The sequence below is a fragment of the Grus americana genome, chromosome 1, assembly GCF_028858705.1.
Source record: "Grus americana isolate bGruAme1 chromosome 1, bGruAme1.mat, whole genome shotgun sequence".
NCBI classification, from domain to species: domain Eukaryota; kingdom Metazoa; phylum Chordata; class Aves; order Gruiformes; family Gruidae; genus Grus; species Grus americana.
Window position 1 is genome coordinate 83,473,098 of NC_072852.1, and position 66,074 is coordinate 83,539,171.

The 66,074-nt window shown below is 43.6% G+C and overlaps 1 protein-coding gene across 1 annotated transcript; it reads right to left on the minus strand.

Moving 5' to 3' along the window:
• Positions 1–272: 272 nt before the first annotated feature.
• Positions 273–25,760, minus strand: LOC129199623 (potassium voltage-gated channel subfamily A member 6-like). Its single transcript, XM_054810407.1, has 3 exons — positions 19,521–25,760; positions 19,128–19,214; positions 273–2,781 (listed from the first exon to the last, which is right to left on the minus strand). The coding sequence occupies exon 1, from the start codon at positions 25,634–25,636 to the stop codon at positions 24,071–24,073; it is 1,566 nt and encodes a 521-aa protein (XP_054666382.1). The 5' UTR covers positions 25,637–25,760; the 3' UTR covers positions 273–2,781; positions 19,128–19,214; positions 19,521–24,070.
• Positions 25,761–66,074: the final 40,314 nt, after the last annotated feature.

Genomic DNA, 66,074 nt, shown 5'->3' on the forward strand with positions numbered 1-66,074 from the left:
CATAGTGTCAAGCTACAAGAAAACAAATGCTGTAATTTGGAGATTACCAGAGAACACTCCCAGCTACGGTGAGCCTGATGGAGCAAGTTAGCTCTCCTGGGAGGTGGCAACATTTAGAGAAGTGTCTGAGTCAGCTTTGAGTTTGCCTAGGTTTCCAACAAGACACAGAATCTGGCAGATCCACATCAAATACTTCATATGAACATCATAAAGCCCAAGAGTTCAACCAGTCCTTTTGACATTAAAAACACAGCACACTTTAAAAAATATTTGTTTTATTCATATGTCTAGCCTATTTAACAGTGGATCACACTGGTAGGAACAATCACAAATATCTAGTTACATGGTTTCATCAGGTTCTGGCCTGTGCAATGTTGAGTCAAGCATGTATTATGGCATCACCAATAAAGACAATGATTGCTGTTCAAAGCTCAGTTGAGTCCCATCTTCTTGGTCAATTTTCAAGCCCAGTAACTTCTCCTCCCACCACATGTGGGATTCTCTACAAAGAATTTGTATTCTCAAAGTCTGAATCCAGAAAACTGGATTTTCACTCCATTTTCAATGCTCCATCTAAAAATTCTGTTTACCTCACATACTTTATTTGAAAGCCTTCAGGTTTTCAGTGCAACAAACAAACAAAAAAACCCTACCATCCACAATTTCTCAGAAATGTTGGACCAGATTTGTGTAAATCAGTCTAGTTCCAATAAGGGAGCTGGAATTACTTAGCTCACCACATGATCTGGCCTGAAAATCCCAACTGTCTTCCTTGAAATAATGCATCAGAGCAAGGTTTCACAGCAAAAGAAAACTAACATCCCTGCTGTTTGTGCTGGCACACAGTATGGTCTAAAGTCTCTGACCTTCTCAGACTTCTGCAGCATATTCACACCTTTCTAAAGGCAGCCTGCACTTAGGGTGAGTCTGAAGACAACTGCCCTTGCAAGAAGGGTCCATGGCAGCTCTGGCTACCCATAGTCAGCCACATGGCTTTGCCACACAGATCAAGGTAGACAGTGACTCAGGGAAGTCCCACATTGCAAGCTGGCCTGCACTAAGATATATAGTAGGTCTCTGTATTGTTTGTGCAGAAAAACAATACGAACGTGGAGCCAACGTTGCCTCCTAAGAACTGTGGGCTCACATCCACGCTCAGGACTACTGGGCAGACCTGCTCCAAATGCATCTTTGGATCTGGCACCTCACAGTTTCTTTAAGCCCAGTCCTATAAGCCTGTTCGAGTCACAGATAGTCATGAAGTCACAGGTCATCAGGGGATCAGACCCTCAGCCAGCAACCATGAGGAGGTATTAAAGTCCTCGCCTGTTACAGATGCCAAGAGCTGCCAAATTGGAGTGAGCTCCCTTCTACCTCTTTTCAGTCACACATTGACTGGGATGACTGCCAGTCAGGCTAAAAGTCACTCATAAAGATGTACAGGGTGCTATTGATAAGGGGTCCTGGGGAAGTTGGGTGCCCTGCATCCATCAGAGTACCCTCTTAAAATCCCAGTTGTCATGCTCAGAGTACCCTTTACTCCACTCTTCCTCTCAATCTCTCCCCTCCCAGAACCAATTCTCTCTTCCCACCCTCCCACTCTTCTATGCAAAGAGCTGGAAACATGCACAGGGTAGGGTCCACCTTTGATTATGGAGTTTTGGCTGCACGGCTGACCTTTGCCGCTGCCAATGGGAGGGCAGTCCAGGCCAGAGCATCCCTCTCTGCCCTTCACTTTTCAGTGCTAATTGGGTTTTCCATCAGTTTCAGCATGGCACAGCGTGGACTTGTAGAGCTTGAAAAGCAACAGAGGTTTTTATCACAATGGTGCAATGGGAGAAGACTTCAGAGCTTTTTCTGGGAATGCTGTGTACAATTATATTACATTTTCAGAACTATTTGGCTATTGTGCCTTTTAAATCACATAAAAGACTACGAACAGTGCTATTTCAGTGAAACTCTCTAAAGCCACTGAAACTAAGCCACTACCTGCTTTAAGGCAGGCAATGGACTCACATGTTCACAACAAGAATTGACTGTACATACGCTAAAGCAAGACACTTCATAGGTAAGTAAGAAATACCTCTAGTTTGGGCCCATCCTTTAGATATCAGATATTATGCATGAACAGGATGATTTTTTTACTTGTAGAGCTATTTTAAACATCTACCATTTATCCGAGTTATGAAACCACGGTTTTAAAAAGCACAGTAATTCAGGACCAAAAGACAGGCAAACAAATGGACAGACTTTGGCCACTTTTTCAATTCTCTAGAGAAAGCTATTTGCTCTTCTAAGGGCTGACCTTATGCATTTGCCAGAACTGGATCCTCCACTTGAAAAAAGGTTTAAAGTAAGTTTCAGTAACAGAGTCTTCTGGAGGTGCCCTGTGTCCATTTCCAGCTTCCCACAGGACTCGGTGCTTGTCTGGGGCTTTTGACGAACAGCTCATAAATTGCTGCTATTTAGCCACCGGAAATTGAATCCTGATTTATTTAGTTTTCTCAGAAATGAGACACATTTGAATCTTGTATGGGATTCTCCCTGCCTCCTCCCTCCAACCATTGTTCACATCTAGTTTCAGTTTCCTGGAACTGACAGTGTTAACTCCTTTAAAAACAACAGCAGCAAGAAAATCACAATGCAAGGAAAACAGTTTCCTGTCCATAAATGTTGTATTCCCTGTGCACAGGGAAACTTCACCAACTCTACAGTAAGCAGATGCAACAATCTCTTTTGCAGTATCCTGGCATGACAGCCTTGCAGCATCCAGAATCCAGCCTAATAAGAAAAAAAAAAATGTTACATGTTAAAAAAATGCCCAAAACAAACATGTTATTTTGCAAGGATCACAGTTAAGACATGTCAGCCTAAGGGTTCATTTCTTAATGAGAATGATTGATGGAACTGAATCTGAGATATCTTGTCAATAAAACTGCAGCTGGCTATAATGGAAAGTGCTATTTTTCCTTGCTTACCTTGATGCCTAGTGGGATTTGATTTATGGGGGATTTTTCCTTACAACTGCTGGAATTATAGACATCTCTTCTTTCATGAGATGAAATATGAGTATTAGAAGGTTGGAAAGTTTGGTAGGATGCTTTGCAGTGCTGTGCTGCTCCAAGGACAGACACCCAAGGTCTAATCTTTACTATAACTGGGACTTTGTTACATTCCTATAGCTGTTTTCTTGCTGTATAATTTTAAGTCCTTTTAAGACAGATCTATATTAACAATTTGGCTTATAAGCCTCTTCCTCCATGCCAGGGTCAAGAAAGTCTATCAGAGCAGAGGGATTTATTTATTTATTTATTTTTAAACAGATATGAAATTATTTATAGAGGCAACGAATAGAAAATGTGTTGGGTCTGCAAGGAATTTTCTTCATTTAGAGACTCCTCCATTGTCACACTTTGATGCAGTCCACTCTAGCTGCACAGGTATGTCCGTGCCGGTGACACACAAAATCTAAAGGGCTATTCATAAGTTATTAAAAATATCTGCAGTCCTCCACAACAAAGAAGAGAGAAAGGGAAGACAAGTGACTGGAATAAATGTGGCACTTGGGCATTCCTAAATTGGTCAAACTCTGTTACAATCTGAAAAGTCACATAACATTTTCTCATAAAGCAAGCAATATGTTTTTCTCTCTGCATGTCAGCAGTGGAAAGTTTCAATTCTGCCAGTCTAACATGCCCCGAAAAGTTACCTATTGCATTTTTCCTTACACAGGATGGTTTATGTGTTCCTATGACACACAGATAGGTTGTGATATTAAATTAATCACTTTAGGACTCTCGAGTGCTAAACAAAACTTTGAGGTCCCAACTTAATTTATTTGTGTGAGTAGTTGACAGGGCTAATCATGAACTTAAAGAAGTTAAGCATGTGCCTGCCTAAATGCTATGAGTAGCTCAAGCCTTGCATTGCAATGAATTTACATTGTTTATATTTTTACACAGTATTTTCTACCTAGACAATTCCTGTGAGCCTATGGGTCAGGATTAAAGGGAGGGCTGGGGCAGGGGACATCACAGTGGGGGTCTGCTACAGGCCACCTGACCAGGGAGACCGAGCAGATGAGGCCCTCTGTAGGCAGATAGGAGCAGCCTCACACTCACAAGCCCTGGTCCTTATGGGGGACTTCAACCACCCTGACATCTGTTGGAGGGACAACACAGCAGAGCACAAGCAGTCCAGGAAGTTCCTGGAATGTGTTGATGACAAGTTTCTCCTCCAAGTGACAGAGGAGCCCACGAGGAGAGGCGCCATGCTGGACCTTGTTCTCACCAACAAGGAGGGCCTGGCAGGGGACGTGAAGCTCAAGGGCAGCTTTAGCTGCAGTGACCACGAAATGGTGGAATTCAGGATCCTCAGGGCAGCGAGGAGGGCGCACAGCAAGCTCACTACCCTGGACTTCAGGAGAGCAGACTTTGGCCTCTTCAGGGATCTGCTTGGTAGAATACCATGGGACAAAGCCCTGGAAGGAAGAGGGGCCCAAGACAGCTGGCTAATATTCAAGGGTGACCTCCTCCAAGCTCAGGAGCGATGCATCCCAACAAAGAGGAAGTCAAGCAAGCCCCCACGGATGAACAAGGAGCTCCTGGGCAAACACAAAAAGGAAGCCTACAGAGGGTGGAAGCAAGGGCAGGTAGCCTGGGAAGAATACAGAGAAACTGTCCGAGCAGCCAGGGATCAGGTTAGGAAAGCCAAAGCCCTGATAGAAATTAGTCTGGCCAGGGATGTCAAGGACAACAAGAAAAGCTTCTATAGATATGTTAGTGATAAGAGGAGGACGAGGGAAAATGTGGGTCCCCTCCGGAATGAAACGGGCGACCTGGTTACCCAGGATATGGAGAAGGCTGCGGTACTCAATGACATCTTTGCCTCAATCTTCACTGGGAAATGCTTGAGCCACACTGCCTGGGTTGCAGAAGGCAGGGACCGGGAGAATGCAGAATCGCCCACTGTAGGAGAAGATCAGGTTCGAGACTATCTAAGGAACCTGAAGGTGCACAAGTCCATGGGACCTGATGAGATACATCCGCGGGTCTTGAGGGAACTGGCGGATGAAGTGGCCAGGCCATTCTCCATCACATTTGAGAAGTCCTGGCAGTCTGGCGAAGTTCCCACCGACTGGAAGAGGGGGAACATAACCCCCATTTTTAAGAAGGGAAAAAAGGAAGACCCAGGGAACTACAGGCCTGTCAGTCTCACCTCTGTGCCTGGCAAGATTATGGAGCAGACCCTCCTAGAGACTATGCTCAGGCACATGGAAAATAAGGAGGTGATTGGTGACAGCCAACACAGCTTCACTAGGGGCAAATCGTGCCTGACAGACTTGGTGGCCTTCTATGATGGGGTGACAGCATCAATAGATAAGGGAAGGGCAACTGATATCTATCTGGACTTGTGCAAGGCATTTGACACTGTCCCGCATGACATCCCTGTCTCTGAATTGGAGAGACATGGATTCAATGGATGGACCACTCGGCGGATAAGGAATTGGCTGGATGGTCACACTCAAAGAGCTGTGGTCAACGGCTCAATGTCCAAGTGGAGAACGGTGATGAGTGGTGTTCTTCAGGGGTTGGTACTGGGACCGGCACTGTTCACTGTTTATGGTTCGTAAATTTATTTAGTAAGGCTCCTTAGCAGCAAACAAGACTCCTCTTGCACTGGAAGTATTGCATGGTTAAGGTATGTAATGTCATCTGCCTGTCCAAAGTAAGGATTATGCAAAATTTAAAAACAATAGCAATAGAAATGGTCCCAGTAAATAAAAAGAGGCCTGACATATACAGGTTTTTGAGTTTAGCACGAAAAATTATCTTGAATTATTTGCAAATCCAAAACCCCAAATCTAATTTTTTCTGGACTACCTTTCATCAAATGTTCTACAAACAAAGCAGCTGCAGGGATCAAACACTACAGCATTAAGCAGATGTCTAAAAACAGCTCAGAAAGTATAACTGATTACTGTATAGTCATTCAACATTGAAAATATTGTGAAAAACCCAAACAGTATGGCCACAGGACAGCAAAACTGACATTTGAAATCTTTCAAATAAGTGAGGGATTAGATACTATAATACAGAAGTGGAGGACTGACATGAAACCAGGGGCCAGATCCAAGTTTATAATAGTGTTTGGAAGCACCATTAAAATAATGATTGCTATCACTCACACAGAGAAAGCGATAGGAAAGATTTTGATTAAGCCAGAAGAATGGCAGATGGACCAAAGAGGATTTTTCTATGCCTACAATTCTATAAATGCAAAAGTAATAAAGTATCTTAAAGGAACTGACATGAAGTAAGGCAACTGTTGAAGCATAAGATAAATGAAATACTAAAGTACTCCTTGCCAGCCTATGACTTACTCATTACTCAGTTATTGCTTACTTACTTTTGAATACTATTGTAATATAAAGTACACAACTAAACCAAGAATTTCCAAAGTAGCCAGTGACATCGTATGCTCAGCTTGACACTCTAAAGGGACTGAATTTCAGATAGGAGAATGCAGATCTTATGCAGGCATCCAGAAACAAAACCTACTACTTTGCTGCCATTTTTTAAAATGTGGGCCTCATATACGTGTAGAGGGATGCAAAGGATTAATTTTGGGGATGCATTTCTCTAGCCGTATTGCCCTTAATTTTGAGAGTCTGATACTGATGCCTAAATTCATAGTAAATAGCTCCTAACTCCTCAATGAGGCTTTCTGAAACCAGTGACATGAAAAAATGGAATATGCTCTGGAATGGGATCTAAACTTGCCTGTGCAATTTTTCAACCCCATTTCAGACACCTTTATACTTTCAAAAGATGCAATAATCCTCATATTTTAAAAAAAATGAAAAACCTGCTGCCTCCTGCTACCGTGCAAGTTCCTTGAATCCTTCTCAATGATGACAGATGCAATCCCATTCAAATTATATGTGTAAGCAAGAGGGAGATGTACACATAGGAACAAATACTGGCAAGTTAACTGAGAATAATTTAAGGCTTTGAGTGTCTTTGACATAGTGGAAAACACTAGGGATAGCAAAAATGTAAGGAAAGTTACTTTGAGCGGATGTAACTCCACTGAAGCAAATTATACTCGCTTTCATTATGATAAAGAGACATATGTGGCAGCCAGGCTATTATACTGTGCAAGGATAAGGGAGAGGTGATTAAACAGACCAGATCCAATGTATTTATAGTACCCATCATAAAACAGAGAAGCAATAAAGAGCAACAGAATTATGAAGCAAGCAGCTCTGTTTCTAATGAGAGGATAAAGCTGCCAAGTCCTTCCAGTGTCCCGCTACAGCAAAGGAAAACAGTGGACATATAAAATCAGCTGATGTTACAGTTCAGGTGGAAAGATGCAGCACTGCCTCACATGAGATTGGTAGTTTTAGCTTGACTGAGTGAATCAAAGTATTCAAGGAAATTCCCAATATTCCATCATCCTTCCTCAAATTAAATCCTCAGTTTAACCCCTCCACAGTGCTGGCCTTACGCAACTCGCACTTTTTCCCCTTCTTAACTCTGTTATCTCAGAGACGTTACCACTGTTGTTCATGGGCTCAGCCTTGGCCAGGGGCGGGTCCATCTTGGAGCCGGCTGGCGTTGGCTCTATCAGACATGGGGGAAGCTTCTAGCAGCTTCTCACAGAAGCCACCCCTGTAGCCTACCCGCTACCAAAACCTTGCCACACAAACCCAGTACAATAACAAAACAAGTTAGATCCACCAGGTTGTTGGTGGAAAAACTCTCACCCAGGAAAGAAGGAAGAAGCGAGCTCCACTCCAAGGAGTGTTCTGGAGCCATAATTCCTCTTCTGCATCATTAATCCTACGTCCCATGAAGCATCAGCAGCAAGGAGAGCATCCTGCTGCAGCCCCTAAACCGGCCTCCTCTGATCTCTGGTGGCCAGAGGACTCTCCTAGCAGTGTGGGTCCTGCTCACTGCACAATAAGGAACTGCCTTTTCTCTCATGTCTTGTAAGAGCCAGTTCATCCTCAGCTTAAAAAAAGAGGCAGTATGTCTGTTATTGGGGGAGGTTTCTGCCCTGTGAGTCCTGCTTCTGCACAGCCAGGGTGTAGAGCTTCATGAAAGTGCAAGGTTCATGACACACCCCAGTGCTGGCTATCTAGGTAGCTCTCCAGTAGCAAAGGAAACTTCTTAAATACTTTAAATGCCGAGGCAGGCAACTCCCCTCATGCAAACGGAGCCTTCACGGCCAAACTCCCCTCTGCCACAAGCTGCCAATACCCGATCGTGGTGCAGGGTCGCACATCCAAGTGTTGCCTTGTTAAATACCTCCGTGGCCCACAGGATGGCACTGTGCCACCCTACAAACTCGTCACCGGCTTTTGGTGGCGTTTCCTGACAGCAAGAGTCAGTATAAGACAGACTTTTTCAGATCACAGGTTTTCCCCTTGAATTTTCAGGCTTTCCAGAATTCAGCATAATTCTACAGATTCTCCCATGCCGGCACACCAGCTGATCCTCTGTGTCTTTGCTCAGAAAGTTCACCATCTGCTTTCTGTGGGCATTTTGCTTGAATAAACAACAGTAAGCTCAACCCCAAAAAGGGTTAGCCTAGTAGCTACACAGCAACCTCCAGAACAACTGCTGCTTTTTGCTGCTGAGAAATTGTATTTGGTAAGCCTGAAAATAATTGATAACAGCTATTGCTTACAACACGCTTTATATGTTCAAAGTGCTGTAAAAAACCAAATTCAGTTAACAGTCTTGCTAATTACCACCATCATTTGCATTCTACTTAAGATCACCGCAAAAGCTTAGTAACCCGCAGCTATCAAACATGGACTGAAGGGGGCTCAAGGCTTTACATGCACACGCATGGACACATTTGACACATACACTCCGGCTCGATTGATACAGCATCCACACAGTTTCACGATCCTCTCCTATTTATGGGTCAAAGATGGAGCCAAACCATAAACATTAAAATTTGGACCATGCATCAGATTTCAAAGCCTTCTCAACAGTGTCTGAGGATCCTAAGACACAGGGTTTAGATTTTTCCCTTGACTCTCAAAGCATCCCTTCAAGAAAAATATTCTGGAAGAACTGCAGAGTCAACAATTTCAAATTAAAATTCAACAAGACATGCTTATCAAATTTTTTGAAAATGATCATCGAGGTCAATTATTTCAGCTTAAAGTAGCTGAGAAGATGAAGTAACTTGAGTTTTACTCAACTTGAGTCTAACCTTGCTTATCAGCTTTAACTTCAGCTGCTAGCCATTGCTAAAGCCTTATCTGTTTTATTTTCATTGTTGTTTTAAATGCTTTTTTGCAGTATGGATATACCCAGGGAACCAGCACACAAAATCACAACAAAATATTAGAGCTGGGTCTACAACAGAGGCAAAGACAACAGTTGCTAAGGACAACAGGCTGCTGGGAACAGCAAAACGGCCATCATCCTGCCGTCTGCTCTGCTTATACTCGAGCCCTGGGAAGCCAGGATCGCAGCTGCTGCTGAGAAATGTGGAAAGGGGCTTGGGGACAAGGAAACTGCTGCCATGGTTGTGGCAGTGGTAACAGTCTTCTCCACTCCTTACCTCTCCCCTCCTCCCAAGGGTCTCCAGGGGCCCTCTGTCTCAGCTTTCCTTTCTCTCTCTCTGTTCCTCCCCAAGGCTTAGCTCTGGTCCCACATATGCAGCAATACTTAATTTTGCCTTCACAGCTGAGACGTATCGGGCTGGCATGGTAAAACATTAATAAACTGAGAGAAACCACATTAATTTATAGTAAAGTCGCCATGCTTTGTTGAAGTCATGGAGTTAAAGGAAAGCACCGTGAGGGAAGGCATTGCTTTGGTGGACTCCACAGTTGGAGGTGTGAATGGAGGTGGCATGGTGCACATCAAACGTTAAAGGGATTACCAGAGCAACAGTCACTTGGAGACAAGGAGTGTCATCAAAAACAGCAATGTAAATACAAGCAGCAAGTTGATTTACAGTTCTCCAAGTCCCCAAGAAGTGGGTGATTTGGGTTCAAAGGATCTTTTGCTGCTGTCATTCTTTCACTGTCAAGTACTAATCCAGCTTAGAGCAAGAGGCAGGATTTTCAAATGTGCTTGCTACTGGTCCAACTTTGTTTACTAAAATCACTAGAAAAAAATCCCAATGGCCATGGTGTGGTTATGCTTTAACAGGCATTTTTTTTTTAAGTGCTATCTTCTACCAAACTTCTGGGAGTGAGATTCATACTATCTTCTGAGTGTCTGGCTGATTAGTTAAGTATTTATACTCCCACTATAGTCACCTGAAGACCCAGTAGTCAGGTTTATGATTATTGATGGAAAGCATGCAAAGACGTCTAGGGGCATAGGGAAATACTAACAGAGGCAGTGTCACTGAAGCAATAAAGAGGGTCAACATCCCATTTATTCTGTTTGCAGCTGTGAAAATAATAATGCTCTTTATGGAAGTTACAACCATGTGAAATCAGAAACAGGCTTACAGAGAAGATGACTGGAGGTCACACAGTAACCAGCTGCCCCAGCTGCAAACCTAAGACCAACTTCCCAGCTATGCCTCACACCATCTGCTTGTGATTCCCAGCAGGAAAAAGGGTCATTTGCATTATCTGGAGAAACATGAGTTTACCAATGAATACATTGATTGTTCCTATAGATCCTTATCAGCGATAAACACCCAACTGCATGCTGAGGAGACTAAGACTTTATTTCCCTTCTACAGCTTGGGGAAATTGAGGCACAGGAAAAATGAAATGTCAGATCCATACCAGATCCAGACCCAGAATGTGCCTGTGAACCTCAGTCTGTCCACAGATCGTTATGGTGCTGTGTTAGATCAGACAGTCAAAACTCAAAACATTCAAATGGGAACTTTAGTTACGCTTCGAGACACTGAATTTTCAAGGTAACAGGTCTCATTTCCTAACCATATGGAAAATTGACCATCTGAAAAACTAAAGACTTCCAAAGCACCCTGTACCATCCTGCCTAGCTGGCATCAGAAGAAAAATGTGCTGATGTATGAATACCAGCTGAGAATTTGGCTCCACTTACCTGAAACCAACTCTCTGCATCAGTAGGGGTGTTAAAATATTCTGGACATCAAGAAAACTCTTCATGCATCATGGTGGGCCCAAAGACATGACAATGGTCCCTCTCCAAAAATTTAAGTGACTCAGGCAACTAAATAGGCTATAGGACAGGAAGGAATTTGCAAGAGGATTCATCTGGGCCTTTTCACATATGCTTGCTTCTGAATCACCAATACATGACTAAATATAAACCATGAGGAGCCATAACTGCTATTCAATGTATCCTCGTATTTGTCTGAAAGACCGTAAAGGAACGAAAACTATAAAAGCATTTAGGAGGATTAGTTCTTAACAATGCCAGTGAAAATCTATAAAAAAAATGATCTTGCCAGATTCACAGTGCAGATTTGACTGCTCAGTACCAGTGAGCTGCTAGCATCCAAATCACCTTCATGCTTGGAGAGCTAATACAAATCTATGAGGAGAGATGGTGAATTCCTCCCATCTCCAGCATATTTTCTTCTGCTGCTTTAATACCTTGGTCCCTGATAGCAATTCAAGGGGTGAAAAAAGAAAAACCTGCATAAATTTACTTCTTTTGGACTAGCTGTGAAAAGTTGATGTCAGCCTCTTATCTCCATGGCACATTCAACGGGCTTTCAATTTACCTTGCAGTAAGTCAGCTCTGGGCTTTGTCAGATAGAAATATTTTGCACGCCTTTAATTATAAGGCAGTCTGTAAGGGAACAGAGAGTCACGAATAAGGGAATTGCACTGAGTATTTTGTGTCTGAGCCTGAAAAATAGAAATCAGATCGGCATGGCCAAAGCATGGGCCCAAAGCCAACACAGAGCTAGGTAACAGCAGGACTTGTTAGCATTTGGATATTCCATGAGTGTCATGCACAGGGCCAAGTGTTTTTCTGTGTGTGTTTGATCCTCACTGTCCATATGTTAGTTACTACTGTTATGACAGTAATACAGCACAGCGTCCTTAGGGAGTAGGGGTCTCCAGCTGTGCCTGACATTATATAGGTATTAGGTAAGAGATGGGGCACACTCAAAAAGATCCACCTTTCTAAATGGTTTAGGAAAAAGGAGCAACTAAATGACGTAATACAGTCTCGTTTTATTGCCGAGGCACTGAGATATGTGAGACATCCAAAGATCAAGTGAAAAAACTGGGCACTGTCCCCTTGACTCCAAGTCCAATATTTAATTACAAGCCCTTCCTTATTAAGTGGTCTCTTAACTAATGAAAAGCTGTATGCAAGCTTTTGATGCAACTGACTAATAAGCAGAAAAGCCAGGGCCAGAACTACCAGTGGGTGGTTTTTCTGCTACGTAGGCTACATGATTGGGGGATGGAGGATGGAGAGGAAAGCTGCATCAGTCTCTAAAACCCATCACAGCTATATCACAGCTGCAGCTGCCTTGATCAATATGCATTCAGACATCTTCTATGGAAATGTTGATTAACGGTTACTATGCAAAGAAGAGCTCACTACTTATCTTCTCTGAAATCCACTTATCTAAGTGATAATGGCAGTTCTGAAATCTGTGCAGTTTTTGTTTTTTAAAGAGTAGAAGAATAAAGGTAAATAAGGAAGTAAGCTATAGCACAGTGCAGATAGCACCTTCTACTTTCATTCTTCTTCCCAATAAATCCAGAAAACTATCAGTAATCTTTTTTCCCCCTATTACATAATCTATGAGTAAAAAGATCCCAAAAGATTACCTGCTGAGTGGAAACAGAGAGAGGTCAGAATTCATAATGACACATTCTAGCAAGTCACACTGCATTGTAAAAGCAGTCTTGGCTCATTAAACAACTTTTTTCTTCTGCAGGTTTTCCAGTTGCAGAAGAGAACAACTGGCTTGCCTCAGCAATAGCCGAAGGACTAGAACATTCCTTCTGTCACTCCTAATGTGTGTTGTAGGATCCATACCATTTGGTCTACCATTTCATCTCTTTTGGAGCACCTGAATATCAGCTAACTGAATGCAAGGAAGTAACAGGGCTGGCGCTGGAGCCACACTGCTAGTAAGCAGGAACAACCAATGGCTACCACTACACTGCTTGGAAAAAAGTTTTTTAAAAATAGACTCTCCTACACTCTGGACAATTCCCCCCCGCCCCTTCAAAAACAACGAAAAACCCCCAAACAAATCCACATTATATCTGTCATTTTAGATCAAAGCAAAAAAGACATAAATGCAAAATTTTGCATTTTACCTTGTTTACATATATTTCCTTAAAAAAATAATCTTAAAAAGCAAAAACATTCAGAACATTAAGAAAATTACCACACACATTACAAAATTTCCAGAACATGCATTTTGTAAAGAATATAAAAATGAGCCAAAATGAAACTCCTCTCGCAATCATTGCTGATTTTGAGGAAGGGGCATCTTTTGATGGAAGTATGGCCTACAGAAATGTTTGCAATGCACTGTAGAAAACTGTAATAGATCATCAGATAACAGACTAATGGATAAGCAATAGTGAATACCCCCAAAGTGTTTTTGAAAGTCACTCTGCCATCTCCAAGGACAAACTACAACGATCAATTGCTTTGTGGGTATTAGTTCGTAAGCGTGAAAGCCCATAGTCTACAGCACTAAAAGGAATGTACCTGACAGTACTACTTCTGATACATTAAAATTGCAGCATAATTCAGAGCTTGAGAAATAAATGATATATTTGTGGTACTTATTTAAAGAAAAATTACAGTGATAAAGTAGATGTTGTAAGTTCAGCCATCTAACACCAAATGGGACTAATAGGTAAAATATCTACTCTGTACCTTTCTATTTTATGTACTGATGATGAAGGGGGATTCAAACATAAAGCAGGTCTGTTTCTCCATCACTGACAAGGGAGTTGTGCATAGAGCTCCTTACTGCTTAATGGCAGCACTACCCTTAAAAATGTAAACCCATTATGAGAATGCAGGTCTTGACTGAGGAAGGTTTAAAACTGAAGCATGGAAAAGGCAAATAGGGTCAGAACTTGGTCACAAGACCACGTTAGTGTTTCACACATTGGATGGATAGAGTATTCTTGAGCTGTTTGCAATGCAAAGCCAAAAAAAAAGAGTATGGGTAAATACTATTTATGCATAAATAAATCAGACTGGCTGGAAGGCCAAGAATACAAAGATTTGTTCTGTAGCACTAAAGAAGGAGTCATGGGATCTGCTCATTTAGACTCTTGCTTTCCTTCCACTCGCCACAGCTAACTGTGCCTTATTCTGTTCCTACTATAAAATCAAAATGTAATAATGCTCTTTCACCATTGGAAAGTTCTTCAAGCTCCAAGGAGGTATATGCAATTTTAACCGTATAAGCTCTTTGACCAGCTTTTTGCTCTGTGTTTGTGTGGTGATCGCTGCAGTAGGATCTTCACCATTAATGCGTTACATGCATCAAGACAAATGCTCTGTACACAATGGCACTGCACATGATGTAACGACAGTAAATTAAGAAGCATTTAAACATATGCTGATGGCGGTTTCTTCCATCAATTTCGAAGTGAACTGAGCTCAGAAGCAGATGTGACACTGTGTTCGTGGTTCAAATTAAACTCATTGGCTCACTCTATATTTGCTATAATTCCTTTCTAATTTGGCTTACTGCCATAACTCAAGAAATGATGCCAAACACTTAGGACAACCCCTTAAGACAATTTATGGACAACTGGATTCATGTGCATCATCCTGCTAATATCATTGATAAAGCTCAAGCGGTGTCCATATTCACATGCTTTCATAATGTGCATGGTTATTCGTAAAATTTCCTTTGCTTTGCCTTTTTTTTTTTGTTCTACTTAAAGGAGAAAAAGCAGAGCTAAGTCAAAGTTAAAGAGCAGAGCTATACAGAGAGAGATATAAATCACAAGATGATGGTTTCCTCACAGAAGTGAACAAAGAGCAGCAACAAGCTAGAAAGCTCAAGGACAAAGTATAAGGAATAGATTCTTCTTGGCACTTTTGTGATAAATGGGTGAAGCTCCCACCTTGGTCAATGGTCTATCTGCAGAGCTGAAAGGGATATTTTGCCACTTTTCCACAGGATGAAATGAACTGAAAGAGGTAAGGGAGGAAATGTGAAGCTTTATTCTGTCTCTGTCAGAACGGTGCCTGGAATAGGAAATTACTCTGCTAACCTCTTCAGGTTAGAGTGGCCATTGTTATCAGCTGCTCTGACCTTCCGTTCAACAAAAGTTGTTGAAGATCATGCATTGCTGTTGATTTCTGCATCCAAATCAGATAATTTGGCTGATAATCTGCAGCAGAGCTGGTTCAAGGCTTTTCTCAAAATTAGGTGCAATGCACTTGTTCCTGTGATTCCAGGGAGACCACAGTAGTGAGGAATTAGCAGAGACCCCAGGAAGGAGGAAGGTCAGCATAGAGCTGGAGAGCTCAGGACAGGGAGAAAGGACCAGACAAGGTCAGCAGAGGTTCCAGGTTGAGGGGAAGAGCAGTGAACAGAGATTGTTGGTTTTTTAAAGGGCATGAACTTCCTCTCTGTCTTCAGACTAGCTCATAGAGTGATCTGGTAAACCCTGCCCCATCCTACCCCACTCTTAGGACTTATTCTATGATTCTATGACTTTTCTTGCCCCAGTCCCACAGAGAAAAAAACACCTCCCAAGACTCACAGCTCCTCCCCTAGTTCACCCTCCTACCCACACATCCAAAGTATTAAATAATAAAATCACCAGGATTTGGCATTTTATAGCTAAGTGGGTGCAGTATGGCAAATGAGCTGGAGCGCATAGGAAATGAGGGAAGATCTTACAATTTCTCATCTATTTAGCATCTCAGAGACATCCTGGCTGTAGGAGAGGATTCTAGTAGACAAAGTCACTGAACTCAGGCTACTTCCATTGCATGTAACTACTTCCGTATTATCCCTTTTAGAAATTTAACAAAGTCCATCTGAAAAGAAAAATTTGGGTTTTGCCTTCATTTCTCCTAGTCAACCTGGAATGAGCTTTCATTTCTCCTTCTTTGTCTGTTATATTAGAAATCACCTTCTTCTTTCCAGGGTAAATTTGTTCATAGCCAGTTTATGCTCTATTGTTCAAACACCAACATTGCCTTTTAGCTTAAATAGCTCTTATCTCTTTTGGCTACTCTGCCCCCACTATTTTTGTAACTATAGGTCTTGTCAATCTTTTGCTGGCCTAGAAAAATCAGGCTGTTCCAGCTTCCTCCTGCAAAGCAGTTTCCATTCACCTGATCATTCTTGCTGTTCTTCCGTGCATCCTGCCTGACCAAATTTAGGTCACCAAAAATGCACGCAGCATTCCAGATGAGGCCTTACAGAATTAACATTTCCCAGGTGGTACTAAACATGCTCCTTCTGAGACTTTCAAAGACTTGCACCTGCAATTTTTATGGCTGCGTTACTCTGGTGCTACAGTAAGTGGCACTGGTTCTCTGGCTGGTCTTAGCACCTCCAATGTTTCTTTTTGTCTGTCTTCCCCAACTGATAAGCTTGCCACCAAAATCCCTATCACAACTTTAATTTCTGTGCTATTTAATATCTTTCAATTTCTTTAAGTCAATTATTCAGACATCTAGTTCTGTGTCCTAATCCACAGTCTTGATGATGACGCTTAGGTTGCTTCATTGCTAAATTTTATAGTCTCAGCTCTACTGCTAATATTTTAAACAATCCTAGGACTAATCCTTGAGGAACTCCTTTAAGAAACTCCATCCTGTCTCATACTGCTTATTTACTCTGTTCTTTACCGACTATTCACCCTCATGTGCCCCATCTGAAGTGGTATTTTTCCATACAGCATGCTAATGGCTTTTATATGAAGCTTTTTGTCCAGTTTCAGGGACAGCGTCACTGAGATCAGCAGGAAAGAAGTAGCCCCATTTGTTTAAACTTAGTGTTCCCTGAAAATGTAGGCTCTGAAGCCAGCAGATGTATAGCAAACCTGCCAGGACTGCAACAATTTTCACATGGCCATAACAGCAAAAAACTGTAGGAGGGGTAGTTTGTCTCCATGTCTACTTCTGCTACCCTTCTGTTATTATATTACATAAGACTTGCAATTACATTTCTTTAGCTTAAAAACTCTGTCTCCTTGGAGAACATATCCAAGCAAGGGAAAGCTGATGGAAATTGGAATGGGAAAGCGGTCAAGAATCTAGGACCAGCACCTGCTCCATTCAGCACGGGGAATCTGGTGACCATGCACACCCCACACCAGCCTGACTTCTGGTCCAGCCAGGCACGTGAGCATGATGTCAAGGACACAAAAGAGCTGAGCATGGCAGAGTGCACAAGCTCTCACCTTCCCCTTATGGCATGGTAATGGTGCACCTTCCTGAGAGCGCTGTAGCAGATAAGCAAACAAAAAGACTGTGGTCCAATTCTGCTTTCACCGGGGATAAATTTGGAGTCACTTCACTGACGTCAGCGGAGTTATTCCAGAATTGCACCAGTGTAAAAGAGGGCAGCATCTGCTTCCTGAAAATGGATGCCATCAAGCTAATTGAAAACAACAGATGCATCAACGAGCAGCAAGAGGAGACTGCAATGTTCCAGTTTTCTTGTAAAATACGATTTAATTTCTCTCCAGAGAATATAAGAGAATAAACCAATATGTAGTCTAAACGCTAAATCTTCTGTTGGTGTAAAATTTTATACAATCTTTTAGGTGAATGGACCAATGTGTATCTACAACACCTAAAGAGATCTATTCTAGACATCTGCCTTTACAGCCCTCTTCTTTGGGCCTGATTCTTCTCTCACAGTTACTTAACTTAGGAGTCACACCATTTACTTCCTTAAGGATACATTTATGTAACCTCAGGCAGAGAACAGAATCGAGACCCCAATTTTCTTTAAATAAGCAATAGCTACAATACCAATTAAATTTGGTAATGTAATTGGTAAATTTGGTAATTAAATTGGTATATTTGTGATTTATAGCACTTTTTGACAAAGGGTCTTCCAAAGCTTTACACCACTGAGTAAATATTTTTATATCCATTTAGTGACTGTGAAGCCAAAGGACTTACTGAACTTTCAATGATATTTTGTACGAAGACAAAGGTTTCCCATGAGTCTTGTTTCTAATGAATAGGCAACATGGCTTCAGCATTTTAGGGTGACCATGGAAGTTGATAAGCATTTTCCCTCCTTTAAATCCTTTCCTTTCTTTCACTAAGAAAAAATCATACACAGGAAAGTTCCATCTATTGCTTCAGCCCCTCTTAATTTGCACTACAGACGACATGGCTAATTCCTGTGGTGAATGTTTATCAATGAATGTTTATGCTTTAGGAATGTAAATTCCACACTGATCACAGTTACGTGTTTCCAAAAGTGTAAAACTATGCTGTAATATTCAAGTTCTTGTGCCAGCCAACAAGCCCCAGACAGACTTCCCTGGAGCAAGTGAAAACCCAGCCAGCCAGTTAGGCAAGGCATATAGAATTCACGTGTACTAACATAAGCTACGCGGGAAATCAATATTACTGCAGTCCCTATCCGCTATCCCCAAAAAACATTCTTCTGGGTTTGTTTCCCTGACTAGAGTCTTGCCTGGTTTAGGACCTGACCCTGCACAAGAAGAGTTCCTTCTTGTAATTAATGGGAAATTTCATCACCAACTGTCTTTGGTAGCAGCTAAGGACACTCAGCATTCACTGGCAATTGTTCATTTTATCAGAGGATTAAGTCTTTTCATCCTGCAAGCACCTGCTCCCCTCCTTAACTTTATGTGTAAAGCAGATCACTGCAAGTCGGGGATTCAACTGCGAGCCTGCTGATAATATGGCTACAAATGTCTTCAGAATAGGATTTGTCTAGAGTGTGAGCTCCAAAGAGCAAAGATGAAGAGCTCAGACTGTGCTTTCCATTACAGCAATGTAAATACAGCTATCTTGTGCTTACAGGGCTGCAGCTAAGGGCAGAATCTTGTTTAGTCTTAAACTTCTCTATGAATTCGTCTGCACATTTCCATCATTGAGGAAAATAAAAATAAAATGCTGCTGCTCTTATTTTTGTCAATATAAACTTAAAGAGAAGCTTAATTTTTCTGAGTTTGGTAGACTTACTTGGACTCAAGTCAGATGAGAGCTTTTGGGAAAGCTGTGGTTAACTCCTGCTGTAATCTGCAGATCCTTCCCTGATGTAAACAGGACCTCAAGAGAAGAACAAACAAAAATAAGCATTTTAGCAAATAGTACATATGTTTTGACTTGATGCAGAATATTGAAGTTGGAGCCCAATATAAATCAAGGTAGTTGTACTAAATGGAGTTTTGCCAACTTGAATCAGCAGATGGTGAGGATCTGGCTCATACTATATTTTTGTAGTTTATAATTATCTTTCTTCACCTAGAACCAGATTCTCCCTTTAGGCTGCAAATCTTAATTAGGAAATCCTTCCTCATTAATTGCAAGAAACTTAGCCATTAATTTCACAGAAGAAAGAGAAACCTTACCTACCTCTGCTATAGCAGCAGATGCTGGAGCTGTTTGTTCCTTTGGTTTTAGGGATGATGCTCTTCTTTCCATCACAGTATGGAAGACACTTCAGTCCTTACCCTGTCTCTTGCTGCCCTGAATTTCCTTTATACCCATTCTTCTTTATCTCCATAGGGGTCTCTGCATGCTGAACGAGGGGGCCTAGGAGAAAACACCAAGTCCAGTCCCCTTCGCCCCCACAGCTGCTCTAGCAATGAATTTTTATCTGTGAAAGCTGGATCAAAAGAATAGGGCCAAAACAGAAAATTGCTCAAAAATCCCAAATTGCAACATTTTCCAAACAAGAGCAGAACAGGCATTTCATCTTGGAGGTACGTCCAGGAATCCATCAGTGATGTAGCCTTTGAAATATCACAAAGCAGCTCTTCATGCCTTTCCTGCTTACAGTTTTTCCTGTAGTTGGTAAGTTGTGGATAAAAAAAGGTGTCCTCAGTAAAATTCTTCCTTTCCTTCCTTCCCCATCTCCAGCAAGATGATTTCTGCCCTGTCCTGCTTTGGTGCAAAACATCCTGTGGGAAAATTATCTGGGGAACTGATTGTCACAGCCAAGGGTTCAGGAAGGAGCAATAGTCTCTTCCACAGCAAAACTATCTCCTAGTGAGATTGTTGGAAGAGGAGTCTCTGTTTTTCTAACGCGATGCCTTAGCTTGTATTCCTTGTCACAGGGCACCCAGATGACTCTACATTCACAGGCCAGTTGCCCCTCAGCTCCTTGACTGTGAGTGCTCAGATTGTCCTTCACACACTCCCCACCTCTCTGTATGCAAGGATACACAAATAAAATCCCTTCCCATCTCCTGGTTTGCACTTTCCGCTTCCAAATGCTGATAACTGTCTGTCTGGAGTTGGACAGAACAGTTGTATATGATACAAGGATCATCTTCAGTAAGGAGAGAAAACAGCTGTAAAGAAAAGGTGCCAATATCTGAAAACTAAAAATATTCAACGAGTGCTTTTGCTTGTAGCCACAGTCACAGGGTAGAGAGAAACAGTCTGGGAGGTTGTTATGGAAACAAGTCCCTGGAGGTGCCTGCTTTGCTTCACGAGGATGCACTCTGCCTTCAGAAGGAAATAGCTAGACAGACAGATTTGTATTTCGAACATCCAGGAGTAAGTGCTAAGGGCTGAGAACTTGAGGTAAGATTTTTGAAAGCATCTCTGTGATTCAGTGACATGAGTCCTCTGTAAAGTCAGTGGCCCGGGTGCCACTATGTCACTTCGGTCACTTGAAAGGCTCCTTAATAAAAATGTCAAATTCCATAAGTTCTGTAATATATAGTGTTATTGATGACTCTGGGACCTCACTGCCTTGCTTTTCAGGAGCTGCTTAGAGAAGGATTTACATGCCCAAATGAAAGTCCATAGGTTACACTTGCCAAGTTTCTGTTGGCTTTTTATATTTCTCTTAGCTCCAACACAGAAAACCCAGGAAGGAACCACCTGTTTTACCCATTTTCATCTGCACTTTCTTTTCAGAACTGAAAAATGTGGATCGCAAAAAACTGCACAAAACTGACTGTTTGCAACAAAGTTCCTTTGCACCAGTGCTTTGTGTATGCACGTATGTGCATGCACATTCCTGCGGGCAGACAACACTCCAGCTAGAAACTCACTGCTGAATTTCACCTGAGCGCAGGAAATCTCTTTACAAAAGCATCTCTGTAAGACACATTGAGATTATACTACCAGTAATTTGTTTCACATCTTTTCTTGCCGGAGTCTCCATGCCCAGCCGTCTGTCATGCTGGTTGGGAGAACAACCTGTTCTGAGCAGGGAGGGCTCCTGCCTGGCAGGAGCAATGGGGTCAGGCCCAAGGGAAGAAACGAGCACGGGAATTTTCTGACGTAGGCTCAGTGTGCCTCATGCCTCCTCCTGAACTCGTGCTTAACCTGAGTTTTTTATATCTTACTTTGGGGAAACTTTTATCAGCTGATACACTCAGGCATAAAATAACCCCAAACATGGGCATTCTGCGAGGAGACAGCAGCAGCCTTGAAACATCCCTCTTAAATAGCAGATTCTTTTGCTAGTTTCTAGTGCATCTGCTAGAGCAACACAAAATTTGAAGAAGAGTCACTCTCTTGTGCTCACAGAAAAGATTTCATTATAGTGACCCTGAAACACAGCTAAAAACAACAACAGCTTTTTGCTGAATTAACGCAATGACCAAGACAACTTTCTACACAAAATCAACAGAGATGCCACCACGCTGATCCTTCCTCAGTCCCACATATTCACCAGGATTACTTACCCACTGGCTGGTTACATGCTTCAAGGGATACAGAATGGCTCCCAAGGCCCAGACCTTCACAGACATTTGCCTCAGTCCCAATGCACCACAGCGGAATTAGGCACCTATGTATTCAGGCAATCTCCTCTCAGCTATAGAGCCCTCAACATATCACACTTGTGTCTCCCAGACTGACCTGCAGTAACCGAGACAAGTGGCATTTTGCTAGTGACTTCAGTGAGAGAGAGAACAGAGGTTTTAATATAATGGTTGTGCGCTGACCCCAAGGGAGATCCCTGTGTATTAAAAACCTTTGAGAAAACAACGGGACTCTGGAGAAATGCAGCAGTTAGAATTTACACAAACAGCTTCTACTGTACGATCAGGACCCAGATGAGGAGAGGCCACAATAAAAGCACTCTAGGCACAGAGCCAGATCTCAAGGCGATGAAAAACAAGCAGGGTAACAAAGATGCAAACAGATCCCATCTCACAACCAGTTCTATAGCCAATTCTGACTATATTAAAGTATATACCTTTAGCATTTTTACCCTTATGGTTGAAAATTATAATATATACATATACATAAAATGTATTCTTGATATTATGTCTGGTTTATGTATTACATGTGTCACATGCAATATGTAGTACATTCTAATATGCATATCATACAGTATGATGCAAGGCATTAATGGCTGCCTTTGCTTTCATACACATGCACACATGTGAATGCAGAATACACACTTAGAGTTAAAACAAGAAAGACTTTTCCTTGCAGGAAAACTTGCCAATAGAATCTGAAAGCATCCATTTCCCCTTCTTACCTACTGGCAGCATTTGAAACATTTTAAAGTTAGATGTAAGGCAGAGCTGATTAAAAAAAATGAAATGCTCTGGGAAGCAAAATGTGCATCTTAAGATGCAAATCTCTGGTCCCTTGGCAAACCCAGCACTGCAGGCTAAGTTACGTTTTTTGCATTGCTAGCATAAGTTGCGTTCATAAAACCTAGTGCATGCAAAAGACATTGCTGTGCCTTCTATCCATGAAATACCAGGAACTGGCTAGATCAGTAAAACAGCAAAAGCATCTCTTCAAGGCTAGCTGTTTTTCCCCTCATTTGAAAAGTCTGGGGTATGCTGTTGGGTTTGTGCAGATGGCTTAGGGAAGTTTGTATCCGTGCCAATCTCAATCTCAAATGTTGACACACTTACCCTGGGGCAATTTATGCCTGTTACCCGCTAAATCAGTGAAATCTTCAGACAGCACAGGTGCAGCTGTCTGTGGTTGAGGGTTTTCAGCAGTGTCAACAAAATACCAACATGCAAACTTCCCTCAGCTATACAAACACAATAAAAATGCAGTGGAGTCAATTGCTCTCACATGCCTGAATACAGAACTGGATATCTGAAGCATAAACTACATCTCATTAAACGCTATTGTGTGGAGATAAACTGAGAAGATAACAAATGAATTTACTCAAATGTGCCTTGCATCAGAAGGCGCTTACCACTATGAAAATTAAGTTGGTACTATAAAAGCCTATTAACATCAGGGCACTGGCATCAATAAGGCTGAAATAAGCTCAACACAGAGAACCTTCACCAAGCCTGTTGATTTCTCTAAGTCTGTTTTTGATAAATGGTATATGGTCACAAGCAACGAAGAGCTTTTAGATCTATGCACCTTTTTTAAAAACACAAACCAAGAGGATCTTTAGCATGCCAGGCACTGCAAAGAAGGAAGGCATCTGCTTGCTGACTTTCCCCTACAGCTGCAGAACTCACTGTGCTGCTGGCTACAGCGTTTCCATTATTCAAAGGCAATGGCATGGCAGGCGTGACTGATCCCACAGCCAAGGGCACTGCGCTGGCACAGGAACTAAGGGCACAGCTTGAGCCAGATGTTTGTAGCCCCTTTAACCATTTACTCCCTGCCGAATCTTTCAGCTGAAGCAGGGCTTCTCTGCTAGTGGAGTAGAAAGGCTAGGTTTCAGAGCAACTATTGGCTTAAAGCAGTCTTCAAACACAGAGAAAGAAATTCACGAGGCAGTGGGGGATGACAGCTAGCACTCCACAGAATAAAGCTAGAACATTTCTGGCTGCACACGGTAATGAGAAACAGCAAATCAGGACAGAAGAGCCCATTATCACAATCATTCTGTTTACGGTATCACAATTCACAGTCTGGCATGTAAATGCTGAATAGATCCAGCTGCTAGTGGGAAGACGGCTGTGCAGCAGCTTGCAGCTCTGTGTCTGGACCCAGGATAACAAAACTGATCACACCTCTGTCAGTATTTTCTTCTCTTTATAACCCTGGTTGTTGGGAGGAATGAAGTTGGAATATTTCATGGATTCCAGGTCTTCTGCTTCCAGGAATTCAGATTTGCTGAGAGATTGATTACTGTCACCTTTCTTGGGCTCAGAGAAGGGTGACTGCTGCTGGCCGCAGGTGACATGGGTGTACTGGCATTGCTCTTCGTGGTCAGTCTCTCGGTGGTAGAAGTAGTTGAAGTTGGACACGATGACAGGGACAGGGAGGGCGATGGTGAGCACACCCGCGATGGCACACAAGGAGCCCACAATCTTGCCACCAATTGTCATGGGATACATGTCCCCATAGCCCACGGTGGTCATGGACACCACCGCCCACCAAAAAGCATCAGGGATGCTGGTGAACAGGGAGTCAGGGTCATCAGTCTCTGCAAAGTAGACAGCACTGGAGAAGAGGATAACCCCAATAAAGAGAAAGAAGATGAGAAGGCCAAGCTCCCTCATGCTGGCCTGGAGAGTCTTCCCCAATATCTGCAGCCCCTTGGAGTGCCTGGAGAGCTTGAAGATCCTGAAGACCCTGACCAGGCGGATGACCCTGAGGATGGCCAGGGACATGGCTTGCTGCTGGCCACCATTGTTGCTGCTGCTGCCGGGCTGCTGCTTCTGCTGCTGCTGCTGGGCCAGCTCAGTGCCCAGGGTGATGAAGTAGGGGATGATGGCCACAATGTCGATGATGTTCATGATATTGCGGGAGAACTCGGGCTTGCTGGGGCAGGCGAAGAAGCGGACGAGGAGCTCAAAGGAGAACCAGATGATGCACAGGGTCTCGATGAGGAAGAAGGGGTCGGTGAAGAAGGGGCCGGCGCCGGCGGCGGGGCGCAGGGGCGGCGGAGTCCCGCTCGGCGGCGGCGGCGGCGGCGGCAGCAGCAGCAGCGCCTCGTCGCCGGGCGGCGCCGGCTCCCCGAAGCCGGGCTGGGGGCCTTTGGGCTCCTGGCGAAACTCGGGCAGGGTCTCCAGGCAGAAAATGACGATGGAGATGAGAATGACCAGCACGGAGACGATGGCGATGGCCCGGGCCGGCCCGGAGCTCTCGGGATACTCAAAGAGCAGCCAGACCTGGCGCTGGAAGTGGTGCTGGGGCAGGGGCTTCTCCTCCTCTTGAATGAAGCCCTCGTCCTCTCGGAAGGTCTCGATGGCCTCCTGGCCCAGCTGATAAAAGCGGATCTCCTCCAGGAAGATGTCGAGGGGGACATGGACCGGCCGGCGGAGCCTCCCCCCGGACTGGTAGTAGTAAAGGATGGCGTCGAAGCTGGGCCGGTTGCGGTCGAAGAAGTACTCGTTGCGGAGCGGGTCGAAGTAGCGCACCCGGCGGCTGGGGTCGCCCAGCAGCGTGTCGGGGAAGATGGAGAGGGTCCGCAGCTGCGTCTCGAACCGCAGCCCCGAGATGTTGATCACCAGCCGCTCGCTGCTGCAGCAGCTGCCGCCGCTCCGCTCGTCGCCCGGCGCCTCCGCCTCCGCCTCGCCGCCGCCCGCCCGCGGGGCCGCCAGCGCCAGCGGCTCCTCCGCCCGCATCCCGCCCGCTCTGCCCCGCGTCTCGCCGCCGCCACCGCCTCGCTCCCTCGCCTTCAGCGGGCGGCGCCGCCGCCTGCCGCCATCCGCCCGCCGCCCCGCCGCCGCCGCCGCCCGCCGCCCCGCGCCCCGCCTGTTGCGCCTCGGTGCGGCCGCGCTCCCCCGGCGGCTCCGCGGAGCTCCCGGCGCGGCGCAGCTCCTCCTCAGGCTCCGGTCCCGACCCCGGCTCCGGCGTGCTCTGCCCCGCGCTGGGGCACCGCGCTGCTGCACGGCGCGCCCGGCTCTGCCCTCCCCGCCGCGCACACACACACACACACACGGGAGGGGGGGGGGAGAGAGAGAGGAGGAGAGGGAGGTGTACGAGCACGCACACACACGGTTACACAGAGCGAGAGGGAGAGAGGTACACGCAGACACACACAGACGCGCGCAGAGACACGCACCCGTGAGCGGAGGCAAGCACGGATACAGAAAGACAGACACACGCAGGTACAAGCACCGCCAGCACGGACACGCTCGGATACAGACAGATGCACGCACCCACACAGCGAGACACACACGCACCCGTGGACGTGCGCGGACGCTGGTGCTCGCCCCCCCTCAGCCCCCGCCGCGGCGACCGCAGCAGCCCCAGCCCAGGAGAGTCCGCCTTTTAGGGGTGGGGGTATCGCCCTGCGGGCTGCAGCTCTCCGGCCAGGCGCTTCCCAACAGCTTGCCCCAAGAGTGGCACCGCCCCCGCCCTTCCTTTCCCCCACCCCTCCCACCATGAAAACCTGCCCCTGGCCCTGCGGTCAAAACCCTAACGGGCACAGTCAAACACCGCCGGCTGCGGTCAGCGCTCAGCGCTCAGCCGCGGGACCCGGGAGACCTCGGTGTTGCGCCTGTCCCTGCCGCAGGCTGTAGTTGACCTTGAGCCAGTCACTCCATGCCTGTGGCTCGCGGACCTCCATTTATAAATGTCATTGCCATGATGCAAGCACGACAGTGGCAGCGGACCATCCACAGATGGAGACAACCTGTCACACAGTGAACAGTTCAACTGGGGAAAGACACAGGTAAATACAGTTTCTCTCCTCTCATTTGGGGTGGATAGAGTTTGCCCCCTTCTCCCAGGTACCAAACAGGTGAGCTTGCTCTTTTTTATTATTATTTTTTTACCACCACACGGTCAGCACTTAGTCTCCCTGGGAGCCAAAACTGCATTTTGCAGGCATTCAGACTTCCAGCTCTTTTACCTTTTACCTGTGGCTTGCTCTATCCATGTCACACTTGACATCTGAAAGCGTAGAAAAACTCATGACAGTGTACTGTCTCTCTTCGAAAATGGGGCTAACAGGTGAGGCTGCTTCCATCCTTCCCAGGATGAAAGTCTGTCTTTCCCTTGAAAGCCCTTTGTCAGTGCTAAATATTATTAATCAGGCTTTTATCATCGTAGTATCTGATGCCTTTGCTGGCTGTGAGCCATATGCTTAGCCTACACTATTTCTTAGCAGCACAGATCTAGAAGAAAACATTCCCCTCTTTACCCTTCTTCCCAATTCCTCTCTGACTAGCTGGCAATACTCAGTTACTTCAGGCTCTGGACATTTTGACCAGCTGACTATGGCTGCCTTGTTTGGCTCTGTCCTCAGGAAGGAGGTGAATATGATTTAAATGTTGCTTAATCCTTTTTCCTTTCTCACTCATTAGCATTGAAGATGGCTGTTGCAAAAGGAAGCATATTTTTTCCTTTATATGAAGATGGCTGTCACACAAGGAAGCATATTTTTCTTTCATATTATACATAATTAGGGTATGGCAACCAGATGAAAAATACTTTGCTGGAGAATATACCTTTTCTTTTAAAAAAAAAAAAATGAATCAATGTTTACCTTTGTGATAGTAAAATGCTTCTTGCTGAGATTCCTTTTCAATTGTTATAATGAATTATTCATTCACAGGAATATTTGAATCATAATTATAATTTATTTATTCACGTGGTTAACTATTGAGAACTCCCTTAAAAACAGCTTTTGGGAGGGATGGAAAAGCTCCTGAGGTTTATAAGAGGATACAGGGCATGTCTACATTGCAATCAGTGCTGTGATTGAGCTCATCCTGTACTGAGTTTAAACAAGCAAGCTTCAAAGAGCATAGCAGAGACAGTGTGGAGCTCCACAACGATTTGCAGGATGATTTTCCAGCCCACACAGACATTTCATGCTACCACAGCTCTGGTCTTCATGTTACCTGAGTTAGTGGTGTTATAGATAGCTCAGGTGCCCCCACATGAGCCACAGTCCCATTCACCCATGTCTACCCACTCTGCTCATCTCCTACCAGTCCATCTCTGAGTAGGCACCCAGGCTGCTATACACCACCTGTGCTTGCTCCTGAAAGCCCTTGAGAAGTCACTGTATTTCCTTCTGTGTACTCACGCTGCACCTCACACTCAGTATTAAACCCATAAGCCTTTGCAACGTGCAACTAAACTCTTTTTAGCACACAGCCTGTTCCCAAACTGATCTGCACCACACTGCCTGTGCAGCCGCACCCCTCACTTCTATATTAAGAGGCGATGCCAGCTGCCACCATTCAGCCTCCGTGCAGATCTTGCTGGGCCAGCATCTTGAGATGGTACACAATTTGCAAAGCTGGAGAAGAACGGCAAGGGAGATCCAGAGATGTCAGGGAGGGGCAAGAGGCAAACCCCAAAGCAGCACTCCAGAAAGCCACGCAGCAGTACCATAACACTACCTGCAGAGTTATTTGGCTGCTAGGTCTGAAGCCAACACCACAAGACCGGTGCCACCTAAAGGTGCCACTAAGCTTCTCTTTGAGGTGGTGGCTGTGTTCACATCTCCAAGCTCAAGTATCGGATACTGCTATGGTTCAAGAGTTTAGGATGACCGCATCCTCCCTCAAGCTATCATGGAATCATAGAATCATAGAATGGTTTGGGTTGGAAGGGACCTCAAAGATCATCTAGTTCCAACCCCCCTGCCATGGGAAGGGACATCCTTACTAGACCAGGTCATATTGGTCACTATATTGATCACTGATTCCAAGATGCATAACAGCCCTTCATAGATGATACATGGGAAGAATTGTTGCTGTCTCTAGCACAGGAGGACACCTGATTCTGGGCTCCCATCCTACTCCAGAAGCTAGAGGGACATCGCCTCTCCCCCCTGCCCCCCAAGTGTGGCCCTTACAGGCACCTTTCAATCTATGGCACAGCAGTGTAGCTTCAACAAGCCAAACAGTTCCTTGGACATCTTACGCACCTCTGAATGTGGATCAGCATTTTGGGTAACACTGCCATGCTTTGGATTCCCTTTAGCTCCCTTTTGCTGGATTTAATGTGCTCAGCACTGCAGCTGCCACAAAATTATGGTTATGTAGCATTTTCTCAGGAAAGCCAAACTCAGAGACCCTCAAGGTAAGCACTCCAGAACTGAGATACCCCAAGTGGGTATCTAGATTTGCGTCTAGTGCACACTTCCTGCCTTTCTGGGTTTCCCAGTCACTCCATCTTCTCCTGAACTTTCCCATTCTCTCCTCCATGGCTCCTGTGCTACCCCTGTCTCCTGCTTCCCACCTTCAGGTACTTTTCCCAGTTATGAAGCATGTCCTCCCTCTGACCCTACTAGTTTCTTCACTTACTTGCAGGCCAGAAGCCCTTGGTATACTTTTCATATCCCCTTTGCAAAAATCTTGTTGGGACTGAACCCTGCCCAGTGAGCGCTGAACATGGTGGCTGACTTCCTGACTCACTAGAAGATGCTGGTCAACCAGGAGAACAGCCAGAGATGCTTTGCTCATGTGATCTCTTGTAATACTCACCCATATCAAATGAAGAGACTGGAAGAAAAACAATCCTTTGTACCTGCAGTACCTTTAGTGAACTATGGACCTCTGAAGTCATGCATCAATACCTTAACATGCAGCCTAAGAGGTACAGTACAACCCCCACAGGTTTGAGGTCCTGAGATAGAATTCATCTCCCAGGAGCCAAAATATTCCACATGTAAAACAAACAAATCTTGATGGTCTAAAAAGAGCAATAGCCAGGGAAATGAAAAAATGTAATAACTGGCAGAGCATCCACATTTGAAACGGTCATTTACATTTATGCACAGTACCAATGACAGCCAACTTCATACCTCCCTACTTACTCAGAGTCATAAATCTGTAAATGAGAGTGCTAAACAGGAGAGGGAAGCAGAATTAGCTTATGCCCTGAAGCTGTTAGCCATGCCTCTTAGAAACAGAAGTTCTCCTGTTTTGTTCTCTTACCAGAAACCAGGAACAAACTTATTTTGTTTATTAACATCCTTCCAGGCATCAGAACAGCCAACTAGTATGATATCAAATGTTAATGGTTAAATTCTTTAGTTCCTTCAACCTCTTTATCCTAGTCAGAGTGAGGGCATAGGTCTGAAATGTTACCTTCTTCATCTGGCGGAATGCTAGAGACACATGCTATGAAAGATGAGTGACTTCACTGAATACGGGAAATGAAACTTTGGCTTTTCTATTCACATTACACTGTAAGAGGGAATAAAATATATGAGGACTTCTCAGGTTGTGTAACTACAGATCTCAAAGCATCAGATGGCAACAGGGTGAGTAGCATTTGGGCATTTAATACTCTCTTCATGTATCCGTCATGCTGCAGTTTCCACCATTGTCACAATGGGCAGTGATAAGACTTGCCAGTTTTCCCAAGACAGAAGCAACCCTGACTGTTCCCTGATAGGAAAGCATCCATCCCAGTTCTCTAAGCTACTGTCTTTCTTCATTCTTCCATATAAAGTTCCCTCCTTTTTCCACTAGTTACACATCTGAAGCAAAGCCAGCAAACTCAGTGGAGATATTATGTAGATATGGCACCAGCCACAGCACAATGAATTCACATGTGTGCACACACATGCGTTCACACATGCACACTTGAATGACTTACCTCTCTGTACCATTAAGATCACAGTTGTAATTTAGTAACAAAATAGTGTATAGTTTCTAATGCTCTCGTACTTACAAAATACTACCCAGGCTGTCTCTACACTATGCTTTGAATAGGATGCTTGTGCCACCGTTAGCTGATGGAGGAAGAATTACACTTTTGTGACAAGGTGAAGATGACAGTCTCATTCACTACATCTCCCAGGACTATTCCTGGAGCACTCTTTTCTGTGCATTGAATGAGGACAGGTTCTTGTACTGGCAAAAATACACCACTGTGTGACTAAAAATTGTGCCGCCATACTGGAATAAAGGGAGAAGGGGAAGGGAAATCAGGTTGTACCAGAAACTTTGATGTGAGCATTTTCTAGCTTCCGAGTACTTACCTCTGTAAACCTAAAGTGCTTTTAATACATGTTTATCCTGGGCTTTCAAAAAACTAAAATTGAAAATAAAATCCCCCAACTTTTATCCTATACTTTAAACCTCTTTTAAACATCTTTTAAACCTCTATTTCCAAATCCCTTAAGTATTTTCCATGAAAACCTGTTTTTTCTCAGATGCCTTCTAGAGAGAGAGACCCCCTAGAAGTATTCCAGGGACTCCAGGGTTCTATTTATCACAGGATGAAGAACATGCTGGCTGGCCAGATGGTCACAATTTTTAGGTTCACAACACAACCCTATGCTGTGTGAGCAAATGAATGAGTGGGACAGAAGATAACAACAGTATGCAGACACATGACCAGAAAAGAAGATGGAGGCTTTCGCAACTGTTTGCTAGGCAGCTTGTCATTACTGAGGCATACAGACACTGTCCAAATTCAGGTTCTGCAGTATCAGATGCAACTCCTCTGAGATGTCTGCCCACCCTTCGCTGGACTTTGTCCTCTTTTGATTCCATTCAACTCCTTTTGCTCCTGCACTCCATCATTCAGTTTCTATCCCTTAATTAGTTTCTGTCCTACAGTGCCTGAGCTGGTCCCAAATGTTTATCCTGCCATCATGTGCCTTGGTTCCTGCCCATGTCCACTCCTCCTGTTCCCATCTTCTACCCTCTCCCAGCCCTTTCAGTTCTCTGCTCTTATCCTGCCTCATTTCCCAGTCCCTTCTGCTCCTAATCCTTCTATCTAAGTCTGGCTCAGTTCCCCAAATCCCAAGTATTTCAAGAGCCCCCCTTCCATGCAAGAGAAGGGCATTATTTCCAAAATGACAAGCAATTCTTTCAAATCCTGCTGTGGCATTTGGTACATCTGCATTTATGTGCAAGTGAGATTAGTCCCAGCTAAGATCAGATTGCACATGCTGCCAGTGGCATCTTTAATGATTTTTAGCTGGCAGTGTTTGCAACAGAAAATTTTACAGGGGACTTGTGTTTGCATGCAAATAATGCCATGGAGGTTTGAAAGAGCAGTACTGTTGAAAACAACAACACTATCAGTTATTCATTATCGAGCTAATATTAACAAAGTGAGAATAAGTAGTTGTATGTTGGAAAAGATAAATAAGTGACATTACCTTGTAAGGGATCCTGTAACTTTCTCCTGAGTCCTCCTGTTAATGATCCACCTCAGTGCCATGTACCCAGCTAAGGGCATGTGGAAGGAGAAAGCATCTGCTTCATTAAGGTAATCAATCAAGGCCCCTTTCAATGCAAAGGTGATAAAGGGGAAGAGAGAAAGACAGACACATAGGGACACAAATCAGATAGCTAAAGGATAATGGAGGCAATGGCAAAGACCAAAAGTCTTCAGCCACTAATTGATGGGCCATTAAGAAACTCCAGGGCCAGCTTTGGAGAGGGCCAGCCTGGCCTTTGTAACTGATAAGGGGGAAACAACAGGAACAGGATTTGGGATGTTCGAGGCCTGTGGGACTGTGCAAAACTTGTTGAGGAAGTTTAGGGGAAGGGGGGTGGACAGAGAGGAGGGGATGGGCCACGTGTGAGCAGTTGCCCATGGTGTGTGAGCACTTGTCTGACCCAGCCCTGCGCCTGATCACCGCAGTCTGTCCCATCTTCTCATCAAACCCTCCCTCCACTGTCTCTCCCTGCAATCTCCCTCCCTGCCCCATGTCTGTCGGTGCCTAAGGACGAGGTGCTAAAGGTGGACGTGGTGCCAGCTCTGGAGTCAAGGGGGGTGCCAGACCCAGGGGGGTGCCAGGCACTGGGGCGGGTGAGGGGCTCAGCCCAGCCCTGGGTCAGGACTGGTGTGTGTGTCCCGGGTGTAGCTGCTGGGGGGAGCGGGGCGAGTGAGTGGCTCAGCGGGGCTGGGGCAGGACCATGGGTCACAGCCCGTGGGCCACCTGCTTGGGGGAGAGTGCTTGTGTCATCCCCCAGCCTGGGGCACGTGGGCTGTGCGGGTGTGATTCCCTAGCAAGCTCCAAGCGGTACCAGCTGGCGAGTCGGAGGCCCTGGGTCTGGGCACGGGTATCAGGTGGGCAGAGGGTCCGCACTGGTATTTGAATGAGTCCCGTAAGTGTGGAGTGCCTGTGAGACGAGTGTGTGAGTGTGTGTGCTTGCTAGCGAGCACTGAGCTGGACCCACTGGTGAGTAGGGGACCTGTGGGGTGGGTAAGAGTGGCTGGAATGAACAGAGGGGCCATACTGGTATTCAGGGAATCCATGAGCATGTGTGTGCGTGCGCACTTCTGAACCTGGAGAGTGTTGTGTATGTGTCTTCACTAGTGAACTTCAATCCTGCACAGCTGGAGAGGTGGAAGGGAACTTACCTGCCTATAGCTGTGTTTTATGTGAGTCCTGGTAGCATTACATATGGGTGCTGTGGAAGGCAGTGCCTTGTCTGTGGTGGTCTGCGTAGCCAGCTGTGTCAGTGCATGCATCTCTGGGATACACACTCAGCCTCACTACTGGTTTAACCTGCAAATGAAAAGGCAGCAGCCATGTCCACTGGCCCGGGAAGGAGACCTCTGGGTCTCTGGGCACATGGGGCTGGGCTCCAGTGCCCAGGCAGGAGGAATCACTGCGTCCTGGAGTACTGGCGATGGTGGCCACTTATAGCATCCCTTAGCACCCATCTCTGAGAGCTTGGGGTCAGCCAGGGGAACTTCCGCTGAGGGCACCTCTGTAGACTCATGCACATGCAGCCTGTTTAAACATTATTAAAAAGAAAAACAAAACCAGAAAGAACTCCCCAAAAAACCTGTAGAAACATGTTACATTTAAATTGTTACTTGTTACAAGTTATAACAGGTTGTTAGATGTTGCCTGTATTGTAACACATCCTTTAATTTATGCCACCACTGCATGTCACTATTGAGAGAGAACAATAAAGATTTTAGTGAGATTTGTATCATTCTGATATGAAGGTCACTATCCACAAAGTAAGACGCACACACACACAAACAAAGCGCTGTGAGGAATATCCCATCTGCACAATGATCTTCCCCACATCACGGTTCCATACAACTCATTTGTCCCCAAAACAGCACATCTGTCTGTCCTCATCCTATTGACTTATAATCCCTCTGTACATGTAAATACTGTGTCTCTCAGCCCCGCATCTGCCCTGATTGTAAGGCATCTTCACTATCCTGTCTTTGAGTGGAGGGTCTCTATAAAGGTTGCCTTTCCATTTTTCTCATTAGGCATTTGAGTGTAGGCAGTAGGCTGACCAGCTGCACACAAGAGGGAAAGCAGAAAGGAATGCTGCTCCCTGGAGCCACACAGCTCTTTCTGCTTGCTCTCCCTGTCTATCCCAATCCCACCTGTGAAGCAGAGGGAAGGAGTTTGGGCTTTCTGTAACTTTTAACTGCTCTTCACAGGGATATCTGTTCACCCCTGGAATGGAAATGATGAGACTTCTAGAGCTCATCTGGCCAAAAAGGGGTCATGTGAAGCCCAAGCTGTCAGCACTGTGTTCCTTCTCCTGCATCTCTCTTCATCCCACTCCACGCACTTCCACACCCGACACACACACTCCTTCCCACTTCCCCAGTGTCCTGCCCATGGCCACGAAGAGCCCTGGAGAAATAGCTCTCAGGTCTGCTGCTTGTCATCCCATCCATCTTGCACGGACAGGAGCAGCAAGGTCTTGGTTAAGCCAGTACAGCTCCTCCCACTGACGTGGAAACATCTGGTCTTCTCAGTGCAAGGAAATCCTCAGGGATTTTGGTAGTAAATCTTTGACAAGCCTCTAAGGAAATACATGTTAAAGGAATATATTTGAGCAAATTTCCTCAAGGATGGTAAAAAGCACATCATGACATCAGAACAACCTCCCTGCCAAATTTTCTGTCTCTGCTCAAAAAGTTGTAGAGCTTTGAAGCAAAATGAGTGTAATAATTTTTGACAGGCAAAGCAAAAATTTTCCACCAACTTTGTTTCAGAGGCAGCCAAATATTTTTTTCCTTTTTTTTTGTTTTAGCAGAAACTTTCCAAATAAAAACAAATAAGCAAATTAGCCCTGAGGTAGACAACCAACATGAAAAAATGCTATTTGAACAGTCTTAATATCAACAAGAAACCCTCTAGCTGGAGCGGAGAGGGTTTTACCAGATTCTTCTAAGATAACAGTAGTATGATCATTGTGCTTCGTGACAATATTTTAGGACTTTTTTCATTTAATATAGACCAAATAAACACTAAACCCAATTAAACCCAACAGGAGAACCTGATGTACAAAAAAGAGTACACAGACTAATTCCATTCACAGTCCTCCAATCTTAATTGCTATAAAGAATAGAAATAACTTCCCCTCCTCTTGACCACTGGAACAATAAGATGACCTTTGAATATGAAGCAATAGGAAACAGATGTAAACATCAGCCTTGTAACATGAGCCATCTCTTCTGCTGGATGAAAACTGCTGAAGAACAGTGAGGCATTGCAGAGAAGCTGAATAAAAAACATAAGGGCCACTGATAAGTTGAGGATGAAATGTCTGATAGGAATTACCCATGAAAAATGGGTGAGGTACTGGAACATGGTGAGGTACTGGAACAGGTTGCCCAAAGAGGTTGTGGATGCCCCATCCCTGGAAGTGTTTAAGACCAGGCTGGATGAGGCTTTGGGCAACCTGGTCTAGTGGAGGGTGTCCCTGCCCGCAGCAGGGGGATTGGAACTAGATGATCTTTGAGGTCCCTTCCAACCCAAACCATTCTGTAATTCTATGATTCTATGATATGAAAAATCTTTCTCATTCACTCCTGGGCTTTCTGGAAACCACTTGAGAACCACAAGCTTTCAGTCTGAATCAGATTTCAGGGCAATGGGAACGATGTCCATAAGTAAACAGGCAGAAAAAGGGGGGCTAATAGATAAATGATCCTATTGCTCAGTGAGGCAGAGGACATAGGGACAAAGGACAAGAAAAAGACTAAGGTATTCATTGTTTGGTTTTGTGGTGTTTTGTGGGTTTTTTGCATTAGTTTTTACCAGCAAAGTTTGACCTTGGGTCTCTGAGGACAGTGAAACTAATAGCAGAGTCTGTGGGAGTGAAGCATTACCCACAACAGAGGAAGATGGATTTAGGGAGCACTTCAGCCAACTGGACATACACAAGTGTATGGGATCAGTCAGGATGCTTTTTATGGCGCTGATGGAGCCTCCCAATGTCATTCAAAGACCAGTTTCTATCATCTTCGAAGGTCATGGTGACTAGGGAGAGGTTCCTGTCGTCTGAAAGGCAAATGCAAACCCCATTTTCAAGAAAGAGGATTCGGGTAGCTGCAGGCCAGTCAGCCTCACTGCCATCCCTGGGAAGGTTATAGAGCAAACCCTGCTTGAAGCCGTTTCCAGCCACATGCAGGATGAGAAGGTAATTGGGAGAAGCCAACATGAATTTGTCAAAGGCAAATGATGACTGACCAATTTTTTTTCCCTTTTATGATGAAAAGAATGATTCACTGGAGGAGGAGAAAGCAGTGGATATTGTCTACCTTGTTTTATCAGAAATACAGTGTTCCCTCATGCTTAAATGTACCTTATATAGGAAACAACAGCCACTACACTTTCCTCACTATATATACCACCACTGTGCTACAACTTAACTGAATCCTGAAAAATGTGTTAAACAGCAATGGAAATAGAGAGCTATAGTGCAGATCTTTCTGATACGGGTCCTCCAATTTTAGGATTTTTCAAGATTTGGAACTTGGTAGAATCACAACTTGAAGCATTAGATGCAGTTTAAAGCTTGTGTGTTAATCTGGGAAGCAGATCTGGGATAAATTTGTTATAAAACTTCCTAGAGAGTAGGTAAGGAGTTCTAAGGAAAGGGTATATTTTCCAAGCTCCAGCTGCTCTTTGCAGAGTGTGTCTACAGCACTGCTATCTGATTATTTAACTGGAATGTGATCAACCTGGAACATTCAGGACAGGCTCCTCAAAAGGGGAGGAAGAGTTTCAGGATCAGCAAGAGCAAAGGAAAAAAAAGCGATTTCTCCTAGTCCTGGTGTCAAACTATAGATATGTAGTTTGGCACCTAACACCAAATTAAACCAAGTATTTGAGCTCTGTGCACAGCTCAAAGCAATGAATCACACTCTTTCCATGACATCTCTCTTATTAGAGCTGTCTTATCCACTTATATCCAACAGTTTCCTAATGACTGCCAAACCAAGCCTCAGCTCTTGTGAGGAGGATTAACAGCAGCACCACTTTTTTTTTTTTTTTTTTTTAGAAAAAAACCTGAACAGGCAAAAGCTGCCTGTAAAATAAAACAGGGACCTTTCTGAATCTCCCCTCTGAGTTTAATGAGATATACATACAGTTAACCTTGTATACCCTTGTCGGGTCACAGCTCACTGTGAAGATGTCAACACCCAATGGATTATGGTTGTAACGAACAAATATTATGCAATCTTGTACTCATGAGAAGCCTTATATAGTAATTTAGGTACCGTTGTAGGGACAGGCACGGGAGCAACTTTCCTCAGCTGGTGGAATCCCACTAACCTCTTTGGGATGGCTCTTGGGGAACCCAGCGTGCCAGTGTCCATGGAGCTAGGCTCTAGCTCTGCTGAGGGTTTTTCTGATGAGAAGTCTTGTAAAATGCTATTCCAACACAGTGGATGTGCCCATAAAGGTGTCAAAATTCCTTAATTATAATGTTGATGCTTGCTTCTTTAGCAGACAGGGGAAAAAAAGGAGGGGGAAACATCTTAAAACCTCTGTTCTCTCTCCCAAGACTGAACAGATTTTAATTTTTTTTTACTCTAATAACGAGAACTATAAAAGTCTTTTTCCTCCCAAAATATCGAACATCTTTTTAATAACATGTAATGAAGAGGCTGTGGTTAAATAATGCAGTTCTTTCGCCCCAGTTCTGATACTTTTTTTATAGTGCTCATCTAAGTCACTAAAAGGAATTAATATTTTATTGCTTTCTATGAAAAATGCATAATGCCTCTCCCATAGCTTTTCAGCAGGGTTTCAAACTCTAGCTGCTACAGTTCAGAACAGAATTTCTTTCAGATTTTGCTCTCACTGGAGTCAATTAGCCCCTGTGGAAAAATCCTAAATTATTTGTTAAAAAAATTAAAAGTAGTCTTAAATTTGTCATGGAAACTGATTTTGAACTTGTGCGATTAAACTGCTGTCATGGTTCAGTTTCACAGCCCTGAAAAAACAGGTATTTCAGTTTCTGCTTGTACACATCATCATATACTGACTCTTTCTAGAACTGCGGATTAAGTAGCCCCTGATTTTTAGGAATGAGGCTTTCTTTACAAAAATACAATCTCTTAACTCTTTTCTGTTATATCCTGTCTGTGCAATAGGCCCGCCAAACCCTGAGGACTAAGTATTTGCAAACAAGACTTCATCAGACTAACACCGTCAATTAAGCAAACATAACCAAACTGACAGGTCTATGTAATCAAAACAATTGTTGACATCTTGATGTTGGATGAAAAATAAGCAACCTCATTTGATTATATGAAGAGCTTAAGCATCCCTAAAGCAGCCAGATTAATTGCCAGACATCTAAAAATAAATGAAATATTCCAGGCTTTTAAAAACAAACAAACCCCCTCTGATTTCCAGTAGTTTCTCAGGAGCAGATTCTCTAGGATTTTTCCCAAGGGAACCATTTCACATAACGATAGTGATCCTAATCCTGCAGTTTTTTACCCAGTTGAGAAGCACTCCTTTAGCCTTTTTAGCATAAATAGCACCTAATGTGAGGAATGGTTTGACTAAATGATTGGTAAATGTGAAATTCTGGACTTCAGATCTTTTGTAGAGACATTGCTATTAATATTTAAGAATAATAAAAAAAAGCCCCATAGATTAGCTCAGGACAGAAATAGCATTAACTGTATTTCATTTTGTAAGGCATTTTGAGCTGTCATCAAGGCCAGCTATTGGAACGGAGCCTTAAGGATCCAATCTATTTTTGTGAGCCCAAAGTGACCAATAAAGCGAAGAAAGATGCTGAGTTATTTGCAACACCTGATGCTCAGGCTGTAGGGACCATTGTAGCCCAGTAAAGTGCTTGGTGTATGCTCCCCAAACAATATACAAGGAAGGTTAAACAAGAAAAAGTTTTCCCAAGCCTTCTAAGGAGGGGTCTTGCACAGATTTGTTTTTCTGCAGCCAACCATTGCTCTCTACCAAGCAGGAGTACCCACATACCACGTGAACACTGCAAGGATCAGACTGCTTTCCACTCCAGTGAGCCTCCTTGGCAGATGTTTCTGCAAGGTAATGCAAGTACATGTCTCAAAACAGGACTGCTCTCTCCACAATCTCCTTGACATCTACTATGGGCAACACTGACCTGAGATTCATTCCTCTGCCTACATTATTAGGAGGACATCAGTGTTACTGAAAACCCATTAAATGGATTTGCTTCTGGCATTCCTTCAATTACATGTAAGCCTATCCAGCTTATACTGATGGATTTAGAGATATCCATGGCCATGCTATATACTGCTATGAGGAGATGTCTCATCTGCTGAGTTATGTGGAAAATTGCAGATGGATCTAGCTGAGGCAGAGCACTGTAGCAACAAAGCAATATCAAGCTGCACAGACTGCCTCATGCCAGATGAATTCACCTGACCTCTGACACCTAACAAAATGATAACCTGAAGGAACACCATGTGTCTGTCTTCCCCTTTTTCTTAGTTCTCTGCATCAGAAATACACTGGTGGAAATTCTGACTTACTAGATGCATGCCATTAAGGGGTTTGGTGCCTTAACTATGCATTTATTTCTTCCCCCATTTTCCCTGACTGCTTCTAAGGAGAAAGAGAATTTGACAGTAGTTCTTTATGGGAACCATAAGGCTGAGCAACAAAGTCCTGTGTCTTTCTGCTTCTCCCCTTTCCCAGTGCTTGGCTGCCAGAGATGTTGCTGAGTGGGGCATGTAGGGAGGTGGTTACTGTGCATCCCCACTTGAGAACTGACCCTGAGGTTAACTGTTCCTCTGAAGCTGGAACCTTGTGACCAGACACCCAAGGATCCCTTCCTCCAGTCATCCTGAGGGAGAGAGGGGGGGGAAATTAAAAACTTTCTCCCCATAAAATCTCAGTGTCTGACAACATGCAATTTCCATCTGAAAACTGTTCTGACAGAAGATTCATGCCAGCCCTGGTTAAAATATAATTCCCAAATCCTCATAAATAAAGAAGGACTACCGTCTTCATTGTTTGAAAGAAGGGATGTCTGATCCCCATTTTTTAATTCACAGGAAGACGAGTAAAGAAAGGTCCAGTAAAGAATCACTCAGTTTCTGAACCCAGAGTGTTATTGAATGCACTTGGGTAGACATGCAGAAATTTCACTGCAGCCATCAGGATCACTGCAAGTAAACATCAGTGTAACTGAGGTCCAAGGGACCCACAGAGCACTGGGGAAGATTGCTCAATCCTTGGATGATACTCATGTGCAGAATTTGACCCTTGATTAGAAGGAACCCCTCTGAAGGTCAGCATCTATGTGCTCCAAAATCATAGTGATGAGTCTACTGCACATAAAATCAGAGGCACAGACCAATATTGCAATTCAGACAAATGGGTGAGGAAGAAAAAGTAGGAATCATCATGAAATGCATTTCTTTCTCTGCTGTTCCCAAGTGATTGCCATTAGATGCAAAAGCAGAACCACACCAGGGAATTCCATAAGGACTTCCAAGCACTACATAGTGACAAAACATCTCATTGATTTCTTAGGAAGCATACTGATGTCTCCACAGGAAAAAAAAAAAAAAAAGCAGAAACTTACTTTTTTTCCTTGTATGCTTACTACAGAGGCACTATGTTTGGTCTCAAGTTCAAATTCTTACCCCAGACACAAAGAATGTTGCTTTCAGAAAAGACTGAACTGCATGAGCTTATTAGTACATTTCCACAAGGAACTGCTGTGTTTGTGTATTCTTGGTATATGCTGAAAAAAGGAATTCTGATTTTCAAAACAGGTTCTTACCACTTGTCAGGATCACACTCTTCAAGGTGCCTGACTTCAGACATTCAAAATGAATGCACTTCTGAATCATTAGTCCTTTTTTCAAAACCAAGGTGCACAAATCATTTCAACCTGACTGGCATTAAAGGGAACATTCTGCCAAGTACAAAGATCTTCTGATCAAGTTTTAAAGGAGGTAAAACAGTTTACCATTAAAGTGACAGGAGGTGAATACCTCCGGCTTCATGTAAAACAAAAGGCGTATTGAGCCTGAATTCTTCAGATGAAGGAATCCTTTCATTCCAGGGTAGTTTGGGTACAAATTAAGTGAGTAGGCTCTTTCTTAGAACATAACCATCCTTTTTTCCCTCTGTTACATACAGTCAGGTCAGATTCAGTATTGAAAGTTTGCTGGAACTGTCCGCAAGTCCCTATTTTTGAAGGGTCATTTTAGAAATAATTATTCCATATTTCAGTAATGTCTTCCACCCAAACTTCTTGACTCACCTTTAGAATTGCTGTAGGATTCACCTTTACTCTGTCTAGGTATGAGGGTAGTTGTTAAAGCCAAATAACTGTAGGGTTTGTAAAAATCTTTAGGTGTATGCATGCATGTTTACATGCACATGTTTGGTAGCAGGGCTGTGCTTAATAACAGAATTATTCACTGGTCATAAAAATACATATCCTTGTAAATTTGTGCATGAACATTTTTTTGAATAATTTAGGGAGTTTTTGCACAATGTATCTGAAAATGCATGTTAAAAAGTTTTATTCACTATTGTCTCTTCATGGATTACTTTCCTGCTACAGTGGTTTCAGACATTGGAGAGCAAATGACCAACACACAGCAGGAACAGTGAAGGGTGGAAGGCTTACCTTAAAGCAAGCAGTTCAGAGACGGTCTGTAGAATAGTATGACTTCACATCTGCTTTTCACTGCAAAGTTTCAAATATTTATTTCAAGAGAAATCAGGACTGGATGGCTCCAGAGTCTGAGGTAGATTTGTTCTATAATTTACTCAGAGAAAACAGCTCAGTGAGCTTTAAATCAAGGCTTTAGAAGATGAGCAGTCATATTTTTGGTGCACGGATACTCAGCGCTATCGGTAAGTTAGCCCCATTGGTATCTTCTCTGGATGAACTACTGAAAACCAGATGTTTCCCTAAAAAGCATACTGCTTTGGAACAGCGATGGTCCCCTTTTTGTACATGAGGAAAAGACCCGGCAAGCTGAGGGCCCAAGAACACAAAGGCACATCAGTGGCAGAGCAAGCCCCAGAGCTGAAGTTATCTTTGCTTCAGTGCAATGCTCTAATAAACCCATATCCATGTGTGGCAATGTGCCATCACTCTCTTGTCACATATAGCACATCTCAACTGGCCATTCTTGGATGCAGCATTCAGCTAAGGGACCTCTAGCTAGAGGGGTGGAAGCAGATAGAAATTTGTGTCTTCAAAGTGGTTTTGTTTCAGAGAAGAGATTATCCCAAAAAAGCCTATCCTTGATCCTCCCCCTCCACACGCTCTACACCCCAGATGCCCTATTCTTCTCCTGGAGATCCCCAACTTGCATGTGGCCTTCAGGCAGGGATAATGGTAAAATACTATAAAACTACAGAAATCTTTCCCATCCATTAATGCAGCCAGAGGGAAAGTCAAGAAATTAGATATTAGCAGCAAGGTCCTGCCTTCAGAGAAAGATGCAATGTTTTTCACATATGACAGAGGACACCTGCTCGCACTTTTACCGGCATCATTCAGAAGTAATCCACCTGAAATGAACAGAGCAGCATAAGCACTGAACCCACTGAAAACAGGATCAGGGCCACAAGCTCTTTAAAGGACAAAGGCAATAATATATTCTGAGACTTGGCTCCGATTTCACAACAGCCGGATGGAAAGAAAGTGAAGCCTTCAAGTCTGCCACACTTCTCAGAGCTTCAGAGATACTAAAGAGAGTATGAGAGTACAAAGCATAGGTTTGTAATTTAATTTATGTTTATTTTGGTCCAAGGTTGAGGTCAATGCACAATGAGGAGGTTATCAGATGACTCATATTAGCCCGAGCGCTGTGCTGGGATAAAGTTAGTACTGTGCCTACTGGGAAGATGTAAGATTGTCAGATGGTCAGGGTACAGCCTTATATAATTCATTTCTATTCCTGAAGTATTTTCTTGACCAAGTCTGAGAAGGGAAGGAACATTCTTTTGTAGTGGGGGGGGGGGGGAAATCATAATGTGCTCAGCTGAATTGACAGGAAAGCTCATTCAATTACATTATTAATATAAATTACTTGCACTGTTTAACTCTTACTGTGATGATAAGACACATACAGCAATATCCAGGTTTTTTTCTCTATCTAACAAAACACAGATGTACATTTCTAAGCAGCAGTTCCTTGCTGTTTTGGCTAATTAATAAAACAAGCAGTAAGAGTAGCACAAAACTTAAGGAACCCATTTTTTTTTTTTGTTTCATTTAAGTCCAAAGCAAAACCTCTGTGTTTTCTTCATGGAAACAGAATAGGACTCCTGGGTGTCATGGGGGAGACACAAAAATAAAAAGATGACCCAGACAGGATGTCAAGGAAATGTGAAACAGATGCTGTACCTACATATTTGAACACAGACCTATAGGAAATCCAGTCAAAATATCTTAGCCATGATTATGCATCCTTTTAGATGAAAGATAAAAGTCACCTAAAAGATAAATAACTATTTCAGGGACTCTTTTAAAAATAGATTAATCTTCATCACAAAGCAATACCTGCAAATATTATTTTTTTAATGAATTGGCCAGAAAGTGTGTTGCTCTACTGCACTGTAGACAGGGTCATCCTACTACACAGACTGTATTTTTCCTAACAGGTATTATACCAGGCTCACAGGAGCAAGAGATTGAAATCCACAACACAGATTTCTCTTGTGTAGTGAATCTGAAACTCCCCAGGTGGGGCTGCTCTTCAGAACTGGAAATGGGACAGGTCCAACATCTCTGTGAAGAGCTGCCCTCTCCAAAATTCCCTGAAGAGACCCATGGAGAGCTTTTGAGTATTTGGAGATACTCAATGCCATGCCCAAGTCTACCACATAAGTGGTTTTTGTGTGTCGTGCATCACCTTACAGGCTTGCACAGGTGAGTGCACTTAACTGTATCAGCATAGGGTGATGTCGCACCCAGCCGATTCTCATGAGATTGACTTTGCTCAGGGGGAATGCACCAAAATTCACAGTGCATGGACACTTTCCTTCATTGCTTTCCATATCTGTTCCTGACCAGAAGCTTCACAACTCTTCACTTATGTCCCAACAGGAGCTTTCTGAGACCTCCTCTATACTGGATGTTGTCCCAATGGTTTGATTTTCCCTAGCTGCACCTTCTGACCATGTCCAGTGTGAATGGTATCTGAAAGACTCTCACAAGGATGGTGGGCAAGGTGTGGAAGGAAAATTAAGCCATGCAGAGCTGAGGGTTTCTTGGCAGAAGCATTAAATATGAAAGAATGATCAAATGTGTTTTAGAAAAAAAAAAAAAACCACCACCAAACAAACAAACAAAAAAAAACTAAACAAAAAAACCCCCAAACCAAAACACCGAACCCACAGTGGATCTGTTTCTGCTCTTTGACTATACTACAACATCATATTAACCTTTTCTTAGGCTGTATAAAGGCTCACCTCCACAAACACAAAGGAGCACAGAGGAACAACAGCAGGACTCGGGGGTCCAGGGGCCAGCTCCTGGATAGACTGGGTGTCTAAGACCAGCTACTGAAGGGATCCATATTGTATATATATATTTATATGTATAGGTAATATCCATTAACAGGCTTTCATGCTGAACAGGCAGTGAGGGGAACAGGATGAGGCTGTGGGTGCTGTTTGCACTTGCCTGAATGCTGTGTTTTCTGTATGTTTCGTCTGGCCAGACATGTACACGTGTATGTATGTGTGCTTGTGTGCCTCATACACACTCAGCCTTGCCAGTGACTAGACCTGGGGATATGGAGCTGCTGTTAATATGACAGAGTGTTACTCTTTGGCCCTTTTTTGATGAGTAAGTATCACTGCCTATGTCCAGAGCTGGAATATGATTAGCTTCAGTCCAGCTGCAAGGAATGAAATGAAATCCCCATCCAGAAAATTGCTCTTCTTTGCTCTGCCTGTCCTCATCTTCATAATGCCTGGGTTCCTCCATCCCAAGCTTCACAGCTGCCGAGATACAGTATGCCTTCTTTATCTTGGTCTTCACCAACAAGCTCTTTCAGGCCTTTGTGCCTGGAAAGACAGGACAGGGAGACACAAGTCATGGATCTCTTCAGAACTCTCAACCCACGCAAGTCCATCTGACCAGACTGGGTGGATCTGAAGATGCTGAGGAAGCTGGATGATGTCGTAGTGGGAACAGTCTCATCATGTCTGAAAGGCAGATTGGGGGTTTTCCTTGTGACTGGAGAAAGACAAATATTGCACTTACCTTCAAAAAGAACAAGAAGGACTATCCAGTACACTACAAGTGAGTCAGCTTCACGCCAGTACCTGGGAAAATCTAGGAGCAGGTCCTGTTGGAAGCCATTTCTGGGCTTATGAAGGAGAAGAAGGTGACTGGGAACAATCAGCATGGATTTACCAAGGATAAATCAAACTTGAACAACCTAATTAGGTTCTGTGGTGAAAAGACTAGATATACAGCAAAGGGAAGGCCGTGGATATTGTTCATCTTGACTTTAGCAAAGTTTTCAACGTGTTCTCCCATGACATCCTTGTATCCAAGTTGGGAAGTTACAGTGGGCAGTAGTAGCTGAGTCAAAGACTGGGTGTATTGTTTGAATCAAAAGGGTATTTGTTAATGGTTTGTACTCTACCTGCAGGCTGGTTATAAGTGGAGTGTTGCAGGAATCTATTCTAGTCAATAGGCCTGTCCCTGTTGTGTTCAATGTCTTCATCAAAGATGCACAAAAGAGTGCACTCTGATAACGTTTGAAAGTGATACCGAACTGGGGATATAGGTGTTACTCTCAAGGGCACAGCTGCCATTCAGAGAGACCTAGACAGGCTGGAGGAAGTGTCTACAGCAACCTCAAGAAATTTGATTTAACAAATGCAAAAATCTTGCACCTGATATGAACTAACTACCTGCTAAGGTCTGACTGGCTTTGAAAAGGAGCTGGAGGTCCTAGTGAACAGAGAACTAAACAGAAGTCGGCAGCACACCATGGCTGTGATGAAGGGTAACAGCATGCTATTGTGTATTAAGAGGATCATAGCCAGTAGATAGAGGAAAATCATTATTTCCTTTACCGTTCCCAGGTTTGGATCCTCCAATACAAGAAAGATACCGGCAAACTGGAATGAGTTCAATGGAGGGGCACCAAGATTGTCCAGGGCATAGAGAATTTGTCCTGTGAGGAGAAGCTGAGGTAATGGAACTTGATTATACTGGAGAAGATAAAGCTTTGGAGACACCTTAAAGCCACCTTCCAATTCCTCACAGGCTGTTACTGAGAATAAGGAGCCAGGGTCTTAGGTTCCCAGCTACAGAACAGTAGGTAATGGTCATAAATGTTTCTTATGGATGTTAAGGGTGGGAAAAAGTTCACAGCAATATAACAGGGCATTGGAAAAGCTTGTCCAGAGATGTTGTGCAGTGTCTTTCCTTAAGGGTTTTCAAGACCTAACTTGACAGAGCTCTGCACAACCTGATCTGACTTCAGAGTCGATCCAGCTTTGAGTAGCAAGTTGGACTACTGACCTCCAGAAATCCCTCCTAACCTAAATCATTCTGTGATTCTAAGCTATGGCCCTGAATCACACCATAAGATGGTAGCTGCTTAGAGGCCTGTGCAGCACTGAATTGCTTTGTGGTCTGTGCAAATATAGGGAAACTAATAAAGAACAGTATATGGGTCCCCTGCTTCCAAGGCTTCCCAAAATCATCACCTGGAAACACAATGGAGGACCAAGGCCATAAAGCTTTTTCTTGAAACAATGCGTCCCTAGTGGTATATTCACATTTTTAGGCAAAACAGTTAGGTTTTAGGGCTTTCGAAAGACAGGAAAAAATCTGAGCCACTCAGTTTCTAAACAATCATCAACTCCCCTTAGCAATTCTGCATGTCCTGATCTCCAATTTGATGCCTGATTATCCTAAGGATCAGTGGAACAAAAGCCTTTTAATCTTTTCTAGAAGCATAGGTGCCAAATATAGATCTGGCTTAATCTATTAAAGTATAATATGCTAATTCATTTTAAAGCAACAAACCAATTAATCTTTATTTCTGCAGTTGTAGGCACATTCTCTTCTTTAGTTGTGGATTCCTGCAAAGCTACTTCATGCTACCTATTGTGGAATGATGAGTTAACACAGATGACAGGATATAATTTTCAAGGGCTCCTGTGTCACAGAAACTCCATCTTTGGAGGTCATCAAGATTCAGGCAGGCAAAGCCATGACTGATGTGACCTAGTGTTGGCTGGCAAACTGCCCTTGCAGGAGGACAGACTAGAGATTTCCAGAAGCACCCTCCAGCCAACACTTATATAATTTTCAAAAGCCCCTCAGCATAACTCTGGTATCTCACTGGTCATATAGAAGTGCATATAGAAGTCGTAAGTCTCCTCCTGGAGAAGGCTCTGGAGAAACCTAATTGTGGCCTTCCAGTACCTGAAGGGGGCCTACAGGAAAGCTGGTGAGGGACTGTTTATCAGGGAGTGTAGTGACAGGACAAGGGGTAATGGGTTTAAGCTGAAGGAGGGTCGATTTAGATGAGATGTTAGAAAGAAATTCTTTACTGTTAGAGTGGCAAGGCACTGGAACAGGTTGCCCAGGGAGGCTGTGGATGTCCCCTCCCTGGAAGTGTTCAAGGCCAGGTTGGATGGGGCTTTGGGCAACATAGTCTAGTGGAGGGTGTCCCTGCCCATGGCAGGGGGGTTGGAACTAGATGATCTTTAAGGTCCCTTCCAACCCAAACCAATCTATGATTCTATGATTCTATGATATAGAATCGACCTTTTAAAAGTCTGCAACCACTCCACTTACTATCCTAATCACAAAAGTCTTTTTTTCCAACACATACATTTTCCAGCCGTAAGATGGAGAATCAAATCTGCATGGACAAGAGTAAACTCTGGAGTTAAGGGAGTAATATCTCCTTGTGCAGTCTCTGTTAAAGAGTCAGATAGAAAAATTGCTGTGCATGTCAGCTTGAAAAATGATCTTTTTTTTGCTAAGTTTCCTTGCCTTCAATGAAAAAAAAAAAAAAGTACAATTTGAAAAGTCTCCTGGGTACATCTGTATAAAACAGATTATGCTTCTTATTCATTAATTTCAGATCAAAGCTCTTCATTTTTTAAGTAGGGAACCAAAGGGATCAGGTAGAGTAAATATCCTCTTCTCTCCAATTTCATGTGCAAACAACTGAGTTTTCAGGCTGGGAAGACGTGATTTAGTAGTTTTATTGCAAAAGAAAAATGTGCATTTATATCCTGTTTTTCATATGGATGACTTTGCTCTTTCTCAATATTTTTTTAGTGTGATGATTATATCTAGCTTGAGATGGCCTGGCTGACATTGTCATAGTCCTGGAGATCACTGCCAGGGACAAACTGAATAGGAGAGAGGAGAATAGGTTTGTGCCGTTGGAGCAGGTCTCATGATGCATTGCACTGGTCACTGCTAATGGGGGCATAAAGTCCCATCCTGGCACGTAGGACATACCTACACCTCCTCCCCCTCCATGTTGTCACATGAAAAACGCCTCATTAATTACAAAAGCATTCTTGGTTCTACTTTTCTATCCATAGTTCAATATCTTTTCTTCTATTTTCTATTCCATCTGCTCCATCCATCCGTCCTGCAGAAGGCAGTCTGCCTTGCTGTGGTGGTGCAGCCCCCCAGGCCACTCTGAGAGCTCAGGATAAGCCCCATTGTGCTGCTGTTTTGGATACAAGTGCAGTGACTTGGATGTCAGGTACTCTCTGGCCACACACGGGCTACCTGCTGCCTGAATTGTCTACCAGAATAAACTCAGCACGAACTGTGGCCAGAATGGAGAATACTGACCGAAGCAAATCATCTTGAGATCCTATAAATAGCGATCCAGAAGTGAGACCTTTAGACCTCTCTGGGATCGCAGTAGGCTGGGTGACCCAGTATCTTCCCATGGCTGGGACGCCCCTTGGGGGAGATTTTGCAAGGATTCAAAGGTCGTCCGTTGACAATTTCATGAGCACTCAAAGGCCCACTTTCGTGAGGTTCACTGATCATCCATTGATGAATGCTGGCACATAAAAGTGAATAATTCATGAAACTCACGAAAAGGGAAATTTCGATCATAGGTTAACCTGTGAGTGTGTGCTTGTGCACACGTACACAACTTGGTTCAGAACTATTTGCCTGTCTGTCTGTCTGTGTGTAATTTGATTCAGGATTGTTTGCCTGTCTGTACATGTGATTTGATTTAACTTCCATCCATGTGTGCAACCCTGCTGTAAGTTTTAGGTGACCCTTGCCATTCTCAAATCTTTAATTAAGTCACTATTTTGATTGCAACAAATTCCATTGAATCACTCTGTTAAATTGGTGGATGATTAAGTGCTATTAATAATTATACAACCTAATCATGTGATCTATCTCAGAAATATTAATAAATCCTAAATTGCTGCTAAACCAAAGCCATGTAACAAAATCTTATTTGCAACACTCGCACATAGGACTTCACATGGTTGATCAAATCAAGTAATGTTAGAGAGGTTACGAAATGCACAGCCATATTGTACTGTTATGGCCAGCTCAAAGGGGAATATATTGTGCTGTGTGGCAGTGTCCTAGTAATTGTTTCCTCATGTCCTAGGACACCCAGTCACAGCCTCTGCCAGAGCTCTGCTGGGACATTGTGATTCCACGTCTGTTAATATTCTGAACTGTTTCTGTAAGACACCACCCTCTTCCAAGTTCTTAGTAACTTCCTAAGTACTCAAACATCCTAGAAAGACTTAGGTTGGAAAGGAGCTCCAGAAGTCTCTATTCCAAGCCACTACTAACAGCAGGATCAATTTCAAAGCTAGAGCAGGTTGCTCAGGGCTGTGTCCAGTTGAATTTTGAGTATTTCCTAGCATGGAGATCCCACAGCATCTCTGGGCACTTGTTCCAGTGCTGCACCACTCCTGGGGTAGGGAGACAGGTGGAAGAAGGGTCCTTCTGTCAGGTGAGAATTTCCTTTATTGCAGCTTCTGCCAGCTGCTGCTTTTCCTTTCACTGTGCACCTCTGCAGAACCTGTCTGTGTCTTCTCTATAACTCCTCTCCCTTTCCATTTGGTAGAGGAGAACTGCAGTTAGATCTCCCACAAAACTTCTCTACTTCAAGCTGAACAAGCCGAGCACCCTCAGCCTCTCCTGGTACATCATGTGCTCCAGCCCCCAACCATTTTAGTTGCTCTCCACTGGGATCAGTCCAGTTAGTTGATACCTCTCTTTACATGGGGAGGCCCAAAGCTGAGCACAGCACTGCAGAGGTGACTGAGTGCTGTGTAGAGGGGAATGATCATTTCCTCTGAGGTGTTGGCTGTGCTTTTGATAACATATTTCGATGTTCAGCTGGCCTTCCTCACCACAACTACTGGCTCATGTTCAACTACTTGTCTAGCAGGAATCCCAGGGTTTTCCTTGCAGAGCTGCTCGCTAGCCAGTCAGTGTCCAGCCTGGTCAGGCACATGGGGTCATTCCATCCTAGAGCTTCACATCTGCCTTTGTTGAACTTAATGAGGTTGTGGTTGACACAATCCATCAGCTGATGAAAGTCTGAATTACGTTCATGGTTCAATAAGTTCCTAGGCTTAATACAGGAAGAACTAGATGAAGTGTCATACCCACCATCATTAAATATGTTAGACTAGATGTACTATTCTATGACATCTACAAAAATAAAAGGAGTAGATACTTCACGTCCATACTAAAACATTGCCCAAAGGTCCCAGGCAACATACAGGTTATGTTATGCTCCATTGCTGTACAAACACTGACAAAAATTGTTCCTGTCCAAACCAGGCATTCAGATTTAAATCACATGCAACTGAGGTCCGTCATAGTCCTGTTTTGAAATTTGTCTGCTGCTAAGTGCATAACCAGTCAAGTTTTTCTCCCATCAGTTGTGTCAAGAAAAAAAAGTTTGATCATGAGGTCAGACCAACATTTTTGTACCAGCTGCCAATCTTGAACTTTCCTAACCAAGGCAGAAAAACTTAAGACCAAAGATTTATAATAAGAACGCTATTATGAAATTTTAGTCCACAAAAGCCTGGAGCTCTTCCCACCTAGAAGGCGGCAACTATACAAGTGCATGTTTGCAGATTCATAGCTTCAGTCTGAGCACTATCATTATGGAGCTGGATTTACTACTGGGGATGGGGGAAAAATCGATGCCAGATATGTTATCTGTTATCCAAGTATCTACTCCTCAGCTTTTTACTATTTTGATAATAATCTGCTAATGCTACAATTTTTTATGTTGGCTTCTGAAGCTATCAAAAACTGTCATTTAACACACAGATAAAATCATGGCCTTGTACACAAAGTAACATACTCCACTGAGAGGACCTCTGATTTATTTGCTATCTGAAATGTGATAATCCTGGAAGTTGCGCAGCAAGATTAAAGTGAAGATGATCCAATAAGCTACAGATTTTTCAAGTTCATTCTAAATAGCATAGTTTTAGGAGAAGATAGGTGCAACTTTAAATCTATCATACTTTATGTTAGTATAAACTGTATTTTGCAATAAATGAGTCTGTCCACGTTGACATTTTTAGACCAGTTTCCCAAACTTAATAGGAGCATAGGCAAAGTTACCATTTGTCTGAGAATTTCGAGGCACCAACCACTTACAGCCAAGCTCTAACAATGTTTCGTATCTGTGAGATGAGAATGACTCCCCAGGAGCACTGATGCTCCCACACGGTATGCAAGGGGCTTCCATAAGACACTGAACAGCATCTGAACAAAATAAGCCTTAAAAACCCTTGTTGACTCATTTCCTAGGGGCTTTCATGCCAGCATGTCTACAAACAGGTCATAAAACATGGCCTCAGAGCAGAACCTGTGCTAAAAAATGTCCAAGAACTGCATTTTACTCAAGTGCCATCTGATTTCTCTCTGACCAAATGGCTGCCCTTGTCTTTCTAGCAGCCGTCATTGCCACCACTGGCCAATTTCAACAAAATGTAACAAAGACATAAATCTCTGATATAATAAGCTTCCACATTTTCCACAGAGGAGAAAAAAACCTACAAATTTCCCTTCCAAAGAAAAAAACCTTAACACTTATTAATAAAGAAGAATCCATACACAATTCATCCCTGAATGCATGCATAGGAAATAAGACTTAGTTGATTCCAGTGCTCAGATTGCTCCTCATGTGCGTAGTGAGGTGTTTGTATATGTGTTCCTTAGAAAAACATCAGGTTTGTAGTGGTTAGACAAGTGGCTAGCGAGCATGAAAAGCAACACACAGAGCCTGCATTTTGATCTGTATTTAAGAAATTCAGCAAAGGGTTTTCCTGCTGGATGGCCATATTTTAAGCCTGCTGTGAGCTTGTGTAAGTGCTCTGTTAACATTTTCAAAAGCTAGGGAGACACATTTGGGGCTAAATACCTGCCTGCCTATTTCACAGCATGTTCCTGGCTTTAGTCAGTGGGTGAATATAGACAGAACTTTAGGGGGGGGAGGGGGGAAGGAGATGCAACTCAACTATTTGGAAAACAGAACTCTTTTCTGATTAATTATGTAGCTTTCCTGTATAGTTTCCAAAAAGTACTTATAAGGAATGAGTGAGAATTGCATTTCTCAACCTGAAAAGACCTAAGGCTTTGGGAAGACCTCGTACCGGAGGGGAAAGATAAAGTGAAATTCACACACATACAGACAGACATTGATTTCAAAGCTGTAGGAATGATTCCTAAAGCATAGGGATATCACTTGGATAATTTAAATTTTATGTGCTAGTCGGCTTATTTTCTCATCTAAAGGGTTGTTTAAGGGGAGGGGAAAAACCAAACCAAACCAAAACAAAAAGAAAAAAAAATTAAAATTGTCCGAGTGGGATTTGGAAAAGTTTAACAAAACAAATCCCCACAAAACTTCATGGAAAATTAAAAAAAAATAAAAAAATTGGCACTTCTGTATGGAAAAAGAAAACAATGAAAGCAACCCTGACATCAATAAATTCTGAAGTTCATCTAGAATTTCTGGAGAAAGACTATCTCTTCAGTATCTACAGTAAGCCATAGTACTGGAACTAAGGAGATTTGTCAGCAAGTTCACCCAGGTGCACTAAACCACAGGGATAAAAAAGCACTTCAAACACTGAGCACTTCTAATACCCAGCTGATCTCTCAGAAATCTGAAGATAAGCAGCAGGCAAGGCAGAGCAGTCCCAGGGTGGTTTAAAGTGATTTAACAGGAGCACAAACAGCTAGGGAGAAAAGGAAATCTCTTAAATGTAAAGGATGGGTAGCGAGCTATTTAACAGGTCTGGGTTTGGGGTTTTTTGGGGGTGGTTTGTTTTTTGGGTTTTTTTGGGTTTTTTTGTTTTTGTTTTTGTTTTTGTTTTTTTCCTGGAAGGGTGCTGGAGAGACCGGGCAGAGCGCAGTACCTGTCCCGGCCTCGGGGTGGCACAGCAGGTACGTGAACCCTATCCCCTGGGTAAAGTCCGGCTCCTCACACCCAAGGGCAAGGCTCCTAAGGCTGCGATTTCTGTGTGTGATTTAGACTATTAAACATAAGCCTTATTGCCTCTGCCCCACCGGAGGAAGCCTGGAGCTGGCTGTGACAACGCTGCCCTGCAGCTGGGGATGGATGGGCTGGGTCTGTCTGGTCTGGAGGGTGAAGAGCATCTCCAGCACAAGCACCAACCTAGGCAGGTGCACAAGCAAGTTTCATGAACACTTGCACAGTGAAAACTCATAACTGGCTGAGGAAGAGAAATTCACCAGGAGGAGGGAGGTGTCTTTTACTTCTTTCTGTTCTTTCGGACACTTTAGTTTTAACTCCATTGTGCTGCCTCTCATGAAGAATGGTGTTGCAAATGGCAGAGCTGCTTTGTCATCCAGTAGCAGCCTCCACCTGGAGAGTTTAAGGCAAAAAAGTGGGTTCATGGAGCCCAGTTTCCTCTCTCAGGTAGCACCAGTGAAGAATTGTCCTCCAATTTAAAGCCTGCACCAGCTCCTGCTCTCACTTGTTCAGCCATTGGGATCTCTCATAACTGTACACTGAAAACATTCAAAAGCTGTCTAAGCTGTGGTCTAGAAATATCTTCACGCTCTGTTTAGATTACTAACGGCTCCGGGTGACTACCATCCACTGCAAACACAGATGTAGATGTCATTGTTTGGTACCTAACTCCCTGGTTTCCCAGCAATCACAGTAACCACTCCATCACTCAATACATCACAGTGGTTTGATTCAAATTAAGCTTTTTCAAATGAGGAAAGTAAGCAGGGTGGTACCTTTCCTTCCTGTAAGAGCACACCTTACAGGGCAGATCACCACACTGTCAAGGGAGAGGCCTGAGCAAGAAAGCAGTGGCTATACAACAAAATCACTTAGTCCTTCTGTGGGAATTAAGGTAAGAAGGGACTTCTTGAGGTCATCTAGGCCAATTCCCTTGTCCATAACTTCAAACTTAGATCAGGTTGCTCAAAACCTACCTGGTTTTGAAACTCTGCAAGGATGGAGATTTCACTGCCTCTTGGAGTTTTGTCAACACTGAACCACTCTCATGGTGAAAATGTTTTTCCTTACATCACATCAGAGAAGATACAGGAGTCATCATTACAAATTTGAAATTGCAGTCTCAGAACATTGTGCTTCCTGCACGAGAAGTTTTAAACTAGAGCTATGCACAGCTGCATACCTGGACAGAAATCTAAAATTAGTAGTATCTTCTCTAGTTTCAAATCTACGTTAAGGCCCTCTCCTGCTGCAAATGTCTAAAATACACAGGTTTCTGCCTGAAGACAGTATAATAGGGTTTTCAGATAAAAATTAAAACAAAACAAAACAAAAAGTCTCTGAAAACATCCACAAAAACAAAACCACCCCAAATAATCAAAACTTCCTGATAACAATCCATAAGAGAGAGAACAAGTGAATGTCCAAAACCTCTTAGGGCTCCTGCTGTGGAGACTTGTCTGTAAGTAATCAGGAAACCCTCTGCCTTTTATCTTGAGATAGGCCACAAAGTTTGCCCTAGAGCCATGAACTGCAGGAGCCAGTGGGCTCCAAGCCTTGGGACTGGGTTGAAGTGAGGGCAACTTCTGCTTATGTTCTTGCAGGAGTTTTCTGAAACCAATATGCCATCAGATGCCATATTTTCAAAGCTAATATTTTTCTTTGAAAGCATGGTTTCTTGGAAAATACTAAGGCAGCTTTCCTCTTGCTATTTCTTCTACAGAGAAAGGTCATCCTTCCACCTCTCAGGTAACTCTAGACACGCTGGCACAGGACTGACTGACAGAAATGCTGCAGGCTCAAGTGTTTACATAGGTAAAAACTAATTTTGCAAAAATCAATAATTCCTTCTAAGGTTTCTCAGCCTTATTGACAATCTATTGTAATGTCCTTGCCTGTAGCCTCGAGAGGCATTTCATTCAACCTAGCAGAAACAAACTTTCTTTATCCTCCAAAACTGGCTCGGGTAGATGCTAATTTGTACATTCCCAACCTCCCTGCCCCCATAACCTTATCTTCAAAGCTGATGGCCACTCAATATTCCCACTTTAAATGATGCCAAACTTTTTCCAGTCCTTTTTCTTCTTTAAAAACTTATGTACATTTTCAGCTTTTTTACAGACAATGTCTTGCATGAAACATTGTTTCTTTAGGTGAAGAGGGTGAGGGGATCTGGTTGCTTTGTGGTTTGGTTTGTTTTTTTCTCATTGCCAAAAATATCTGGGGTTGAAACCAGAAACTGTCACTTCTAGAAGGACTGCTTATTTAGCTATGATAATGAAGACCCATATCATTAGTTCATTAAATAGGCTTCTTTAGAAAGACTTGGAAATCAGTCTAAAAATTGGGTGAACTAGAGGACTAGAATTATAGAAAGGAGATGAAACAAATTAGGTATGAGTGTATATTTAGAGATCAATAAGAATTTCTCCTCACTACTATGTGTTCATGGACTGGAAAAGAATGAAGATCAGTCTTTACTGCTAAGGCTGACCCTCAGGAATCCCAGACCCTGGAAGTAAGAGAGAAAGTCTGGAGAAAGGAAGACCTTCCCTTTGTCTAGGAGGATCAGGTTAGAGATCATTTAGGCAAACTCGACACCCACAAATACATGGGCCTCATTGGGATGCACCCATGAGTGCTGAGGGAGCTGGCAGATGTTATTGTTAAACCACTCTCCATCATCTCTGAAAGGTCATGGAGAACAAGAAAGGTGCCTGCGGACTGGAGGAAAGCCAATGTCACTCCAGTCTTCCGAAGAAGAAGGAGGACCCACGAAACTACAGGCCAGTCAGCCTCACCTCCATCCCTGGAAAGCTGATGGAACAGCTCTTTTTGGATGTCATCTCTAAGCATGTGGATGAAAAGAAGGTTATTGGGAGTAGTCAGCATAGATTCACCAAGGGGAAATTATGTTTGACAAATCTGATAGCCTTCTATGATGTCATGACTGGCTGAGTAGATGAGGGGAGAGCAGTGGATGTTGTCTACCTTGACTTCAGCAAGGCTTTTGACACTGTCTCCCATAACATCCTCATAGATAAGCTTAGGAAGTGTGGGTTAGATGACTGGACAGTGAGGTGGATTGAGAACTGGCTGAATGGCAGAGCCCAGAGGGTTGTGATAAGTGGTGCAGAGTCTAGTTGGAGGCCTGTATCTAGCGATGTGCCCCAGGGGTCAGTACTGGGTCCAGTCTTCTTCAACATATTCATCAATGACCTGGACAAGGGGGCAGAGTGTACCCTCAGCAAATTTGCTGATACAAAACTGGGAGGAGTGGCTGATACACCAGAAGACTGTGCTGCCATTCAGCGAGATCTGGACAGGCTGGAGAGTTGGGAGGAGAGGAACCTAATGAAGTTCAACAAAGGCAAGTGTAGAGTCCTGCACCTAGGGAGGAATAACCCCAAGCATCAGTAGAGGTTAGAGATTGACCTGCTGGGAAGCAGCTCTGCCGAGAAGGACCTGGGAGTCCCGGTGGACAACAAGATCTCCATGAGCCAGCAATGTGCCCTTGTGGCCGAGAAGGCCAATGGTATCCTGGAGTGCGTTAAGAAGAACGTGGCCAGCAGGTCGAGGGAGGTTCTCCTCCTCCTCCTCTACTCTGCCCTGGTGAGGCCACATCTGGAGTATTGTGTCCAGTTCTGGGCTCCCCAGTTCAAGAAAGACAGGGAACTACTGGAGAGAGTCCAGCAGAGGGCTACAAAGATGATTAAGGGACTTGAGTATCTCTCGCATGAGGAAAGGCTGGGAGAGCTGGGTCCGTTTAGCCTGGAGAAGACTGAGAGGGGTCTGATCAATGCTTATAAATATCTACAGGGCAGGTGTCAAGAGGATGGGGCCAGACTCTTTTCAGTGGTGCCCAGTGACAGGACAAGGGGCAACAGGCACAAACTGGAACACAGGAAGTTCCATGTGAACATGAAAAAAAACTTCTTGATGTTGAGAGTGACCGAGCACTGGAACAGGCTGCCCAGAGAGGCTGTGGAGTCTCCTTCTCTGGAGATACTCAAAACTGTATGCAATCCTGTGCAACATGCTCTAGGTGATCCTGCTTTAGCAGGGGGGTTGGACTAGATGATCTCCAGAGGTCCCTTCCAACCCCTACCATTCTGTGATTCTGTGATTCTGAGAAGATGAGAACTCCATATAATGTTTGATTACAAGATGATTACGAGACATTGATAGGATAAGACTATGAAAGCAGTTAAGAAAATCCTAGAATGCATCAAGAAAGGTATTTCCAGCAAATAGTAAAAGACAAATTACTTTGCACTAGGTATTGGTAAGTCTTCCTTTTTAATATTGTGTGTATGAATCTATTCCCAGTGTTTGAAGAGGATAAATTAACTATAACAGATGCAGAGCAAACACAAGTAGGATGATCCTGGAAGGAGATCATATGAAAAGAAACTAAAACAAAATGCTTACTTTATTTAGCCTAACAAAATAAAGTTGAAAAGAGGGTATGATTTCTTCTTTATTTTCACAGGAGGGAAAATACAAAGGAGGAAGAACTTCTAATATAAAAGACAATGTTGGCAGAAGAACATATGGTCTGTTTATTTATACTCCCCAAGGAAGGATGTGGGCTGAAAATTTGGGAGAAGTTTTTAACAACATCAGAGCTGTGAAGTTCTGGAAGAGCCTTCCAGGACTGGGGGGCAAAAGAGCTATTTTTGATATGGATATTAGATATTTGATATAGTTCTTAAATTGCAGGATTTAAGAGACCACTTGCAATGCAGTTATGATGGTAAAGAAATCATAGGATGCCTCGTATTCCTGCTCAGACTCCTGGTCCTTGACACTGCATTGAAGTTTTTAAAGAGTGGTGGATGGGGAATGGGGACAGGAGAGAAGAGAGGTGGAGAGAGAATAGTGAATGCTTTAACTTTTCGAACACCACCAATGTTTCTTAGTGGCACGTCCTTTTGTAAATAACTTTGCTCGTTAAGGTAAAATGAGTCAGAAAGCATAGACTGACGTTTTTTATTATTGTCAATAATATGGGCCATGTGTAAATTTTTATGAGACTGTAGCTGAGAAAAATTCAGGCTGGTGAAGAGCAAATAAAACAACCAACTAAACCACTTGAAAACAGAGAAATTTAAGACAACCTGCAACAACAAATTTCAAGCATAATCGGATATGCTTTTTCTGTACACTAAAACTGCAAACACCACTTTAATATCTAGCAGTGGACGGAAAATAGCAGAAGTGGCAGACAGATGTCAACCAGGCCCTAGTACAATTGCTGCCATCTTTCTCTTTCCACTTGGTCTCTCAGACTTTTCCATCTGCTTCTTTTTGTCTCTTTCTTACACATTTTTTCTTTATAGGGTTGGCCTTTTGGAGTTTTGCTCTTTTGGTCTTCTCTTGCTGCAAAGCAATTTGGAACAGGGAAAGATGTCAAAACTGATATGGAGGAAAAGAGGTTCATGAGACTAGAGCAGATGATCGTAGGCCTACAGGCTGTGTGGACTCTGTGTGTGTCAGAAATTACCATAAACAGTATTACTGGAAACTACTACAGAGCAGAGCAGGGAAACACTTGCACAGGTTTTTCCGCCTTATGTTTATCAAAGTTCATTGAATCTTTTCCGTTACTACTAATCATCTTGAGGTGATGAAATCACCAGAGTTAAACAAAGGTAAGCCAGGCCATTTGCCAGAACTGCTACTTTTTGACCTAAAACATAGTAGGAACCAAGTGAAGTCTTTATTCACTCTACAATGTAGATTATCATGGTTCTGCCTAATGTGCAAATATTTAATGTGTGTGACATTTAGTTAGCATTCTACATAGCACAACATTTGGAAAAGCTTGAAAGCAAGAAATTTTGTACGCTAGCACCAGTCTCAATTGACCAAGAATATGTACGCATTGTGTACACATGTAGTAGTACCGGCAGACAAACACATCCCAGGTCAGCATAGTATTAATATTATATTACCAAAGTCCTGTACAAAAGGATATTGAGTGTGGAATTTCAGAGAGGCAGCACAAATATAATAGGATATTGTTTGCAGAAGTAGGTTTCCGGTGAACTTGAACAATTATTTCTTTGACTAGAGAACACAAAGGCTACTCTTCACATGAACTTAAATAACCCAAAGGACTGAGAAGTAACAACATTCAATAAGCACTAGAAGTTTCCCAGGAGGAACTAACACCTTGCTCATTGTAGAGAGGCTGCCAAGGCTTGTTCAGCCCTCAGACCCTTATCCACCCCTTCTCTTCCCTGTGAGCACCAATGATACTGCTGAGGGAGACCTGAAGCATGTCAAGCGTGTCCACATGGCTCAGGGGGCAATGATCAAGGGCATGAGGTCCCAGGTGGTGTTCCCCTTGATCCTACCAGTGAGATGGAAGGGCTTGAAAGGGAGTAGATGTATCCTTCAGGTCAGCAACTGTTTGTAGAGCTGCTGTTGGCAACAAGGTTTTGGCTTCTATGACCATGGGACCCTCTCTGAAGATCAACAATAGCTTGGAAGGGACATGATCCATGTGACTAAGTGGAGAAAAGGTATCTTTGTCAACAGACTGTCCAACCTGATAAGAGTTTTAAAGTAAGAATGGTAAAGGAGGGAGAGAGTGATCAGCAATCAAGTGAAGAAGTGGTGGGTGGTGTTAGCAAGCAAAATCTGGGATGATGTGAACAGAAGGGACCTTGTAACCAACAAAACAGGGCTGAAGTGGGGTCACCTCAAGCATATGCACATAAATAAGGAAGTGTCTATGGAACAGCATTATGTGGAAAGCTCTCATACCTTTTCTGGGAAGCCTCTCCTTTCAGGGTACCTCTCTGATGTGCAAGTACAGCAATGCATGCACCACAGGGTACAGCAGGAGGAATGAGAAGTCTGTGTACAGTTACTGGGCTACAGTCCCATTGATATCACAGAGATATGGGATAGCTCACACAACTCAAAAGCTGCAAAAGAAGGATCCAGAGTCTTTAGGAAGGACAGGCCAGGAAGGTGAGGAAGAGGTACCCTTTATATCAGCACACCATGGGGATGCATGGAGCTCTCTCTAGGAAAGGGTGATGAGCCAGCTGAAGTCTTATGGGTCAGGACTAGTGGGCAGACCAACATGGATGACATTGTTGTGGGTGTCTGCTATAGACTGCCTGATCAAGCAGAAGGAGTATATAAGGCCTTCTTCAGACAAGTGGAAGAAGACCCACGTTCACAGTCTCTGGTCCTCATGGGGGACTTTTACCATCCTGACTGATAGCTTCTTGAAGGGATAACACAGCAGGGCATAAGCAATCCAGAAGGTCTCTGGAATGCATCAGTGACAATTTCCTAACATAGGTGATTGAGGAGAAAACAAGGAGAGTCACACTGCTAGACCATATGTACAAAAGAGGAAGGATTGATCAGGAATGTGAAGGCTGGGAGCAGTCTTGGCTGCTGTGACCATAAGAAAGTAGAGTTCAGGATTCTGAGAGGAGGGAGCAGGGCAAAAAGCAGGATAACAATCCTGGACTTTGGAAGAGCAGACTTTGGCCTCTTCAGGTATCTACTTGGAAGATACAACCCTGGAAAGAAGAGAAGTCCAAGAGACCTGGTTAATATTCAAGGACCACTTACTGCATGTTCAGGAATGGTCCATCCCAACAAGCAGAAAATCAAGCAAAGGCAGCAAAATCCAGCTGAAGGCTAATTGCTAGTGGTATATGCTAGGGGTCAATACTGGGTCCAATACTGTTTAACATCTCCGTTAATGACCTGAATAATGAGAAAGAGTGCACCCTCACCAAGTTTGCAGATAATACAGAGCTTAGAGGAGAGGATGATAGATCAGATGGTTCTGCTGCCATTCAGAGCGACATAGACAGACTGGAAAACTGGACAGAGAGGAACTTCATGAAGTTAAACAAAGGGAAATGCAAAGTCCTGCTTCTGGGGAGAATAACTCCATGCACCAACACACACTGTGGGTGGACTGGCTGGAAAGCAAATTTGCAGAGAGCATTCTGGGTTTCATGGTAGACAGCAGGCTGACCATGAGCCAGCAATGTGCCCTTGCAGCAGAGAAAACCAACAGCATCCTGGGCTACATTAGGAAGACTGTTGCCAGCAGTTTGAGGCAGGTCATCCTTCCTCTCTACTCACCACTAGTGTAGTGATCCTGACCAGGAGAGCACTGTACATGGAAGAGTTACTGATCCACATATTGGTTAACCCGAGCAGGTGCAGGTCTGTGCTGTGCTGCATGTGCAGCGTGGCCTTCAGGCCACGTCATGCTGCACAAACCCCTTGGCCACAGGATGAGCTCAGCCATTTTATGGCAACAGAGGAGCCTGCAGGCAGCTCCCACTTGGCACTGACGATTGCACCACCTGCCTGGCCTTGCCTTTATCTAAATGTGCGGCACGAAGTTCTCGTGCAAACATCCCTTTTGTTTGACAGTAGAAATGCTTAATAGAGTTATCCTCTTTCAGAAAATCATATAGTAACTTGAATGACCAAAATGAGGTAACCCTTTCTATGGATGGGGTCTGCATGGCATACTGATTGGAAGCCCACTTGATGCTGCGCAACTTGGGGTTCCCAGCATCTGAAGGGACTTAAGATTACCTATACTTTATACAATTAGCTCTAATAATCATAGAATCATAGAATCATTAAGGTTGGAAAAGACCTCTAAGATCATCATAAATAGTATTTTAAATTATACTTTATCGAGTCTGAGTGCCTTTCTTACTGGATCACAAAAAAACAACACCTCTTGTTGCAGAACAACTAGCAAAGACATATCGGCAGTGCTGTGCTCTGGGCTCCCCAGTACAAGAGAGAAATAGCCTTACTGGAGCAAGTACAGCACAGGGCCACAAAGATGGTTAAGGGACAGCCCAGCCTGGAGAAGTGAAGACTTGAGCTGTGGTGTCTCAGCACCATGTACAAATATCTGATGGGAGGGCATAAAGAAGACTCTTCTTAGTGGTGGCATGTGACTGGACAAGAGGCAATGGAATCAAATTGAAATACAATTCTATCTGAAGGTAAGAAAAAACCTTTTTACTCTAAGGGTGGACAAACACTGGAACAGGTTGTCTGGAGAGTTTGTGGACTCTCCATCCTTAGAGATATTCAAAACCCAACTGGACAGGGTCATGAGCAACGTGTTGCAACTGAAGCTGCTTTGAGAAGGATGATTGGACTGGACGGTCTCCAAAGGTCACTTTCAACCTCAACCATTCTGTGATTTTATGAACTCCCTGCTGGTGATGTGGCAGCACAAAGCAGTGCAAGAAAAAGGTGGGATCCTGTCAAGGCCACAGAGCTTCTGGTAAGGTACAGAGCTGGTCTCAGCCACAGTGTCCCATGAAATGTCTGCCAGTGAACTCAGGTTGCTCTGGAGATACAACCTGGGAAAGGATGGAAAAGCAAAGCAGTCTCAGTGTTTCTTTTCTGGATAGGCCATTCTTTAGATGCCCCTTAGTGCATCACAAGACCAGGATGGTTTGAATAGTGAGGGAACTGAGGCCTTTAGAAAGCTGCTGGGAATACTGTCACAGAACAAGGCAGGAACAAGCCACGGTCCACTGCATGATGAGAGCAACATCAAAGCACTTACAGAGATCAAGAACAACAAAAGAAACAAGGTGCTTTTCTGTATCAGCAGACACCCTAGAGCAGCATGAAGGATAACTTGGGACAGTCTGTCTGGGTAGACAAAGTCAGAGACTGAGAGATGAAAGGAGCAGTTGCTGAAACAAACTGATAAAATAAATAGCTACAAGCAAGTATTAAAAGCTCTGCAAGGATTTAAGGATTAAGTGGCTGTTCTTTTAATGAAAGTGGGTAAATCTCATTAAAACTAGTGGCACTGCTGTAGAACAGGGAATATCAAACACTGTACTTAACCTCCTGGCAAGGTGAAACATGACCTGGACTCCAGTGATTGAGAGTAGCATTTTAACTAGCAATTACAATGTTAAAGTTTTACCTTGCTTTCCTGAAATCATTTTAATAGGTCTGACTAAATAGCTCTTGTTTCTTCAGCTGTCTGAACTGAATGTTTTAACTGCATCAGGAATAATTGTATAAGTCCTGAGAGTAACTGCCCAAAGGTCCAACAACTTTCCAACAAGTTTTACAAACCAAAGGTGTATAAAGTCATAGAAATACTTCCCGCTTTTTCCTCTCCAGAGCTACACCCATACTTCATACACAGTGCACCACCCCATGAAAGACACAATGAATCAGCATTTTTTGTGACCTGAAAACTAGCCGTGGTTGGCATACTGGCAGAAGTTGAAGGGTTGTGGCTGCCAGAGATGGCTTGAGATCCCTGCGTTGGTCAAAGCCCTGGCTCAAGCTATCTTCCCATCCACAATGCAACAAGGCAGCCCCTTTCCTCATCACAGGTTTGAACGTGCATGTCTGGCGTCAAGCCAGAAGTCAGCAGACCCACCAAAGGCAGCAGTTTGGGGTTTTACCTCTTATCCCTCGTGAGCTGCTCAGATTGTTTTTCCTTGCAACACTGCTGTGAGTTTTCAGCAATGCTCTTTTTTGTGTTTTACACACGGGGATATAAGATAACGTGATTTGTGCAAGGGAGCAGGGGATTGAATCCAAGTCCCAGACTAGCACCACAGTCTTCAGGCCGTCATTCTGGCTTATCTTCCTGCTCCTGCACTTCTGTATGCCAAAAACTGTGAAGGAGGATGCAAGGTTTCTTTTACCATGTCACTCCTGAGGGGACAGTGGCCACTTTAACAAAGCTTGTTTCACTAATTCATTGCATTCTGTTGTCCTGTTTCTCGAATGAGGCTGTCTCTGGAGTGTTTCTACTGCCCTTTGTGGGGGATTTGCAGAGCCATCAATATACGCAATGCTGGTCAGAGTTACTGTGCTACCACAGTTACCCCAGGCTTGGGTACGCAGAACAGAGTAAGTGGAGCATGGTGGACCATAGTTGTCCCCAGTTAATAAGAAGTAACTTTTTAATTGATGAGAAGAAGAATCATTTCAATGAGAACTAAGCCTCCTTCAAGCTGCCCATCAAGAGAGGAGACAAGATAACATGAAGACTGTGACCTGTGTGAGACCATCTCAGCCTCCACTGACGCATCCAGAATCAGGAGAGACAAAGGAGAGCAGTGAGGAGGAGTAAAGGATGCAAAATAGGAGGGTGAGAAAAAGCACAAAATGCAGACAGAGGTTGGGGAAGGAAAAGGAGGAAGAAAACAGACCTAGAGAAAGGGAAAGATGGAGACTGAACAAAACAGCAGCAGGATGATAGAGCAAATAAAAGGGACAGTAAGAAAGAGAGGAGACAAGAGAGCAAAGCAAAAAAATCTTTGAATACCAAGCTTGCAATGATTCTTTTTGTCATTTTTACCTTGCAATGCTCCCCTAAAGTTTCTTAAAGTGAGGAATAACCATTTTCTGCCCACCACCAGTTATGTCTAAGGCAGCTAACATTAATTAGAAGCAGCCTAAATATTTCACAGGGGGCAGCCAATCTCCTCCAGTTTATCTTCTACATCTTTCTGACAGTATTTCTTGTTTTCACTGTTGTTGAATATTATTTTCTATTTTTCTCTCTCAATATACTTCCTATTGGTTTCTTAAAAAATTGCTGTTATCCAGGATTTAATTAAAATCATACAAACAGAGAGGACCCTCAACTGAAAGAGGCCCTTCATTGAGTAATAAAGTCCCACAATTAAAACATAAAAAGCTTGAGAAAGCTTAGCATGGATATTGCTTTCAATCTATTCCAGCATACTGATGTGAGGCACTGGAGCAGGTTGCCCAGAGAGGTTGTGGATGCCCCATCCCTGGAAGTGTTTAAGACCAGGCTGGATGAGGCTTTGGGCAACCTGGTCTAGTGGAGGGTGTCCCTGCCCACGGCAAGGGGGTTGGAACTAGATGGTCTTTGAGGTCTCTTCCAACCCAAACCATTCTGTAATTCTATGAAACAGATAAAAAGTGGTCTCAGTGGTCTGCTTTCAGCTCCATCTTGCCTCATCCAGTCTCATAACCCAAGACTGTAACCAGATAGAGCCATTGCCCATACCTGATGGCACCCACTGCTGTTTCATTTAAGAGGTGCTTTATCACAGACTCTTGTCTGTCAGCTAACTTCCCTCCCCTTTCCATTCTCTCCAGTTTTGTTCCTTCCTCCAGTGAGACTTAGTGAAAAGGTGTAGATCATCCTCTCCGGACACACTCACCTTCAGCAGCAGCACAGTTAACAACATACACTCCTAAATATTGATGTTTCCCAGTGAAACGTCTTATATTCATCTTCACCGTATTGTAGCAGGGTCTGTACAAATGCAATCATCTGCCATATTTGCACCAGCAAGATGTTGTGAAGGATTCTTCCCTTACAGTGAGAAATATCGGCTTATGTTTCTGATATGTTTAAAACTC

Bases quoted from the DNA above. Each gene is read 5' to 3' on its own strand.
- LOC129199623 (XM_054810407.1), bottom strand. From the start codon at position 25,636: ATGCGGGCGGAGGAGCCGCTGGCGCTGGCGGCCCCGCGGGCGGGCGGC.